This window comes from Bolinopsis microptera, chromosome 6 (genome assembly GCF_026151205.1).
Source record: "Bolinopsis microptera isolate Bmic1 chromosome 6, MBARI_Bmic_1.0, whole genome shotgun sequence".
Taxonomy (NCBI): Eukaryota; Metazoa; Ctenophora; class Tentaculata; order Lobata; family Bolinopsidae; genus Bolinopsis; species Bolinopsis microptera.
Genome location: NC_087077.1, coordinates 11148958 through 11219346, shown reverse-complemented (window position 1 = coordinate 11219346; position 70389 = coordinate 11148958). Strand labels below are relative to the sequence as shown.

At 39.7% G+C, this 70389-nt stretch overlaps 6 protein-coding genes and 1 long non-coding RNA gene across 8 annotated transcripts in view; 3 read left to right on the top strand and 4 right to left on the bottom strand.

Annotated features, from left to right (window-relative positions):
• The first annotated feature begins 13568 nt into the window (after positions 1-13568).
• Positions 13569-21771, top strand: LOC134816514 (choline-phosphate cytidylyltransferase A-like). Its single transcript, XM_063825385.1, has 8 exons — positions 13569-13673; positions 14830-14938; positions 15184-15300; positions 15449-15600; positions 15961-16039; positions 20506-20648; positions 20843-20938; positions 21475-21771. The coding sequence occupies exons 1-8, from the start codon at positions 13644-13646 to the stop codon at positions 21607-21609; spliced, it is 861 nt and encodes a 286-aa protein (XP_063681455.1). The 5' UTR covers positions 13569-13643; the 3' UTR covers positions 21610-21771.
• A 746-nt stretch (positions 21772-22517) lies between these two features.
• LOC134816675 (uncharacterized) lies at positions 22518-24891 on the top strand. The gene is made up of 6 exons (XM_063825628.1): positions 22518-22687; positions 23003-23083; positions 23692-23797; positions 23954-24043; positions 24274-24376; positions 24558-24891. The coding sequence occupies exons 1-6, from the start codon at positions 22595-22597 to the stop codon at positions 24772-24774; spliced, it is 690 nt and encodes a 229-aa protein (XP_063681698.1). The 5' UTR covers positions 22518-22594; the 3' UTR covers positions 24775-24891.
• Positions 24799-29342, bottom strand: LOC134816674 (very-long-chain enoyl-CoA reductase-like). Its single transcript, XM_063825627.1, has 9 exons — positions 29221-29342; positions 28812-28911; positions 28471-28599; positions 27839-27977; positions 27501-27623; positions 26514-26569; positions 25834-25874; positions 25490-25682; positions 24799-25282 (listed from the first exon to the last, which is right to left on the bottom strand). The coding sequence occupies exons 1-9, from the start codon at positions 29224-29226 to the stop codon at positions 25155-25157; spliced, it is 915 nt and encodes a 304-aa protein (XP_063681697.1). The 5' UTR covers positions 29227-29342; the 3' UTR covers positions 24799-25154.
• A 4551-nt stretch (positions 29343-33893) lies between these two features.
• LOC134816673 (high mobility group nucleosome-binding domain-containing protein 5-like) lies at positions 33894-35802 on the bottom strand. Its single transcript, XM_063825626.1, has 3 exons — positions 35439-35802; positions 34935-35186; positions 33894-34782 (listed from the first exon to the last, which is right to left on the bottom strand). Exons 1-3 carry the CDS (start codon positions 35784-35786, stop codon positions 34684-34686), a joined length of 699 nt encoding a protein of 232 aa, XP_063681696.1. The 5' UTR covers positions 35787-35802; the 3' UTR covers positions 33894-34683.
• A 381-nt stretch (positions 35803-36183) lies between these two features.
• On the bottom strand, positions 36184-38362 carry LOC134816672 (uncharacterized). Of its 2 annotated transcripts, none has more exons than XM_063825624.1 (3): positions 37941-38362; positions 37762-37838; positions 36184-37399 (listed from the first exon to the last, which is right to left on the bottom strand). In XM_063825624.1, exons 1-3 carry the CDS (start codon positions 38341-38343, stop codon positions 37265-37267), a joined length of 615 nt encoding a protein of 204 aa, XP_063681694.1. In that variant the 5' UTR covers positions 38344-38362; the 3' UTR covers positions 36184-37264. The 2 variants fall into 2 exon arrangements, with proteins under 2 accessions (XP_063681694.1, XP_063681695.1); XM_063825625.1 differs by having other exon boundaries at positions 37950-38362.
• Positions 38363-38581: 219 nt separating this feature from the next.
• On the bottom strand, positions 38582-41478 carry LOC134816982 (uncharacterized). The gene is made up of 3 exons (XR_010160453.1): positions 41259-41478; positions 40569-41122; positions 38582-39969 (listed from the first exon to the last, which is right to left on the bottom strand). It is a non-coding gene; the product is annotated as an uncharacterized LOC134816982 (long non-coding RNA).
• Positions 41479-54210: 12732 nt separating this feature from the next.
• Positions 54211-70389, top strand: part of LOC134817389 (zinc finger protein 394-like) — a 26612-nt gene continuing 10433 nt past the window's right edge. The window contains exons 1-8 of the mRNA XM_063826528.1: positions 54211-54303; positions 54473-54556; positions 54753-54858; positions 55232-55390; positions 64270-64409; positions 66819-66989; positions 67430-67540; positions 69597-69680. Coding sequence (XP_063682598.1) covers positions 54211-54303; positions 54473-54556; positions 54753-54858; positions 55232-55390; positions 64270-64409; positions 66819-66989; positions 67430-67540; positions 69597-69680 — 948 coding nt within the window. The remainder of the gene's footprint in view (positions 54304-54472; positions 54557-54752; positions 54859-55231; positions 55391-64269; positions 64410-66818; positions 66990-67429; positions 67541-69596; positions 69681-70389) is intronic.

Genomic DNA, 70389 nt, shown 5'->3' with positions numbered 1-70389 from the left:
ACACTGGGTTGATTTAGCAACCACATGGATTGTGGCAAAATCTTTGCCAGTATGTTCGTTCGAGTAAACAAACCACTCATCAATTCAACTGCACGGTCAACATTTTGCATGAATAGCGAGTGTGACCTTGACCAAAACTTATTTGAAAAATACTTTTATTGGGTTAAAAGTCTAGACAGAGGACAAAACACCAACGTTCAGCTCTTAAAGTCTTAAGATCATACGACAACACTCAGTTCAATTCCTGCACCGCTCTTTGTTTCTCTGACCCAGAATGCCTCGGACTTCAAACTGTCGCAAAAAGACGAGCCCGATCTCGATAATTTACAGATTAGCGAAGTAACACACCACACGTACATTGCAAACATTGTATGTGCAGAAAGATTTGCAACTAGAGCCGAGTTTTGCGGACATGAGGATGCTGCACTGTATACCACGCTCAATAAAGCTCGAGACCAAGCTGTTGATCACATTTGGAAACGCAATATAAGACGATTTGAAGACCTACGATCTGCAAACGACATAACAATCACTAACAGCACCCCTTCCACAAAGGTAAAACGGGGAGTGCCTGTAGCAATTGCTGCTATCCCTGGTGCTGGATTGCTCGCAAGCATGGCCTTCAATTTCTTCAATCGACATGAGATTAAACACCTTAAATCTCATATTGCTCACCTCGATCATCAGTTCTCCAAGTTCACCCAACAAGTTCATGATGAAGTCGTGCAACAACGTCAATTCAACAATGATGTTCTCTACTTAATCAAGGATTACCAAGAAAACGTGGACGAGAGACTAAACGAACTCCAATGTGCAATTACATCACTGTATACGTATGCTATCGAAAACTTGGTATTTGACGAGTACAGGGAGAAGGTGAACTTCAACTACGAATTTCATGGAGTGAATAGATGGTTGTTAATACAACCGACTTCTCCAGCTATACTATTAGCAGAAGACCTTGAGTACTTCGTCAACTGTCAACAACAATCCGATATTCGCAAGTTCCTTCTTTGTCTTGTCAACAATGTACATGGAACCTAACGCCGTCTTTCTCACTTTGAGCCAGCTACAGTTCCTGTAAAAAGCAAAGAAACTCTGGTCTTCGAGTAAAACTTTCTAAACGGATATACCTTAAAGACGATCAGTTTTACTCCGCAGAACGGTCAGAACGAAACTCGACCACTAAAACTGCTGGTCTGTCTCGATATCTCCAAAAAGACAAAGACGCACCTGAGATTACTTGTCTTAGCAAAGCTTCTCAATGTAAAACGGGAGAAGTACACTGTAAACATTATGTCGCACAAGTTTCAGTAGGAGCCTTGACTTTCGGAAACGGAAATCCAGTCATTAGTATTAATATTGGAAGCTCCTAGAAGATCAATTGGATAGACACTCCTGACAACGAAACTAAACTTTACTCATGTGACGAGTACTCTCAAATCCAATTACAAAGTAGAGTTTTGTATTCTATCCGACCGGAAGACATTACCAAATTATTCACTGGACGACGTCACTGGACAGTAACATGTGGTTTCAAGAACTCGCGACTAATGCAAGAAAACATCAGCAGTTAAACTTTACACGGATCCATCAGCTTATCGGAAAGCAGGACCAATTTCTGTTACACACGGCTAATAAAAGATCTGGAGTGCGTTAGAGAGGAACAAGCCGATCAGTTCTACCTCCACGACAGAATATAGTTGAAAATAACGACGAGAAACCGGAAGAGACGTCAATCATAATTCATCAAAACAAAACATCAAATACAGTTTCAAAATCATTCCAATCAGATACTTCATCAACACCAAAACGTTCAACACGATCAGTACAAGCTCAATCCAATATTGAATAAATCATTCGCTCAAACTTCACAAAAACGAGCATAACATTGGCTGTATAAATTGGCAGTTGGCAAAAATGACTTTAATGTCGACGTTTCATAACGTCCCCCAAAAATGACTTCAATGTCGACGTTTCACAACGTCCCTCAAATGACTTCAATGTCGACGTTTTTAACGTCCCTATTATAATGGCTACAATGGCCACCAGAGACTCAACAAATGGACACTTTTCTCAACTGGACATCAAAACACAAACAGTGCATCTAATAATCATCTACCTAACCGTTCTAAATCTGATACCGAAAAGACACGCTCTACAATTTATTTTCGAGCGACACACATCAAACAGGTTACCGCTGCGCTAGAAGCTTTAAAAAACAATACAGACTATGTAAAACTCTCTGAATCATTACAAAGCTCAGAATCCAAAATATCAATAAAAACTTTGGATATTATTTCAGTTCTTACAAAAACAGATACAGAACTTTTGTACCTCCAGCAACGGTACTGCTACTTTTGCAACTTTTAAATGATGCGCTGTGTGTTAAAGTATTCATTAAAATTACGAAAACGATTGAATGTTAAATTATTTATCAATATCAAAGAAAAACAGATTTTTGAATAAGTTAAGGCACCAATTTCAAAGAGCTCTTAAAAAGTACCCAGTGTCCGAGCCTCTCGATATCAGACTTGGAGCTGCATCAACTAAGTATTTTAAAACCGTGAAATTGCGAATTTTGAGCGACACCATTACAAAAAACAAATTGAATTCTTTGGTTGACATCAACAAAAACAAAATACGCCCATATTTGTTTTGTTGAGACTTTTAACGGAATCAGTTGTACTATTTTACAATTTCGTACCTATAACTTCAGCATAAAAACAGCTAGATAATTACCTCATTTTATCCTATCAGGAAACATCTTTTACGCTTGCTCATAATCATATATTGATCTATGGCGTTTCTGCCTTGCCACATAGGGAATGAAAATTGGAAATTGCACATAATCACAACAATAATAAAACATGACCTTCAACAAAGAAAAATTCATCTATCAAAACTGTAACACACATAACTTAAATATCCACGTCATTAACATCCTAAATTATCCAAAAATTAAATCAAGACTATCAGAAAAAGAACGAAACCAACATACCAGGCTCTCGTGTCTCTTGAACCTGCTGTACTGACGCACTGCACTCATGTAATGGTACATGCAGTACGCCAGACCCCCGTCTCTCGTTCCATGAACTAACCCCCTCGGGATCCACAATCCATCGGGGGCAGTTCCTCCACAATGGGAGTGTCACAAGTTCTAAAACAACACGGCATCACGACAGGTTTTAAATCTTTTGAACCATGAAACTTCTTTGCACACAACACCAGGATCCAAATTAGCTCACTACCATAGAAAAATGCCATCAACTCCGGGCACAAGAATCAATTTTCCTGGAGGCCGGCCTACTCTCACACCACTTATTGCATTCGTTGCTTCAATTCGCCATGTTTTCTTTTCTCCCCCAGGAAGTCTTGTTCAATATAGCGCTATATTGTTACACTTTGACGACATCCTCAAATTAAGAGCTGTGAGCCGTAAATTACGACATCTGCTGGACCCGTATTTCCGCAACAAATGGGTGCAAATAAGCGAATCTAGCATCGCAACTCACAATTCGATGTTACCCGAAAATCGTACATGCCCCATCCCTTCCTCGCCTCATAAAACTAAAAAATGAACTGACCCTTGCAGCCAAAACAAAATCTCCACAAAGTATCATCCAAACATCAAAGTTATTTTCCAGCAGTTATATCAGAAATACCTTGTAAAAAAAAAAAACCATTAATGTGTGTAATATCAGCTTACCTAGAACAACATAATAAAAGATTCTTCAAACGACTGTTACAAAACAGTGTAATATGCAAAAAAGACTCTTAAAAGGAAAAAATTTCATTTGCTAAAAGAACTAACAATAATCCTGGAAATTTATATTGAACTATCGTGCCTATATAATACTAAGAGTTACGAACATTTGCCAAGTGAACTAATGACTTACATTGATTACAAATTTATCTTCAATAGGAACAAAGCACTAAAATGGTTTAACCAAGATTAACCACAAATTTGAATCACCAACCAACGCTATATTTTAAACCTTCAAGGTGTCGTTCAAAATTGAAAAACGTATGTAAAGTATTGGAAAATATATATTAAATTGATTTATGTGTGAATTTATAAGTGGTCACACACAATTGTAACGAGAAACAAACTTTGTTAAAATTAATTATGATTACAATGCAGAAAGAATCTTCAGTTACCGATGTTTCTAGTTACATATTGATTGTGACAAACTATATAAAAATATTTATTCTTGTGTCTTAAAATAAAAAGATAAAGTCAAAAAATATATTGTTATTTTCAAAACTAATAGTAATTCTTCGTGTGAATTAACTTGTAGGTTTATAACCTACCAGGACGCGCGCCGAGTTGGACTCGGTCGATTATATGGAACAGATATTTTACGAGTATCACCCGTTAAGATTTAACTATTCGTCCATTTTATAAACAAATTAAAAGGGCAATGGACTTCATTCAAGATATTTACTCATAACATTAAATTATTTCTTTCAACATGTGTAAATTTAATTTAATTTCATTTCCGATATTGATTGTAAAACGATGGTAGGTTCCTGACAAAATTTGGAATTTTTTTCCTGAGGGGGGAAGATTGTGGGTCCACTTTTCTCCTTGCTAAAAGCCTTACAATAATTCCATACCTTGTTGGCTATTTTCCAGCTGTCTACCTGTATTGGCAGGTTGCCAGCTCAAGTGGTCACAAACGGCACTTGCCAGCCAAAAGCAATGGCGTGAACCCACTTAGAGGTCATGACGATAATTAAGGCATCCCACTTATATGATTTGTGACACCAGAAGTGAACAAGCTTTGGCTGAATAACATTGCGGGTATTTGTAATAGATTGTGAAGTAATGAAATAACGGTCTATGATGCGATAATTAAAGTACCGGAAACGGTGCAATAATGGAGTAATGGATAAACGGAAAACCCTGATTGGTTGATCTCGTTTGTCCAGCTCATGCTCATTTAAGATAATCGTTTCCTGGAGCCCAGCCCGTTCGACCCCCCAATCAGGAACTCGAAACTCATCTCGTGGATCACACGTGTCGGCCCAATGACCAACACGAGTGATACCCTTTTTAAACCCTGGGCACACCTATAATTCACCACTTCTTGACTTCCTGAACGCCTCCCAAAGACCTTCCACCGTTCCTAATTGTTAATACATTGATACATTAATACATTGATACATTGATACATTGATACATTGATACATTGATACATTGATACATAGCTACAACCAACCCGATTTCAAGTCGTATTATTTGGTCAACTCACTCTAACTAAAACACAACGCAACCTACAAGTTCCATTGTGGGAACAGACAGATAGTCTGTTGGAACTAGAAAGTCCTGAAACTAATCAACCTATCTCAAACCTAGACGATCAACCACCTCTCTCTTCATAACCCACAGAGGTGTTGCTGTCCAGTGTGAGTATGTATGACCAAGCAGTTGTAGATGCCAAGCTAGCAGAGCTTGAGAAGTTCAAAGTAAACAAGGTTTACGTGGATTAGTTGTTGTGGGTATCAACACAGACACGGCCAGATGTAGCTTATGCTACATGTTTTGCTAGTAATTCTGTGACTGAAGGGACCATCGCGGATTTGAAAATGGTAAACAAAACAGTAAAGTTCTTAGAAAAGAATCCTCTAACACTCAGGTTTAAGAAACTACTGTTGCCTGAGTCAGTCTTAGTGGTTTTCTGTGATGCATCGTATGGAAACTTGAAGGATGGTAGCTCTCAGGGAGGCTTCATAATTTTCCTTGTTTCGCTTACAGGAAAATCTTGCCCCATTACATGGCAGAGTAGAAAAATCCGGAGAGTATGTAAAAGTACTTTAGCAGCGGAGAGTTGGGCAATGATCGAAGCAGTGGAAACATGTGAGTTGATCCAAGCTCAGCTGAGTGAGATCATGTTATCTGGAAAACTTGATGTCATTGTAATGACTGATTGCAAGTCTCTACATGATGCTATCCAAACCTCGAAAAATGTTGATGACAAGGGATTGAGGATACCAATAGCTTGCCTGAGACAGCGAGTGAACAATAGTGAAATGACAGTTCGTTGGATTTCAACAAAGAAACAGCTTGCAGATTGTTTGACTAAAGCTGGAGCTCCAACTTCACTGCTACGGGAGGTATTGTCGTCAGGAGAATTTGACAATGAACTGTTTAGAATTGTATTCCAATAATAAACATTGTATTCAAAGTTTTTAATATTGTGTGTGAAGGATTTTAATAATCTTAATAATTTGAAACTTAAAGAAGTTAAAAGAGTGAATATATTGGTATTTGTGATTTATATAATGTGCTCGTTTAAAAGAGTGAATATATTGGTATTTGTGATTTATATAATGTGCTCGTTTAAAACGATTTTCTATTACATGTTGTGCATGTATCCACAAAGAGGGAAGTTATATTTAGAAAGATTATAGTCTTTCTTGTGACACCTTTATTTTATATTTAATATTTTAAATCTTTCAAAGCCTTTTTAAGAAAGAACGGGAGATTGTGAATTGCTATATATTTGGTTTATATATTTATGATAGTCGATATAATATATACTAATTGTGTTCTATTTCAGAATGTACCACAAACATGTTGTCTGTGGGGTTTGATAATTACTTGTAACAACTGGTGTGTTTCATTGCATAGTGATCCATTTAAAGTTAACAACTACTATTAAATTAAAACTACTACTCCTGATGATGATGTTCTTCTTACTATATGAGGGACTTCTGGATGATGAGGACTTCAAGTAAAACTGGAACTGATAACTATAAAACAAAACCCTGGGGGAAAACTACCGTGAGTAAAGTGAAAGGTAATCCACGTGAAACTATAAATGAAAGTGAAAGAGGAAGCGGGAACTCCTAGACTAAACTACTAAACTATAACTATAAACTACTTACCACTCTTTCCACGTCACAGAACACAGATAGTATCTGTCGACTGGAATCTGTGGGATCACTAAAACAACGTCACTCCTCTCCCTTCTGCTACGCTAGAGTCTGGAGTCGACAACGTCACTCCTCTCCCTTCTGCTTCGCTAGAGTCTGGAGTCAACTAAACACTGGACACTCCTCTCTCTTCTGTTACTTCAACTAGAGTCTGGAGTCGAGCCTTGTCTGCCTTCTGGAGTCCCTTTACCCCAACACTGTATATACAATCACTGGAACTAAACCTTTGCTAAAGTGAGATACAGGGTTAGTAATATGAAGTACAAAAACAAGCTACAAATAGAATTAAGATTCTAACATTCCCCCTACTTTAAAAAAGAAAAAGTACTTACTAATAATTTAACTCATGACTTTTACAATCTTAAAGTCATAGCTCCCTATACTTTCTTTGTTAAAAAATAGATATCCGACTATCCGAGTTAAATTAGGAGATAAACTCTAGAAAAAATGTTAAGTTAAAAATATTCTAGTCCCGCACGCTGCACAAAAACGTGTCGTGCGCGCTAAAAATACTTTCTATGAGTTTTGAGAAAAATTGCGCGGCTCAATCCGAAATATTTCTAATTTAATACGTGTCATGTCCACTGTCATAAAAGCAGATAACTAAAAAAGCAGTTAACGATTATTCCATATTCGGCGAGTCACGTGGTACAAGTGGATTAAATCTCTGTTAACGCGGGAAAAACATCCGCTGTAAAACAGGCTAGTGGCTAAAAAGACTGCCTTCCACGCTGAGCGTGAGATCTGAGAGATATAATACTTGTACAAAACGTCCGATAGAATTAATACAGTCTAACTATTAGCTAATTAACTATCAAAGTTCTTAATACGAAAATCTCTTTTCTATGAACGGAATTGAAGCATCGTTCTAGGACTGACAGGTGCACAAAAAAAATACCCGTCCAACACTGTAAACAAGTGTGATCTTTAGAGATTTCTGTATCGAGTTATCGTTATGACAGAAACACTGCGTACTAAAACTAAATATTAGGAGCTATTCAAGCTTTAAACACAACCTCTAGAGAGTCAATAATGAGTCACTAACAAATCATTGACACACACCACTGTACTAAACAGTTCTAAAACGTAAAATACATGAATTCTGTCGTTTAAAAACAGGTTCAAACTGAGTCCCTAAAGGCTCGGGATCAGTGAAGAACATGTAATAGCATGTTGATCGAAACGACAGCATTCTTATAAAACAAACTCACGCTGAGCAAACTGCTCCTAGCTCATCCCAACAGAAAATACCAAACATCCCCTGTCAACACTTCCTACAGAAGACGCAAGTTAATAAAGTAATATCAGGTAAACACTTTCATGTCTTTGAAAAGAAAGGATCGTCTTTCTGAAAAGTAAGTTTGAAACTGAAATGTTAGACTTTTAGAAGTAGGAATCTGAAATATTCTGTTAGCGGTAATTTTATTACACATGTCACGTACAAAATGTACTCTAAATTGTATCTATTAATCCTTATTATCTCTACACCATGTAATAGAAAATTTAGCAAATCAACTGACAAATGTGACCGTGCGCTACAACACAAAGAAAAGGAGCGCTAAAGCTGGTACACACGTCTAAATTCGCTAACTAATCTATCTTTCTCCCAAAATTGTTGAAAATTTAGCAAATACAACCAAAGTTCAGTTACCAGACTAAGAGAAAAGAAAAGAAAGGATAGACTGGTTCCTAAAAATGGGATTCACTAACTTTTCATCAAACATTCCCAACTTACTACATTCTCAGTAAAAAATATGAACTAACGACAAAAAATTGTCAAAATATCCTTCCCAAAACTTCTGTTCGAGAAACTTCTCTAGAACATAAAAACACAAAATTAATATACGTGTAAAGAGTTACAAATGTTTAAAAGATTGTTAAAAGATTGTTAAATACAAACACCTCGTGCATGTTAAAAGTCTCTGAAAGGTTAAAAATGTAAAAATGACTCGTTACAAAGTTGGTAATTCTAACAATACTAATATATACACACACATTTAAAGTTAAAAGTTTATTACAAATGACGTTAAAAAGTTATTGTTTAACCAAATTGACATTTCAAACAACAAATAATTTGAGCAAAAATATTCCTTCTCTTTTCCACAACATAAAGTCCAAAACAGTTCTACTCTCTCTTGACATATTCACAGTATCCTTGCTCGATGACTTGGGCGAGCTTGCTGAAGTCTGCACCTCTCTTCGTGAGACAATCCGCAACATATGAAACAAATTGGTCGTCACAACATATGAAACAAATTGGTCGTCATATGCATATACTTTCGCGGCACAATTGCATTTCATTTATTGTAAAAAACTTTTAGCTTGTGTGTTACTGGGCGGCGCTCAGCCTGTCGGCTGTCATTCCGCCGAATCTTTATTCGGGTTACCTGGGGACCTCATGAGGCTAATAGAGATTCGGCGGAATGACAGGCTGAGCGCGGCCCAGTAATATTCGGGTTGGGTGAATTACGACCTCCATCGCCCTGAAAAAAGTGCGAATGCTCATTGGATGTTAGAGCGCAGGTGACTCGCATTCGCGTGATCGTTCAGAACCAATTACAGCCGCGCAAAAGATCACTTGCACGCGCACACAAACTACCAATAAGAAAGAAGTGACGTATATGCGCTACAAGAGCCGCGCGCTGAGTCAGATTGTAAAATCGCATAAACGTGCCTATTTGCGCGTTTTAGAGGGTTCAATTACGCCATGCTATGTTTATGAACATAATAGCCTGAGGTCCCCAGGTAAGCTTGTGTGTTGATAGCAGTTGCTCTATTATCAGTAAAATCGTTTAATTGCACTACGACCACCGTGTAGCCTTGTAATACAAGTTAAGTACATGATGGAGGACACAGATTTTATAATGCAGCGTTTATCAGGACACTTTACATTTTTCAACGAAGCGCATGAGGATTTCAACGCTTTAATTTCGAATGTTGCAGAAGCCACGAACTGTGAAAATAGAACAAGGTTTTTAGTTGAAAAGTTTGAAAAGCCAGTCAAGAAGGTTTTATCAAATTTGATGTAAAATATGTACTATCAGTTGAATTCTGTCGTCGGTTGGAGGACTTCGCCGCTTCGACGCGCCGCGCAAACTAGCATTCTTGCTTCGCATCGACGATCGTTGCTCTGCTTCGCAGAGCAACGATCTCGACGGATTGACATCGTCAATCAAGTCGTCGGAGAAACTTTGAATGTTGTAGCGCGATGCACTACTGGGTCGCGCCGCGCATCAAATAATTCCTCTCGCAAATCGGTAGATCGGCGAGATGCACCACTGTCCCTCACCGAGCTGCGAAGGATTGACATCGTGAATCAACTCTGAATGCAATGAAAGATGTTGAGGAATTGAAGAGTTTTCTCATCCGATCACAAGAGTCGGTTATCAAACTAAAAAGGGAACTTCTTGAAGCCAAAGCCAATCAGTTGGAATCTGTTCAGACCACCGTAAAATCTGCTGTTCATGACACTGTTCAAGCTGAGATCAAGTCATACAGTCAAGCTGTGTTAAAAGCCTCGTCGAACACTACAATAACGGAGGAGAGCCTGAAAAAAGTTTTGAAGAAGGCTGTGTCAGAAAAGTATCGCAGCAGGAATGTTCTCATTTTTGGTTTAAAGGAGACAGATGAAGAGAAACTATCAGACAAAGTAGACGAACTGTTTGAACAGATTGAAGTGAAACCACACTTCGAAGCTGTAAGGATTGGAAGGAAATCAGCTGACAAGACCAGACCTGTCAAAATCTTGTTATTGGTTATCAAATTCGAATACTGTACATCAGATTTTATCAAAATCGAAAAACCTGAAACTGAGTGAGCAGATCCGATATTATATCAGAAGTGGTATTATTTGTTGTGAGGACAATATATCATAGTGAACGATGCATAATCATGAAGTTTTTCTTGTGTGTGACTTAACGGGTGGTACTCGTAAATTTTTTGTTCTAATTATATAAGACTGTCGACGAGTCTAACTCGGCGCACGTCTTGGTAGTTTATAAACCTTAGGTGTGACTCAATTTTTTATCTTTTATTGTCAAATAAAGTACATTGGTTCTTAAATTTTTATGAGATCCCAGTTTATATATTTTAAAAAAACTTTCTGTTCTGAGGAGGAGAGAAAGTTTTTGTGGAGAGCCGCTCAGATATGGGCACCGTATTGTGTAAATTATTAAGGTATATTTTATGCAATATCTTTGTCGCATACGAGCGGGGTAGTAAATATTGTGTTTCGTTTCGTTTCGTAAAAGGTTTATAAATAATAATTTCAAATTTTTAAATCCAAACTTAAAATTTCATCCACAATTTTTAATTTAAATTTTTTGAAAATAACTTTTCTTCTGTTGTAGGTTTATTTTACCTACCATGACGCGCGTCGAGTTGGACTCGTCGACGGTCCTAATATTTGAAACAAACATTTTACAAGTATCACTTACCTGGGGACCTCAGGCTATCATGTTTATAAACAACCGCCGATTCGAATAGAAGGGGCCCTTCGTTACACCACTGGGCTGATCGCCACCCAGTAAGGCTCAACATTTAAAAATTAGTATAGGGATTATAAATCAAGAGGCTTGCATATAATGAACATATTGACATGGGTGCAGAGTTGAGTCTGTGTGGAACCCAGTAGTTTCAGTTCCTTGTTTAACTTGCCGTAAAGCAAGGACATCCACTACTTTAGCCAGGCGGGGCACATATCTCACTCTACAACTCCATGTCAAATGTTTCATATATATACTAGCCAAGTTCACAAGATATATCCTTGTGTTTGAGAAGCGCTCGTTAGAACTGCTTCCTTTCCCTTCAGTATCCCACAGTCTCTCGAGTTTCGTAACTGCCAGAGAGCTCTCTTGAACAATTACTAGACCCGGTGATTATATTTAACCCATTACTAGACCCAAGATATTCATTTAATTATCCTTTTTTACTATTATCATAATTGGTTACCTGGGGACCCCAGGCTATTATGTTCATAAAGATTCGGCAGAACGACAGGCTGAGCGCCGCCCAGTAACATAATTGGTTTCCTCGCTTCTTCTTCAACATCACAAATAGTCAATCCAGTCACTACGTCGTCCACCTAGCAACCAAAGAAAAGAAAATAATATTTAATATAAAATGATACATTAAATCTGCAAATCAAGTTATGCAATTGGCAGAGCTCAATACGCAGGTAACAGAAATGGTCCATTGCTACCTATATTATTTGCAATTTCAATAATATGTTCATTTATCGAGTGTTGCCTGAAATGTTTAAGCTACAATACCGAGAATAAATGTCAACAGTCATATGATTCGCACGATGAAATGAAATTGAATTGGATGAATCCCACATGAGTTTCTTTGACAGCTTTTCCACTGACTCTTCGAACAGTTATGAAAACGCATTGAAGTAGAGAGAAACAATTAGTCTTATTCATATGAAGCCTATCATGTGAGCACATTCCTTACCTCTTTTATCTAATATTCTGACTGCTACCCGCTTAATGATCATGGTGCAGCTTGGTCGTGAGCCTCTTGTTATCAAGAAGACAACTAGACAAGGGGTTTCCAGTACTCTATCTTAGTACAGGACTCTTTTTTCCCATTTTTGTTCCTTGCATAAAAGGCAGGAAGACTCGCGGTAACATTTTATATGGCATACGGATGGGATACCCTTACATCAAAGAAAGTGCAGTCAAATGTTGTCTGAAGACAATTTAACTTTTGTTAATAATCGGACCAACCTTTCTTTCTCTAAACATGTATCCTACTGTACTTCATTATAGTATTAAGATAAAGCAAATGTGAAGATATTACAACGAAATAGATTTATTTATATATATATGGTTTTAGATTTTGTATGTCGTAAGTATTTTAATGTGAAGCGTTTACTCCTCCCCCTCAGCAAGACAGTTAGATTGTAGATTAATGATAATAATTGTCAAATGATGTTATATATTATATAACAGTTATAAATGTTCAATAGTTGTAGAGCGATTTCAAGAATAGTGGTCCACAGGGGTCCGAAAAAGCCGTACAGGCACTTGGGTCCTTATCCTTGTCACTAGTTTCAATTGGATTCAGTTTACACAAAACATGAACATTTGGACATACACATTGACACGATATTTATTAGAAAGCAAAAAGTATAAAATAATACTTTGGATGGATGCGCGGCGTATAGGGGCTGGAGTACGCTTGTTTATAAATTAATGAAATGTTGTATATTGTAAAATTTAGAATTGACGATATATTATGATCTAATATAGTAAATTTTACAAAGCTGGCTTTGGATTTAGGTAAGATTGTAATTTATTCTAAAAACCACGGATAGTTTTAAATTTACTTCTATTTGTTGTATAACTATAAACAAGTTAATCCTGTTTTCATGAATGCGCGGCTTTGGCGGCCAGTTATTGACTTATAAAATTGAATTTGAAATAGAAATGTGGATATATTAAAATTTACTTTCAAAACGGAGGCTTATAAATATTATTATATTATGATTGTAAAATAAAGGATAAAATTTTAAATTTGTTTCACTGAAATTTGTTTCACTAATGATACATGATTGATGAGTTTTTTTCGAATTCTTTTCTGAGGAAGCAAGAATTTTTGGCTATAATGTCATTTTGATTTCTAGCTAGTAGCATACCCTTGGCCAACAGAGTTTCATTGACTGAACTGGTTCTGAAGGATCCTAAACTCTGCTCAAAATGTGTGCTGATTTAAACGTTGTCCAGGAGGTTAGTGTCCAAGGTTCTTAATTCTCATAACTTTTCAACTAGAATCATGCTTCCGTTATAGTAACTTTGTAGAACAAGAATTTCGCCGCGGTAACACCACGCACGATCAAATTTCCCTACTGCCTACAATGTAATTGTTCTACTTTATTGTATCCCCAATCCCAGAGTGGTGTTTGGCGCACGTGATAATCGTTTATATTATATTAGGCGTGCAGAACTTGTAAAATTCTGCGCGCATCTGAAGTGTCGCCGTCGATCTGTATGTGGTTTGGTTGTAGCTCATTTCATTTTTGCGCGGTTTTGTTTCGTGTTAACGATGCGTATCATGTCACGTCATAATATTGCATCGTATGCCAACTTTATTGACTGTAATCAACTATTCTGTTTGATGCTTACATCTACAGCACCATCAACTATCGACTATCGAGCCTTTGATTTTATATAGGATTCTTTAAAAGCATACCGCAATCTTGATCTTAGTTGCTCCTTGAATGTAAATGTAAAGTAACATCTTTTGTCAACTATGTTTTCGCTTTTTACCATTAAGTGTCGATCAACTGTTAAGTAATCAGCAACGAGTTTATCAGCTGATATCATAATTTAATTTGTTTCGACTTGCTGAATTTTATCACTTGGTAATTTATTAAGCTTGTTTCACCAAAATAACATTTACATTGATGATTGATCCGCTCTGATGATTAATATGCTATATTAGTCATTATATTATTATATTAATGAATAAGAGTGAATTGTAACCCGATGGAAACCTGTGTAACAGTCGTCAAGCACCAAAAACTGGTTGCTATGCCTGTAATTAATTAACACATAACAGGCGTCGCGCGCGCAAAATAGACTCCTTTTATACACATAATTATAGGGGAGTGGTCTATATTGCGAAGGAGCAGACTTTTGTCATCACCGTAGGACCGTCGGGCCACCTCATATATCCAAACCCGATTACTTATTCCCTACGATCTTTTTGCCTTCGGCAAGAGCAGGGAAAAAAATTTTTAAAAGCATGAATATAGATCCTGTCATGATATATTCAGCACGTGATATAACATTCAGCAACATTAATGGAGTGCTGCGTAGTGCTTACAATTTCTTTAGATGTGTTGTGAAGCTCACGTTGCGACTCACTAACCCTCTTCTGCAGGGCAACAGACTTCCAGCTGTCCAGCTAGGAGAAAGTGTACAAGAATACAGCAACAAATATGGAATGTATATCAATCCTGCAGACCGTACTAAGTACAAACATATTAAAGGTAAGATAATAAAATTCAATGTTAATTGGAGAGGGGAGGGAGAACATTCTGATAAAATTGTTTATTAGACATATTTTCACGAAAAAATTGATTCATACACTGCCAGAGTGGTTTGAAAATTGGACAAATAATGATAGTGGGTGACAAATTATAGCTAAAAATGGTATTCTAATTAATCCAATTGTGATATTGTTTTTCAATTAGTTTCCTAAATGCCTAGGTTAACAATAAAATGTCTAATACAGGGAAAGATCAAATAAGAGTCTATGTCGATGGAGTATTTGATATGTTTCATTTTGGACATGCCCGGTACATCATGCAGGCAAAAAACATGTTCCCCAACACTTACGTTATAGCTGGTGGTAAGAATTTATTTTTGTTAATAATCTTATATATACAGTCCCTTTTTGGTCTGATGAAATATTTAAATAACAGAATAAAATATCAAGTTTAGACTTCAAACAAACACACTGTTTAATTAAACGACAAATAATTGTGTTTGGTTTGCAGTTTCTGCAGGGTCTACAACTCTTGAGTTGAAAGGACAGACTGTGATGACGGAGGAAGAGAGATGTGAGAGTGTGAGACAGTGCAGGTACGTGGACGAGGTCATCTGTCCTGCACCTTGGTGTATTAACAAGGAGTTCCTTCACGAACACAATGTAAGTTACTTGTTTCCAGGTTTAAATACAAAGAATATTTTTAGAATATTAGGGTTTTAAAAAAATGTAACTTTTTTGGCACTTTTGAAGTCTGAAACATTGTGGCTGATGCCAAATATTTTATTTATCATTGCATTCCAAGATTACATGTCTGAGATCAGACTCTTATCTCGGATGGAATTTATGAAACGGTAGTGGAACTGACGTGCAATTGGCTGTATTTCAAATGCAGATCAAATATCATTAAGCCTTGGAAAACTAATCTAACAACAGGTGGCACTCGGCAGACTTTTTGTTTGGCGGAAATCCAAGAAACTATGATCATGAAGCCTCCTTCTACCAAATGTATTCCCATTTCAGATCGATTTCGTAGTACAGAACGATGCACCTTACCCAATGGGGGACAATCCTGACATCTACAAACCAATTAAAGATGCAGGTTAGGTAAAGTTCATAAACCATTATCAATATATCCAAGTTTAACTTGTTATGGTTGGTTGAACATGATTATCCATGAATACGGGTCACCACTCAACTATCTCTACAGAGTACAGACCTATCATATTTCCACTAATATGAAGGGGGGGGGTGTCACGTCCGTCTATGTCCGCTTGTCTCATAGAATCCAAAAAGGACAGGACATAGGCGGACATAGGCGGACATAGACGGACATAGGCGGACATAGGCGGACATAGGCGGACATAGACGGACATAGGCGGACATAGACGGACATAGGCGGACATTAATGGACACCTAAATTGCTAAATAAAATGTTCAATTTTTGCTGTTATAGGGGGATCATGTTTTTTGTCCGTTCGGTACCCTATATTTTCAAAACGGACAAAAAATAGAGCGGACAAAAACGGACAAAAATGGACAAAAACGGACAAAAATGGAAATAACATTTAGATGCTTCCTCCTCCTACTCTTCCTCCTCCTCCCCCTGGGTCTTCCTGATCTTCCTCAGTCCTCTTCCTCCTCCCCTCCTCAGTCCTCCTACTCTTCCTCCTCGTCCTCAGTCCTCCTCATCAGTCCTCAACAGTCCTTCTCCTCCTGAGTCCTCCTCCTCCTGAGTCCTCCTCCTGGGTCCTCCTCCTCCTCTTCATCCTCCTCCTCTTCCTCCTCAGTCCTCAGTCCTCCTCAGTCCTCCTCCTCATCCTTCTCCTCAGTCCTCCATCCTCCTCCTCAGTCCTCCCCCAGTCCCCCTCCTCCTCCTCCTATTCAGTCCTCCTCCTCCTCCTCCTCCTCCTTCTCAGTCCTCCTGAGTCCTCCTCCTCCTCCTGAGTCCTCCTCCTCCTCCTCCTCCTCTTCCCTCTCAGTCATCCTCCTCAGCCATCCTCCTCAGTCCTCCTCATCAGTCCTCCTCCTCCTGGGTCCTCCTCCTCCTCTTCATCCTCCACCTCTTCCTCCTCGGTCCTCAGTCCTCCTCCTCCTGGGTCCTCCTCCTCATCCTTCTCATCAGTCCTCCTCCTCCCCAGTCCTCTCCCAGTCCCCCTCCTTCTCCTCCTCCTATTCAGTCCTCCTCCTCCTCCTCCTCCTCAGTTCTCCTCAGTCCTCCTTCTCATTTCTCCTAAGTCCTCCTCCTGAGTCCTCCTCCTGAGTCCTCCTCATCTTCCTTCTGAGTCCTCCTCCTGAGTCCTCCTCCTCCTCCCTCTCAGTCATCCTCCTCAGTCATCCTCCTCAGCCATCCTCCCCAGCCATCCTCTTCAGCCATCCTCCTCAGTACTCCTCCTTCTCAGTCATCGTCAGTCCTTCTCCTCAGTCCTCCTCAGTCCTCCTCAGTCCTCCTCCTCCTCATGGGTCCTCCTCCTCCTCCTGGGTCCTCCTGGGTCTTCCTGATCCTCCCCAGTCCTCTTCCTCCTCCCCTCCTCAGTCCTCCTCCTACTCCTCCTCCTCGTCCTCAGTCCTCCTCATCAGTCCTCAACAGTTCTCCTCCTCCCCAGTCCTCCTCCTCCTGGGTCCTCCTTCTCCTCCTCAGTCCTCCTCCTCAGTCCTCCTCCTCCTGGGTCCTCCTCCTCCTCTTCATCCTCCACTTCTTCCTCCTCGGTCCTCACTCCTCAGTCCTCCTCCTCCTGGGTCTTCCTCCTCCTCTTCATCCTCCACCTCTTCCTCCTCGGTCCTCAGTCCTCCTCCTCAGTCCTCCTCCTCCTGGGTCCTCCTCCTCCTCTTCATCCTCCACCTCTTCCTCCTCGGTCCTCAGTCCTCCTCCTCCTGGGTCCTCCTCCTCATCCTTCTCATCAGTCCTCCTCCTGAGTTCTCCTCCTGAGTCCTCCTCCTCTTCCTTCTGAGTCCTCCTCCTGAGTCCTCCTCCTCCTCCCTCTCAGTCATCCTCCTCAGTCATCCTCCTCTGCCATCCTCCCCAGCCATCCTCCTCAGCCATCCTCCTCAGTACTCCTCAGTCCTCCTCCTTCTCAGTCATCGTCAGTCCTCCTCCTCAGTCTTCTTCAGTCCTCCTCCTCCTCCTGGGTCCTCCTCCTCCTCCTGGGTCCTCCTGGGTCTTCCTGATCCTCCCCAGTCCTCTTCCTCTTCCTCCTCAGTCCTCAGTCCTCCTCAGTCCTCCTCCTCATCCTTCTCCTCAGTCCTCCATCCTCCTCCTCAGTCCTCCCCCAGTCCCCCTCCTCCTCCTCCTATTCAGTCCTCCTCCTCCTCCTCCTCCTTCTCAGTCCTCCTGAGTCCTCCTCCTCCTCCTGAGTCCTCCTCCTCCTCCTCCTTCTCTTCCCTCTCAGTCATCCTCCTCAGCCATCCTCCTCAGTCCTCCTCCTCAGTCCTCCTCCTCCTGGGTCCTCCTCCTCCTCTTTATCCTCCACCTCTTCCTCCTCGGTCCTCAGTCCTCCTCCTCCTGGGTCCTCCTCCTCATCCTTCTCATCAGTCCTCCTCCTCCCCAGTCCTCTCCCAGTCCCCCTCCTTCTCCTCCCCCTATTCAGTCCTCCTCCTCCTCCTCCTCCTCAGTTCTCCTCAGTCCTCCTTCTCATTTCTCCTAAGTCCTCCTCCTGAGTCCTCCTCCTGAGTCCTCCTCCTCTTCCTTCTGAGTCCTCCTCCTGAGTCCTCCTCCTCCTCCCTCTCAGTCATCCTCCTCAGTCATCCTCCTCAGCCATCCTCCCCAGCCATCCTCTTCAGCCATCCTCCTCAGTACTCCTCAGTCCTCCTCCTTCTCAGTCATCGTCAGTCCTCCTCCTCAGTCCTCCTCAGTCCTCCTCAGTCCTCCTCCTCCTCCTGGGTCCTCCTCCTCCTCCTGGGTCCTCCTGGGTCTTCCTGATCCTCCCCAGTCCTCTTCCTCCTCCCCTCCTCAGTCCTCCTCCTACTCCTCCTCCTCAGTCCTCCTCATCAGTCCTCAACAGTTCTCCTCCTCCCCAGTCCTCCTCCTTGGTCCTCCTTCTCCTCCTCAGTCCTCCTCCTCAGTCCTCCTCCTCCTGGGTCCTCCTCCTCCTCTTCATCCTCCACCTCTTCCTCCTCGGTCCTCAGTCCTCCTCCTGGGTCCTCCTCCTCATCCTTCTCATCAGTCCTCCTCCTGAGTCCTCCTCCTGAGTCCTCCTCCTCTTCCTTCTGAGTCCTCCTCCAGAGTCCTCCTCCTCCTCCCTCTCAGTCATCCTCCTCAGTCATCCTCCTCAGCCATCCTCCCCAGCCATCCTCCTCAGCCATCCTCCTCAGTACTCCTCATTCCTCCTCCTTCTCAGTCATCGTCAGTCCTCCTCCTCAGTCCTCTTCAGTCCTCCTCCTCCTCCTGGGTAGTGGGTCCTCCTCCTCCTCCTGGGTCCTCCTGGGTCTTCCTGATCCTCCCCAGTCCTCTTCCTCCTCCCCTCCTCAGTCCTCCTCCTACTCCTCCTCCTCGTCCTCAGTCCTCCTCATCAGTCCTCAACAGTTCTCCTCCTCCCCAGTCCTCCTCCTCCTCCTGGGGCCTTTTCCTGGGTCCTCCTCCTGGGTCCTCCTCCTCCTGGGTCCTCCTTCTCCTCCTCAGTCCTTCTCCTCCTCCTCCTCAGTCCTCTTCCTCCTCTTCCTCCTCCTCCTCCCTCTCAGTCATCCTCCTCAGCCATCCTCCTCAGCCATCCTCCTCAGTCCTCCTCCTTCTCAGTCCTCCTCAGTCCTCCTCCTGAGTCCTTCTCCTCCTCAGTCATCCTCCTCAGTTCTCCTCCTCCTCCTCGGTCCTCCTTCTGGGTCCTCCTCCTCCTGGTTCTTCCTGATCCTTCTCCTCCCTCTCAGTCATCCTCCTCAGTCATCCCGCTCAGTCATCCTCCTCAGCCATCCTCCTCAGCCATCCTTCTCAGCCATCCTCCTCAGTACTCTTCAGTACTCTTCAGTACTCTTCAGTACTCTTCAGTCCTCAAAATGTTTGTCCGCTAATGTCCACCAATGTCCGCTAATGTCCACCAATGTCCATCCAAGTCCGCCAATGTCCGTCCGGGTCCGCCAATGTCCGTCAGAGTCCGCCAATGTCCGTCCGAGTCCGCCAATGTCCGTCCGAGTCCGCCAATGTCCGTCCGTGTCCGCCAATGTCCCAAAAAACACGTCCGTTGTCTCATAGAATCCAAAAAGGACAGGACATAGGCGGACATAGACGGACATGACACCCCCCCCTATGAAATACAATTTATGATTAAATAATCTAACCACGTGCATCCATCTTTTAGAAATATAGTTCTTTGGTATTCTCATTGATGATAATATAATATATATATAATAGTATATATCATACAAGTCATCACTCAAACTTATAACACGTACAATACAATATAATATGATACAGTGCACACGTAATGTCATGGATCATATTTCAAGTTTGATCAAATTTAAACACAATACAAATTTTGTATTATAATTACAAAGTTATGGTTATCGCTTAACTTTCCAGTCTGACGACCATTTAACCACTCTTATCAGAGTTGAAAGTTAAACTCTTTGAAATACCAGGTATGTTTCTGCCGGTTATCAGAACAAACTCAGTCTCAACGTCCGACTACATTACTCGGATTATTGCTGAGTATGACAAATATCTCCAGAGGAATCTGGAACGTGGGTACTCCCGCCATGATCTTGGAATTACATTTCTGAAGGTGCTCCTTAATTTTTGGTCGACACTCTGACAAGGAAAAAACTTCTTTTGCAGTAGTTCGAGATTTCTATATTAAAGTAAAGATAATATGCAAAAAGTCTTAAGTATCCGTTACAGAACTAAATCCTGCATTCTCGATTAGTTGTTAAAATCCGAATAATTATTTTATTTATTTAATCATTTTCTGTTCTACAGGAGAAGCGGTTGGAGGTGAGGAGAAGGGTAGAAGGAGTTCATAAAGCTATTAACGGTTATATCGCGGATTTTATGGAGTATTTCTACGAGCCCATTGTAAGTACTCAGATTGCTGTAATTTAATATTTTGCTAAGTTCTTACTTAGTCCTACTACGAATCCGTTGAATTTGTATGTAATACTAACTGCTATCCTCTCTGGGAAAGAATCGTACGATTTATATTATGATTCTACTATTCAATTTTCATGATGTCATCGAATCAGTATCACCTCATATTTTTGATGTGATTATATAATTTATCCTCTTTCGGACCATAACTCAGATAAATAGTGATTTAAATCATGTCGACTATCATGCTACTAGAGTTATTATAGAAAAGATGCTGAACGAAGTTGTATAACATATTTTGAGCCCCTGAAATTTCATATAATGACATTTCGATATATGCTTTGATATTAAGCCTTAATTTTGACGTTGCCCTAACCTGAACTTTACCTAGCCCAATGTCCATTGTCGTTACAATAATTTTGCAATCTCAATTATAGCACATGCAATCATACATTCTGCATAGAACGCACTCTGTATAGAACGCACTCTGCACAGAACGCACTCTAACTTCTCATCTGTTTCAGAGTCACAGAATAGTGGACTTCATCTCGCCCCAAAACTCGCTCCAAAACTCCCCAGTTGCCTCAGATGTGAGTGATCAAGAGGATGAGGAAGATGGAACTGAAAGTAAAAGCAAGAAACAAAAGGCGGAAGATTAACATTGAAACTGAACCAGATTTACCGGAATGGCTGGGCCATGGATATGTGAAAATTGAACAAAAAACTGCGGGAAATAAGATGCATGTTTTATGTATACTGTGTAGTGTATACATTGAAAAAAACACATATATAGTATACCGGTAATAAACATACCGGTATACGATATGTTTTTTAATACGGGTGTCTGATTTGTGTGATTTATTAACTACATAATATGTATTATGTACAACTAGGCTACAGAACTGTCCAATGAACTAATCTTCATTTTGCTCATTACTCAATATTGAAATATATACCAGTATTTTGCTTTAATTTTTTGTGATGTATTCTTCATTTTTTACCGATGATTTTGTTTGATCTTAATTGCTTCGTGAAAAATTATTATTGACTTTTTAAGTTTGAGTGAATTATGATTTTATGCGTGATTTTGTTAACAATATTCTGATAGTACATGTTCAAAGAATGATCAATACTAAATTTGCCAGCGTGCTATTTTTATGGTATTCTAACTTGATTTTTAGACGAACTTTTACTGTTTTATAAATTAATGAATATTGAAGATTTGATGATGCATTTTGATTACTTTTTGTCATCATGACATTATTTACCCAATTAAATAGTGCGGAGAAGTATTTTAATTAGGTTAATAATGAGTTTTACTTCTGATCAAGTTCAATAAGTTATTGTAACCGTACGGTTGAGTTATATTAAAGTCACTATTGTGTATGCAACCGCAATACCCGTCAAGCGGGTACAATACATTACAAAATACTTTACACACCTATACACACACACACCACATCAAATACGTAATTAATTAAAAACATCCAATACAATAATCTAATAAGCAAGGTTTTGTAATATTTACCCATATCTGTGGAATAATGAACCCTCCCTCTATCTCCATTATAACTAATACTGACCATATACAGGAATTGGTTTGTAGTTTGAGTTGTAGATAACTTACAAGGAAGGTTGTACAGGATGATGAACAAAAAGGAGAAAAGTACTATTGAGAAGATCTCAGATCCAGAAGAGTATTTCGAAAAGTCTGGTGTGAACAACGCTATGAGAGATGTGAGTACAGTTAAACCAGTACACACAGGCCTCTGAGGCGAAGCGATTGCATAGTATAGAAGAAAATAAACCCGGTATAGAATGGTTCACGTGATCCCAATCCCATGTATCTGCAGCCTCTCGTATACGCAACCGGTAATTTAATGGTGATTGAATTTATCAGTTAACGATTCGTTTCCGGATCACACTCTTTGACACGATATGTATTTCATCTAATGTAACGCTTTCTGATTCTGAGTACAATTATGTTACTTTGTAACGCTATGTTACGCTATGTAACTGTGTAATGCTAGTTAAAGTTAATTACGATTTCAGGTTATATCGTTACTGGTGGAGAATCGTCCCAAAGATCCGATAGCATTCTTGAGCCAACACTTCGGTTCACTTGTAGAAGAAGTAAGTGAAGTGTGAACATTACGATGTTATTGAATTATTTTATCGATTTAGTGCTGAACAAAAACGTGACTTGGTGCTTTGGATTGACTCACTGTTTGGTGTTTATCCTTGTGGTTTACTGTTGTCCTGAAACTTGATATGTTTAACCATTACACCCACAAGAATATCATAATTAAATTTAATGTACTAAAATCAAAATTGAGTAGGTGATTTGATTTAGAAGAGATGTCGAAGGACCAAGTTGGATTAATTTCATTAACAGTTTACAGAACGTAACAGTCACAATGTTTTGTTTATTTTGGCGGGATGTTTATGATAGATCATATAAGCACTGTCACATACAACATACATTCAAGTGTATGGTATCAACTAACGTGACAAACAGACGTCAACAAGCACGCTGTGTGATAGAATTGCCAGTGCAACTGCCAGTCCAAATAAGATATGTTGATTATGGCAGTCGCCACACTGATTATTGTGTATTTCAGCAGCTAGTTTATCACGCGCGCGCGGCCGGCGGCTTGTGCATGCCCTGCATGCAGTTAAAAAACGTTGTACGTAAAGTACGTGCCGTCGTGTTCATATCTGTTATCAAATCATGATTTCAGGTAAGTGTAATCGTTAGAGCTCAAAGGCTGGTTTGTTTGACACATCACTCCAGACCAGCTTTCTCAGATAACGTTATCAGCGCTTACAAAATACTTCGAGACAAAGGTATGTTCATTTCCGGGACTTGTTCAGTGCCAAAATGTGAAAACCTCTGCAAAAAAGCTAAGGTTTTAACAAATCTGATGGAAAATCATAGAAAAGAATGTACCCCTTAATCAATGAGAGTTTAAAACTGGACATAACCACTCATCTTTATTACAGGTTTGACTGGTAAGCTTCATAACGAACTGCTGAAAGGTTTATGCAATGGTCTACCTCCAATAATTGCAGAACGACTCCTTGAGAAGCTGAGTGAGTGTTTGCTGTTCAACATTTTAATTATTTTCTAATAATATTATATTATGTACAAATCCCATTTATGGTTTAAACTGGCCCATCTCGTAGTTGGAAGCGCAATCCTACCATTGTATCAACGGTCAGTGATAATAGTTAAAACCACGTTTACAGCAAAACGTGTACCACCTCCCCAGCAGGGTGTAGCAGCTACACTGTAGCTCCACATTTACCAGATATATCTACAGATTGCAAGGAGCTAGACGCTGTACCTCACCAACTGTTCTACAACAACGTTCTAACTTGTTTAGTGTGTCATGATTACAAGAAACACTCAGAACTTCTGTACAGGTGTGTGTGTCAGTGCCATTGTAGTGTTTGCAATGCCTGTTTATTATCCCCATTACGACGACGTGATTACATGTTATCAATTATACTGTCGAGCTTGAACAGGTACTGAATATGTTTTAACAGATGCACTTAAACTGTCACATGTTTGGCATAGAACAGTAAAAGTAAACTTTAACTTCAGGGAACTAGGCTCGGTGTGCGACAGAGGGGTTTGCGAGGCTCTGTTCCAACTGCTCGCCGAACACACTGAATCATCCAACAAATACGAACTTTCATCGTCTCTTATCGCACGTGCTATCTCCTCCGCAAACAACTACGGACAACAATTTATCAGTAGTGAGGAATTTGTAATCAGTGCCTTGGATACTTATGTGGATATGTTGCAGACTCCTCCCTGAGAAGACGAAGGAACTCTATCACGTGATTGAATCACCAGATGAACAATTTTGATCCTTGCCAGTTAACCAGAACAGAGTCTATTTAACTATGACAATAAAAAATGCTTTACTCTAATTTCATCTGAAACACAATTAACAAATCAAGAAAAATAACAAAACACAAGATATACCGCTCCTTAAAGTATTTATATATATATATATATATAAACTTTGCCGCCCTTATGTAAACGTAAAAGGATCACATTACATGCTGCAATCGCTCAGCGATTTACGCACAAATAAAGATTTAAACTAAAGGATGACAAAGTAAAAATCAAAACGCCGGATAATATTTTCAGACTATCCTAGTCACAGTTATCCAACATACATCTGCAAGTTTTTCACATAATGAATGGAATCATAGCTTTTCTGTTCTTGGGATAATCTTTGAACTCTTTCTTGTAGTTGCGGTGTTTTCCAAGGGCCCACTGCAACATTTGAGCGCCACCCACCAGTGCGAATAAACCAGCTGAAGAACAAAAAATTGTCAGAATTGTGTACTACATTAAAAGAAGAAATATCTATTAGAATTCATTATTTATTTGTAAGATATTTTCGTATTTGAGCTACAAATTAGAGTATAATTTTGTTTTCTACCCAAATTCAGTTTTAAAACCAGAATGACAATCCTCAGGAAATAAAGTAAAAATAAAAATGCCTGGGTTATAATACTCACAGAAGAAGGTTTGAGTCATCACAGCATATCCGACCCAACTTAGAACCTCATAAGTATAATTAGGGCAGGATACTAGGTTAAACAAAGCACAAAATGGGTTTCCATTCGGCTTGGGGATAACTCGGACCTTGCTTCCAGCCGGGCGCATGTTCTTGAATGCCAAGTGAGTGGACAGGTTACCGAGTTCTCCAAACTGAAAATGACAGGATTTTAGTTATATATTTTGATAAAATACAAATTTTCGACTTAAGTACAGTCTACAGACGTTTCGCAAGCCAGCAGTCAAATTGAGACATTTGAAAAATTGTGGCAGAGTAATCTGATATCAATTCATATTAACTTACGAAGTATATTGACAGTCCTACGTACACTTGTGTTTCAGTACCTGAAAGATATTTGATGTTAGTCAAAAACACAGGGTCATCACATTGTGGCGTTTAGCGTCATCGAATTGGCAACGTTTCAGCAGCTTTAACATCGCAATGCAATGTGACGCTTGGTCCCGTGACTGAGTCATCTCGGCTCCACAGCGCAGAGTGGTTTAGCTTTTTCACGCGATAACGTTACCACGTAACGCGTAACGCGGTTACGTATGGTGTCATGTGTAAGTTCATTCGTGAGCCGTCACAAAAGGAAAGATCTAGAAAAAGGGCTCAAACTGATTTTTTCGTCGTCGTACGTCAGAAATTCGATTAGACTAGCCGCATGCGCGTTTGCGCGCATGTATTGACTGCTAACAATATCGTAAAATGCTGTGGAGTTAATGCTTTAGCAGACTACATATTTGCATTGAGAAACTCATATTAATGAGTTTGCTAACCGAAAGCGAAACTGAGCAGTGAGCTGCACAGTTGCAAAGGAGAGGAGTGCAAAAGCAGGACTTAAACTGCAGTTTTACAGAACCCTAAATGCCTAATGATTAAATACACTTGCAGGTACCACCCGTATTCACACTCAGTATTGATTTTATTAATTTTCCAATTTACGAGATTGGGGACGGGTTCTATAAACAAACAAAGCTTACTTGGCACAGTGTAGAGAGGATGGTTGATGAAATAGGATATAAGTGAAGAGAAACCCCTGAAAATTAAATCATTGGGGTAAAATGAAAAATCATCATGATGAAAGATTTAAAAAAGATTTCAATAGGTTTAAACTTTAATCGGACCGAATCTCGACCCGATCCCGAGCGCCTTATAACTACGAATAGGAAAAGGGTTAGGAATTCGGTCCGCCACTCGAAAACAGGAGTGCAACTGTGATCTATCAGTTGTTCTGTAAACTTGGAGCTGTAAGAATGCTTCTATTTCCGTAGGGTTGCATTCTTTGACAAACTCAGCTCCGGAAAGAATGGGATAGAATTGGACAACAGACGCTTCGTGGTGGTGAGACTTAGTATCAGGTGATTTTGACTTATGAGTAGAAAGTCTGAGTAAAGTGCCAAATATGGAAATTTGCAAAGCGGAGAACCATCATTTGTAGCTCCACGTGTCTCACTGAATCGCTTCCAAATTTCTTAAAACCCGGCTAATTATTCAATTGTTAGCTTCAGTTATAATCCGTGGTTCACAATATCCAATGTAATAGGTAATAGCGCGGAGCTGTAGTCATAGCGGAGCTATTATAGTCACATAACGTGACCAGGTAATATTATCACGTGACTGATCACGTGATTGATAAAGCTCAGATCGGCCCGGCTTAGGAGCTGGACATAACCGAATAAGTCCGATAAAATCTATCTAAACGAAAGTTAGAGCTTTGTTTATCAGGAATTCTGAGGAACGATAATGACATGAGTATGACTCCCTCGATAACGATAAAATCACATGATCACAATATGTATTTGTAGAATGGAAAAGTTACTTCATAGGGCCGGGTGTTTTCTATGGTACATATTACATACATAGGACAGCCGCAGTGCCGCACCCTAGATGATAAGACATTCTATTAAGATAAGACATTATAAAAAGGAACTGCTAATTTCCAAGAAGACAAACAACACCTAACTTACCAGTAATAGGTACAGTTTTTAAACAGGTTTCCAATGGGCATAGTGCCCTTACTGAACCGGTGGATAAATATCGTCTCAAGTACTCTCTTAATGTAGTGTCCAACGTAACACGCACATGCCAAACTGAAATATTTATCTTTAAACGTTTCTAGAATCTTCTTGCTTGTTTTTCGAGACAAAACTGCTCAACTTCTGACAATATTGAGATAATAATTTAAGTGCATATTCAAATAACAGTTACACGACGGTCCCATGCTCCTAGTAGTAGGAAGATGTTCTGTCATCTCCACACTCTAGCAGCTATAAATAGAAAGTTTGAAACCTCCTATAAAACCTACTTTTGTACTGTGTTGTGAGGGGCTCCCTCGCTGTCCGGGTAAATCCAGCTACAATTTCTACTGAAGTAGAATATCAGGTATGCGAATATTGGTCCTGTGTATTCTGCTATAAATACCGTGGCCCACCCAATCTGCGGTCCTGAAATGAGGTGGTGATAGTGAAGTTTAGAGATAAACCGTGTCAACACGAGTCAGCCGCATGTCGCTAATTTGATGTTAAGTTCAATCCTTGCTAATCAGCATTAGTCAGTGTGAGTTTCTTATTCAAACTTAACGTACAATTCATGTGAAATTGTGTAAATCATCACTATTTCATTGCGCAACTTCTGTCCTCAGATTACATGATGACTAAAGAGTCGAGCACAATAGCTAAATACGCATATATTCAAAACCTGGAAAGGCGCCAAAACCTCGCCCTTACACTGTTACATCACTGGATCACTTTCAGGGCGTGATTTTGGAGTTTTTCCAACTGGTTGCTTGACAGTCTTGTAACAAGACGATATAATTATCAGAGTTAGATACGTCTCCAACATATATATTCATAAGTCGCATGATCTCACCATAATAATCTATTTAAATAACTGTGAGTGTACAAGAAAGACTAACAGTCTGCAAAAACACAACCAAACCTAAATCTTTGAAGTAGAGAACAGATCCGTCGGTTAAAGTTTCTATGTCACCAATCTTAACGTCATCTGTCAGAGCTTTATCTTTCAGTGAGAGTTTGTAGCAGATTCTCGAGGGGTACAGGTGTGTTTCTGGGGAGTTGTGAGATAAATATATAGCTGAGTGATTCATAAATTAACACATATTTCATCACTTGATTAAATCGATTACAAAAAATTAATTAGTAGACATGATTCGCTGAGGGCAGCTTTGAAGAAGAACACAAAATTTGTGTCTTCAGTTTTCGGAGCTTACTAGTTTTAGAATAATATAAGACTATAATACAAGAATTGAGATAACTTACTTTCTTTAATGTGCTTCTTCTTGACATCCAGGATTGAGTCTTCTTTTGTCACATCGACTGTTAACAACGTCTTCCCTGTTTTACCGTGAGCTAGTTCGATCTAAAGGGGAGAGTGTTTCTTATGGCGTGTCAGGAACTACTGTGATGTTGACTGTAAAGTGTAAACTGTTACGTTGAGTAGCAACTAGTAGTAGAGTCACACAGTACACACACATAGTTAGAAAAGCCCAAAATCGAAAGAACTTGTGATCTAATCTCTAGATTTTCTAGATAACGAATAATTAATGTCCTGTGATCACAGTTAGAAACATTATTTCTAAATCAGCGAACACAACCGGAATTATAAACAAAGTCAAGGTAATAACAAAGTCAAGGTAATAACTAATAAAGTAAAAATAAAGTAACTTGCCTTCATACTCTATATCAGAACTTTGCCCTAACACTGAACGTATTATTGTTAGAATAAACACAAAGCAAGTATACTGAGCTGGGTATTATATTAAAACAAAAGAGAACTGAGTAAGAAAGTGCGTACTGAAATATCGGTGCAAACATTTGAGGAAGTATTGCCTCAATACTTGGAATTACATTATGTATTGTACTGTCTTCAGTCTTGTTTGAGTATAATTACCACATTCTAATTTGTATAACAGTGCACTATAGCGTAGGTATTGCGTGTACACTGTACACACTCACTTACTGGTGAAATTCGATCAATAGTCAATACACTTTCTTGAATTGCGCAAATTCGAGAGTTTATTATTTACATAATGTTTAAGCTGCATGTAAGAGCTGCTGCTGTGATCACATGATAATTGATAAACAATGAAACGAGTATTTTCAAAGGGAAAATAAGTTTATAACGATCTTCAGACAAAATAGACATTATTCCCATTTATTATTATTTAAGTGCCAATTTTAAATAACATAATCATTAGCTAATAGCCGAGAGAAAAGTATCATACGTACTGTAATCTTAAGGAAGGATCATTCATACATATTATATTACGTAAGCCAAACCTAGGGGGGGGTGGAAAAGCAGTGTTACTTCTACACAATATCTGCGTAAAGTGGCGTATGGAGGGGGAATCTGGACTACCTAATATGTAAACGATCCCTAGACCCTAACACGACCTCGCTATATTTTGTCAATATTCCAAGAATAAGGTAACAGAAATTTGAAGGAATAAAACATCGTTTTAGATCATTCGTCACTATATATAATATGTATGTGTCGAGAAATTTATTACTAGCGAATGTTTTGATCAGTTCAATTTTACCTAGCCAGAACAACATAATGTAACAAGGTTTGTCTTGGCGTATTGCCAAATATTGTGACGTAAAAAGTAAAATGTACATTAAGTCACCACCTTGAAGAGCCTAGATCTTTGTAAAGTGTCGAGCAACATCTGATAATTTAGACCTCTCATAAATCAGTGCTATTTATAGTATCTGTTTCAGCAGAGTAACCTTTGTCAAGCGTAGAACTATATTTAAGCCTGGCCTCTGTGCGGTATTTTATTTGACGTCACTCAGTCTTATCCTGATTTAAAGTGATAACGAATTAAACGGAACTGAATAACCTAAAAATAGAAATTAAGACTCAAATAGATACTTATTATCGCTACTCAGGTTTAGTGTTCCCAGTGTCATGGGTCATTTGAAATCACGCGTCATGTAACAGAAAGAATACAATGACGTCAGAGATACGAGTTTAAGAAGCAACAAGTCAAAAGGAGGGAAAACTCCACACCCACCACCAAATGAGAGCCCATATGACCCCTCTAGGGTGTAACTAGGTGTTACTAGGTGTTACTAGGGTGTTACCTGGTGTAATACCAGGGCCCAGTAGAAGTTAACCCAACACGTGGTGATGGGTGTGTGGTCGACAATCTTTTGACATTGTTTGCGTACGGCGCGGAGGGATGTGATTTTATGCAGCGTTAAAAAATTTGACTCATTTCACAGATGGTGTACAATCTTCTTTCAGCTCAAGTCATTAATACATTGCATTTTCTGAGAGGGGTGGGACATTATTTTAGGGAGCTTTGAGTTAATTTGTATCTTAGACCACAAGTGGTGTCATTGTGTGTCAGCTCAAATATTCAACAGATGTTTTAATAAATGATAAAAGCAGGGATAAAAGCCGATAATTTTTCAGGAAAGCATCAATGCAGTACAGAGGCGCCCACATTTTGTATCCTTCTTTTCAATTTTTGGAAAAAAAGGTCAACTACTGGAAAGTGGGCACCTCAGTAACTGCTCTAACAGCTCTGTCCAGAGCCGGGATATTTAACAAGATCACTAAGTTGCTCATGCCCAAACTACTAATTACTTTTATGCTCGAATAAGTTAAGTTTTATCCGTTTTTATAGAGGTAACTTTGATTTGATATTTCATATTTGAAACAGTATTTGAGTACAATCATACGTTTGGCTAACGGATAAAACTAACGATATTAAATACACTAGTAAATCAATTCTGGACAGTTCATTAAAATATCGAAAGAATGCAAAGTTTAAACTCAACATTGACAGAGAAAAGAATAATAATTACGTACATAAAAATCAACTATCACTGCAGTCTACCTTACACTTTTTCCTTTTAAACCAGAGACTCAGAGAGGTTAATAGATTCCATTTGCGATCAAATTCTTTTTGACAACGAGCCAAGGCCCAAGGTTTTCGTTGAGAAAGTGAAAACTCCACCTTTGCTGAAAGCGTGAAAATTCTGCCTTAGTTGAGATCATAAAAAATCCACCTTTGTTGAGGGCGTAAAAACTCTGCCTTTGTTGAGAGCGTGAAAACTACGCCTTTGTTGAGTGCGTGAAAACTCCGCCTTTGTTGAGAGCGTGACAACTCTGCCTTTGTTGAACGAAATTGGCGACTTCCACATAACCCTTTGTTTGTGAAAACTCCGCCTTTATTGAGTGTGAAAACTCCGCCGCCTTTAACTTTGTTAATAGTGTGAAAACTCCGCCTTTGCTGAGAGTGTGAACACTCTGCCTTTGTTGAAAGCGTGAAAACTCCGCCTTTGTTGAGAGCGTAAACACTCCGCCTTTGTTGAGAGCGTGAAAACTCCGTCTTTGCTGAGAGCGTGAAAACTCCGCCTTTGTTGACAGCGTGAAAACTCCACCTTAGCAAACTGCATGAAAACTCTGCCTTTGTTGAGAGCGTGAAAACTCCGTCTTCGTTGAGAGCGTGAAAACTCCGCCTTAGCAAAGTGCATGATAACTTCGCCTTTGTTGAGAGCGTGAAAACTCCGCCTTTGTTGAGAGCGTGAAAACTCCGCCTTTGTTGTGAGCGTGAAAACTCCGCCTTTGTTGAGTGTGAAAACTCCGCCTTTGTTGAGAGCGTGAAAACTCCGCCTTAGCAAAGTGCATGATAACTTCGCCTTTGTTGAGAGCGTGAATACTCCGCCTTCGGAGCGTGAAAACTCCGCCTTTGTTGAGAGCGTGAAAACTCCGCCTTTGTTGACAGCGTGAAAACTCCACCTTAGCAAACTGCATGAAAACTCCGCCTTTTTTAAGAGCGTGAAAACTCCGCCTTTGTTGAAAGCGTGAAAACTCCGCCTTTGTTGAGAGCGTGAAAACTCCGTCTTTGTTGAGAGCGTGAAAACTCCGCCTTTGTTGAGTGTGAAAACTTCGCCTTTGTTGAGAGCGTGAAAACTCCGCCTTAGCAAAGTGCATGATAACTTCGCCTTTGTTGAGAGCGTGAAAACTCCGCCTTGATTGAGAGCGTGAAAACTCCGCCTTGATTGAGAGTGTGAAAACTCCGCCTTTGTTGAGAGCGTGAAAACTCCGCCTTTGTTGAGTGTGAAAACTCCGCCTTTGTTGAGAGCGTGAAAACTCCGCCTTTATTGAGAGTGTGAAAACTCCGCCTTTGTTGAGAGCGTGAAAACTCCGCCTTTGCTGAGTGCGTGATAACTCCTCCTTTGTTGAGAGCGTGAAAACTCTGCCTTTGTGCGTGAGAGCTCGGTCCCTCCTGCCTTCGTGCATGGGAGCTTGGTCCCTCCTCCCTTCGTTCATAGGAGATACCGAGCTCAGTCTCTCCCTTTGTGGGTGGGGGTCGGGATCTCCCTTCGAGCGATAAATCCAGTTTCTCCTTAAATTCGTTTTCTCCCAATTTGAGCGTGGGAGCTTGGTTAGTTCATTGGTGGATCTCCTACAGAAGCAAAATCAGTATAATTTACGTTCAATATTAAACTGAATTGGCATAATATCTCCGTCTCTCTTTGAGATTGGGAACTCAATATCTCTTCGGACCTGCAGAGAACACGTCTTTAAAAAAATAGAAGATGAGAAAGTGCAAGACAGTCTCATCTTCATTTCTGCACATAGGACATGCACTGGTCCTTGATTTGCAAATTTGCTATGTACCTAGGTGTTTGTTTAGACCACCATAGGGTGCACCGCAATTATCTTTAGATAAACGTCTCTGGAGACTTTGGAACACGCCTTTGTCGGTTTTTCGTTTGCATCAAGTGGCGTGAAAACTCTGCCTTTGTTGAACGAAATTGGCGACTCCCACAAAACTCTTCGTTCGAGTACCCATAGAAAACACCTCTTTTAAATGGTTTTTAATACTTTCAACACTACTATATAGTGTGAAGACACCACCTTTGTTAAGAGCGTGAATACTCTGCCTTTGTCCAGACTCCAGAGCGTGAAAACTCTGCCTTTGTTGAGAGCGTAAAAACTCCGCCTTTGTCCAGAGCGTGAAAACTCCGCCTTTGTCCACAGCGTGAAAACTGCGCCTTTGCTGAGTGCGTGAAAACTGCGCCTTTGTTGAGAGCGTGAAAACTGCGCCTTTATTGAGAGCGTGAAAACTGCGCCTTTGTTGAGAACGTGAAAACTGCGCCTTTGTTGAGAGCGTGAAAACTGCGCCTTTGCTGAGTGCGTGAAAACTGCGCCTTTGTTGAGAGCGTGAAAACTGCGCCTTTGTTGAGAGCGTGAAAACTGCGCCTTTGCTGAGTGCGTGAAAACTCCGCATTTGCTGAGTGCGTGAAAACTGCACCTTTGTTGAGAGCGTGAAAACTGCGCCTTTGTTGAGAGCGTGAAAACTCCGCCTTTGTTGAGAGCGTGAAAACTCTGCCTTTGTTGAGAGCGTGAAAACTCCGCCTTTTTCCACAGCGTGAAAACTCCGCCTTTGCTGAGTGCGTGAAAACTGCGCCTTTGTTGAGAGCGTGAAAACTGCGCCTTTGTTGAGAGCGTGAAAACTCCGCCTTTGTTGAGAGCGTGAAAACTCTGCCTTTGTTGAGAGCGTGAAAACTCCGCCTTTGTTGAGAGCGTGAAAACTCTGCCTTTGTTGAGAGCGTGAAAACTCCGCCTTTGTCCACAGCGTGAAAACTGCGCCTTTGTTGAGTGCGTGAAAACTCTGCCTTTGTTGAGAGCGTGAAAACTGCGCCTTTGTTGAGTGTGAAAACTCCGCCTTTGTTAAGAGCATGAAAACTCCGCCTTTGCTGAGTGCGTGGGAGCTTGGTCCCTCCTCCTTTTGTGCATGGGAGCTCGGTCCATCCTGCCTTCGTGCGTGAGAGCTTGGTCCATCCTGCCTTCGTGCGTGGGAGCTTGGTCCCTCCTCCCTTTGTGCATGGGAGCTCGGTCCCTCCTGATTTCGTGCATGGGAGCTCGGTCCCTCCTCCCTTCGTTCATAGGAGATTCCGAGCTCAGTCTCTCCCTTCGTGGGTGGGAGTTGGTATCTCCCTAAGAGCGATAAATTCAGTTTCTCCATAAATTCGTTTTCTCCCTATTTGAGCGTCGAATCTGGCCATGGCAATCTTTGCGACCAGATTCGACAGTGTCTGATAATAATGTCAAACCACCTTCATTTTTGATTTACGTGTCTCTGTGGGTCTCGACTCTCGATAACTCAGTTTATTGGTGGGTCTCCTGCAGAAGCATGATACCATGGTTGGTATCATCTACGATACTGTGGTTTGGCTGTTCTTCGTTTGCATCAAGTACGGGTTCAATCTGAAATATAACACAATTATTTTAAACTGGAGTAATATCTAGCTTGAGAGTTGAAAGAAGGTTGTGACATAAATAAAGTTTTGAATTTCAATTTACCATATAGACAGTAATCAATCAATTGAATAACCATTTTTTTTTCGAATGATAAATACCTCCGAGCGCAGGGGCTTGGTATCTACCTCCGAGCGCGGGGGCTCAGAAACTTCCTCTGATTGAGGGGGCTCAGAAACTTCCTCCGAACGCAGGGGCTTGGTAACTTCCTCCGAGCACAGGGGCTCGGTAACTTCCTCCGAGTGAGGGGGCTCACCACAGTATTGTAGATGATACCGACCATGGCCATGGTCGGTATCATCTACGATACTGTGGTTTAGCTGTTCTTTGCTTGCATCAAACGTAGGTTCGGTCTGAAATATAACGGAATTGTTTTAAACAGGAGTAATATCTAGCTTGAGAGACGAGTTGAAAGATGGTTGTGACATAAATATAATTTTTCAATACTAATTTACTATAATATCTAGTATCTACAGTACTCAATCAATTGAATAACCATTTTATCGAATGATACATTTTTGCATTAGAATTTGATAGATACTATTGTAAGTGAATAAGTTAAAAGAGAAGCCACAAAAGCAATTTTTGTATCCAACTAAACTTACTTCCTGTTCTTCTTCACTTTCACATTCTTCCTCACTTTCACATTCTTCCTCATCATCAGAATGTTCCAGCACGAGTGCCTCATCTTCTGATTCGGTCAAACTGGCGGGGGACTGAGCACCTGACCCTCCCCAATCCGGCGGGTAGGTCCACATCTCGTCAACTCTTCTCTTCTTCTCGCGCCTCCTCCTTAGCCACGTGCACTTGTGTAACTCCGCCTCCGTTTTGCACGGTCTGTCAGCCAAAAGACGTTCCATTGCTTCTCCACCTAAATCTTTGAGTTCAGCTTGGAGTATGGTGGACTCGTATGCTAATCGGTAAGCTTGCTTTATCTGTTCAGGACTTAGCATACTCCTAGAAGTTAGAGCGTACCGTGTTAAGGTTACATAATATTGTAACCTTAACACGAGGCCGCTTCATTAAAAGAGATACACTTTTAATGATAATTAAAATAAGATAACAGTCTGCAAGTAGAACAATGAAACCCAAAAATTGAAATTCAGACGCACATAAAAAGGTATATTATTCTAATCTTATATTCATCACAATCACATATATAATATGCCGTAAAATTTATCTTCACTCACTAAAGAAATATTACGTCAGAGTCTAAGAAGCAACAAGTCAAAAGGAAGGGAAACTCCACCCCCAGCACCAAATGGGAGCCCACGTGACCCCTCTAGGGTGTTACCTGGTGTTACTAGGTGTTACTAGGGTGTTGCCTGGTGTTACTAGGTGTTACTGGTGTAATACCAGGGCCCAGGAGAGGTAGACCCAACACGTGGTGCTGGGTGTGTGGTCGACAATCTTTTGACATTGTTTTTAAGAGAAATTATGACGCCGACGCAACGGCCCGGCCCGGGCGTCGCGTACTGACTACTGAGAGCTTGAGGGATGTGATTTTAAGGAGCATTTATAAAATTTAACTGGGTGAATGATATTTCATAGTTGGTGTCATCGTCTTTCACCTCAAATCATTTATAAACTTTCCAAAATGAAGTTGAAGATGTTCGAAAATTTTAGAAGCCTATCATGATAGTGCAACTATCAATGCAGTAAGTTACGGGGTCCCACATTTGTTGGCCATGCTATTATACTTAAGTTTTTAAAGAAAAATTTCAACTTGTAGAAAGTGGATACCCCGTCACAGCTATATAACAGCTCTGTCCAGAGCCAAAACACTTTACCAGAAAATTAAATTATCCGTTAAGTCTACTTAAATTACATTTTTTTGAGATTTTGTATGTACATTATTACATTAATTTAGCATCGTCTATTAGAAAAGTGCGGGTGGTAAATTTTGTCAATGATTTCTAAACAGTTCCATTTTCTTGCGTCAAAACTACAAATGCACATTTTGCTAACAGATAAAACTAAAGGTATTTGATATAATTATAAACTTAATCAGAACCAAAAATATTTCATCCCAATAAAGATTGTATTCTTTAGCTAAGAAAAATATGTTACAGATTACCAGCTTCATTTCCAATTAGAATGTTTGCGATTGAAACCATGATTTTTTCCACTTGTCTCAATTCACCCCAAAGTGGTGACCTATGTATTATTTTGATTGGATACCAGTCTTTTTCAACGTCCAGCAGTGGTCATGGTTATATCTATCGCAATCCTCTCCTTAGAAACAAATCTTAGTTACGAATATTTTTTCAGGCTTTTAAATTACCTTTGAAAGGTCTTAATATTTTATATCAGATAGAAAGGAATTTTGGATTATCAAAAAATAATGGCTTGAAAAATCCCGAATCAAATCTTCATTTTCATATTGAGAATAGTTTTATAGATCAAAAATTGGTAACACATGCAGAGTCTATTATTGAGTTCCTCTAAAACGTTTGAGGGCTCTATCAGCAATCCAGCTTGTAGCACTCTTTCTCTTAACCTCCTTCTCCAACTCCTCCAGCACCTTCTTATCTACAACCACAGTCCTAACTTCTACTCCGGCACACTAAGATATATCATTGGTAGATTTATAATGAAAATAGTGTCATACAAGAATCTAGTAAGTAAATAATAACATGACTCAATGAGCTCTAATTTGGAGATATATGGACTATTGTATAATACATTATATGGTTGACCTTAAGTCATTAAATTGCCTTATATCAATTAAGCCTCGCGTTATTCTAAAACTATACATGCACTAGATTCGTAAGACTGCGATTAATTTCACTAACTGATAAACTAAACTATAAGTAACCACTCCCTCTGATATTAGGACTATAACAGAGGGACATGTCGGTACCTAGACTTAAATGTGACTGAACTAACAAAAATAATAGTTACAAAAATGGATTTCATAAATCTTGCCTGGTCATCCGCTTCCTCCCCTTGATTGTTCTCCTCCTCCCCATCCTCCTTCTTCTCCTGATAATCGTTCTCCTTACCTGAATTATAGTTGAATTATATAATTGAATTATAAAATTGGATCAATAAATTTCATATTATTTAACATCAAAATTACTCTATATGAAACTACATCAACATACCATTCTCACCTAGCCACACATCAACACCCTCTGAATCACTACCGTAAAACGGCCAAGCTGCTGCCATTGTCTCCGTTACAACCGTCAGGACAATTGCTTGCTTTATAGGGTCAACCGGATTCTGTGCAGATTCTATACGTCTTGACAAATAGTCTAAGTTGGATTGGTGTGCTCCTGCAGAAAAACTGCAAGCTACGTATGCTGTTGGATCTGGCCGGTGAGTTTCCCGAACCAGCATGTTTAGCACTGAAGACTCGGCCTGTGAGAGTGGTAGTACCAGAGCTTTGTTCTGAAGTCTGGAGATCATAGGCGATCTTCCTAGGTCTTTTAGAAGCTTATACAGCGATTCTAGCTCCCGGCTGCCAACTTGAGCAACGTCGTTAATGTCGTGAATAAATGTCATGATGTCATCGAATGACGAATACTCTATGAGAGGTTGTTTGTTAGTGAATCATCGTGAGTCATGGTAACTATTTTGTATAGAAACAGTATGATAATATCAAAAAATTAACTTCATTTCAATATTGTTGTATTGATATTGAAATTTTAACGTAAGCGATGATCTCAAATATTTTACTTGCGTTTGTCAAGAAGAGTAGTATATTATAATAAACATATTTATACGAAGTTAATAAAACACATTCTAGATGAATTATTTAAAATTTTACCAATGTTTTGATCGTACAACGAGAGAACACAATAAATAAAGTATCAAATCTTTGGTCAAATATTCAACCTCTATAAAAAAACTTGTACCTGCTCAAAATTCAAAATCATTGCCCAATAGAAAGTTTCTGTAAAAATTACACAAAAACACAACCAGAAAGTGCACTTCGACTAAACCTTAATAATATCACATGGACTATTATATATATACCTTAGGGGTCGTTCACATACTACGTAATCAATATTTTAGCAATTTTTACGTAATATGCGAACGACCCCTTAAGCTAGATTTGACATGCTAAACAATGTTCAGCATGTAAAATCTAGCTTAAGTGAACATACTGAGACATGCTTTAGAGTACATCACAACCAGCAATGTCTGCAAGTATTTTAATATTTAAGTGAGTCACCAAGGTGAAGAAAATCGCATATCAAAGTTTAAAACTTACTGCTTAAGTGACAAAAAACACTTTAATTTAATACAAATTTAGCACATAGTCTGTAGTTAAACATGAGAATATAAAACTTTTAAAAAATCTTTAACTAAGAATAAAAAGAGTCAAATCTTTCTAAACCTATGATATGCGGTTGCATCTTGGTTCTGTAATCAAGAAGACTCAAACTGTAATACAGCGAATTCATGGACGTGAGCAATGAAGGTGAGTTAAAGGTGATCCATATTTTTGAAAAAAACTGGTCTAGTATCACTCGAGTGCTAAACTGCGAGTGGCAATAGTTCACCCATACGGTTATGGGAGAATTTTAGTAAAAATGTGGATCGCCTCACTCCCATTGGAGTCACGCCTACTATAACACTCCTCAATCAGAGTATACGGGTACATACCAAAATATGTTAATATCGATTTGATATTGAAGTTTTTTTTGTTCAAAACCTAGTGCAGAAATTTCGGAAATACTGCACTGAGGAATTTGGTTACATATATCACACCATTCGTTTGATAACCAACCAGGCACCAGCATTGAAATCTGACTCTGCGTTTTAAATACGATACATGATATATCTACCATTAAGGTAAACGTATCAACTCAGTGTTTGTAGAAATGCGACAGTCTTTTATAAACCCTACTTTTAAACGTCTGTAAATCCTAGTAATCAGAGTTCTATTCACATGATTACAAACAGTTGAGGGTCGAATATTCTCATGAGTCCCTTCAAAAAGTACTGAGTACCAGGTCGTCTCTGGAAACGACCAAGTACCCAATCTGTGGATGTCTGTTTCTTGGGAACTAGTTTAGCGAGAAGAGTAGATTGAGCGGGGGATATGTTCGGACCTGCACACCTCAGAACTTCAATCATGGCTGGCTTTCCTAGATCTGTCAGTTCAGTCTGGAGAGCCTTAGTCTGAAATTAGCTTCGGTTAGTAATGCAATTAATACTTATACTAGCAATCATGAGAAACTATACTAACCTTATAAACAATAAACAGGGATATGTTTTAGCTGGACACTGAAATTGATAATGATCAACTGAAGAATGATTGATAATCTGAAGTAGAATAATAAGTAGAATATTAGCAAAATCTTAAAAAATGTAGTGCAGCATTACAGCTGGATGTGTATCAACAAGTTTAGTCCGCGGAAAGTAGTAGTATAATATCAGTCTGAAATATAATATCAGTATTCAGTAAGACCTAGTTTGTTGTATCAGTGTTGAGTCTTAGCATGTCAGAGTTTCTTTGATTTGTTCAGAGTTGGTTCAGTTTAGCGGTGTAAGCCGCTGCTATCGAGCCTATTAAATATACTATAAGTGTTAAAAGAGTGTTAAGTAAATGTACAATTTAAACGTTATAAACACTTGTTTAAGAGTTACAGGCTCCAAAATTTATTCAAAATTTGTGTTTGATTTCAGATTTAACACATTGAAATGGACAGTAAAAAACAGCACAATTTGTGAACTTAAGTTTTAATAACAAGCTCTTTTAAAATTGTTAACTTAATTACCTCTTTGGCTACCTCTGTATCAGTCCCACATCTATTCGAACTCCTCCTTTATCTGCCATTGTGCTATAACTTCAAGATTACTGTGATTAGAAATATGTCTCAGACAAATTATGAGGTTAAAAAGTAACAAATTTCGAATCTTTTCGTTCTTCAGGAATCAAGATATTGTAAATAATACGAGGCTAATAAAATAAACCATGTCTCTGATGATCTACTGATATTAGTGCAACATACTAACAATGGAACATCAGTATACTTTGATTCTTCTTTTAGATGAAAGCAATGATAGTCAGAGTCGTGTGAAACGATCATAATTTCCAAAACTAGAGAACACAAACTTTGTAATAAGTTAATCTCAGTATTATAGGTATTCAAATAGTTATACAAAAGTGACATTACATTGCACAATCTCAAGTAATAATTTAGGCCTCAGACAAAGTGCGATTCTAAGTGAAATGAGTTGATCCACCATTACGATTACAGAGAATCCTCCTCTGACATCAGAACATTCTTCTCTAACACTATGCAATGATCTTCTTAAACAATGCATTAACCTGAAAACAAAGTGATGATAATTCGAACGGGAATGGGCTTTATTTGACCTCTTATATTTTAGATAGCTAAAAAATAGAATTTACTACAGTGCAGAAATGATTGTTAAAAAGTTAATTTTCGAATAGATTTGCTTACCGGTTCAGTTTTAGCATACTTTGGGGCACCTCCGGCTGTCTGGTTGACAAGGGTTTCACGGATTACAAGTTGAGTCCATTTGTGCCTTGAAGCGAAGGTTGCACCTCCAATGGCTGTAGCCATGACTACAAAACCGAACATGCTCTTCTTCTTGAAATTCTCTTTTGCAGCATCTTTATCACCTCCACCATGTCCACCCATATTTCTATTGGTCTAAAATAAATTGGTTAGTAAAATTAATGAATAGTTGACTGGCAGGGACTGATTTGGCGAAAAAACCAAATCAACATTCAAGTTATAACCACATATTGTATAGGTGCTGATATTATAGTAAACATTTTTTAAAAGTAAAACAAAATTTAAATTTTATTGCCATTACAATGAATAATGATATGATAATAAATATAAGTAGACATCCGATAATAAGCTTGTTAGGTCCAGTACAACCTAAGATGTCGCCCAACTAACAAAATAAAAAGAGCTAGCATGTGCATAGTTCTTCAAACGCGCATACTTAGGCTGTACGGAAATAGCTATAATATAATTATACGTCATATTAAAAACTCAACATAAATTTGATTAAATTTTAAAGAATATCAGCAGTCAGAACTGATTGGCAGAACACAGTATATTAAAAGAATTTATTTATTTATGGATCTATATTTAGATATGGAATCATAGGCTATTTTCAAGATAGTTACAATGTCAGAAAATGGCAGTCTGACTTAGGAAAACAATATAATATATATAAAGAAAGAATTGTTGATTTGACAAGTGTCTTGTATTCATTTCGGGATCGTTGTCATTTCAGACCTCTCCCTAGCATACACTAATCACCTTGAAAATTTACTATCTTGTGAAAAAGTAAGCTGATGGTTCAAGCCATATTCTGATGGACTTTTGACATGTTCATGTGATTGTATGCCAATCTTCAGATTAATTTTGAATGGCGAGAGCCCGTGGATAAAATTTTTGAGGGGTGGTATCATGTGGCTGTAGTTATAATAATAATAATAATAATTCTATACTGTTACATAATTTAAAATTATGGCCCCTTATTGTGGGCAGAGTATGTGTCTTTATTTAAGTGTCCTGATTTAAAAATCATCTGAGTGACTGCATTGAAATAATTTAAGGAGAGAACCATAAAAACGTTAAAACAAAAGGAGTAACAACTAGAACATACTTATATTAATATTAACATTAGAACAAAATACAGTCACCTAATTCTCTTCTCCTACGGTTGAGTATAGAGGAACCATCTTTGGCGTGTATTAGGGACTTAGACCATTACAAATACCCTGCTGTAAGTTTGCAAGGTATGTGGACTAAGTGGGCCGAGAGTACTCGACTTGGAAGTGGGTGTTGAGAATTCTCAACTAAACTAGAAGATAATGATGTCCAGAAGATGAGGCAGTAGATGGAGTAGTAAAGGAGTAGTAGAGGCTGAAGGGGGAGTGATGTCATAAGGAGATGTAGGACATGAAGGGGGATGGAGGTGAAGGAGCACTATAAGTATAAGTATCAATTCTATGATAGTTCATCGATGGCGATCTGTGCTAAAGATCGGAAGGCAGTGATGCTGCCATCACTACCATCTCTTAAGATAGACCAGCATGGTTGGTCACTAGTGGAGTGCTCTTGAATGGTTTCTCTGTAGGAACAGCGGTACAGTGGACAAGAGAAGATTCGATGGTAATTGTTGTCCAACATCTGACAATTCGGACACTGAGGGTCGCAGTTGTTGGCAACCCTTGCCTTGAATGCTGTGAAGGTGATGTCATGGCATTACTTTAGTGTCTGTGCTCCTGCTTGAATAGCGAGGAAACAACTTTTTGCTCCTCTTATCGATATTATCCAGTATCTCACCCGGATTAATTCTAGGGTTCAGTAGGAGATGTTTATTCCACGTGAAGTCCATTTAAAGCGGGTTATTTCGTCTTTTGAGTAGCTGACAACACCGTTGTGGACACTAGTCAGAAGGTCTATTCTGCTTCTGTTGAGCTCGTTGGACCCCCTTGTCCACGTTAGGAACTTACGTATCTCATCAATATGGTGCTGATATCGATGGGCCTTTGCCTCCTCTAGCTGTAAGATGAGTCCTTGCATAAATGGGTCACTTGTAAGTGCTTTTATTATAAATTTTATGGTGATCATCTTGTAGGATATCTCAAGGGGTGGAATTCCAAGCGCGACAGATGTCAAATCTTTGGGAGGATGGTGAGTGGATCCACTTATTTTCAAGAGGACCCTGGCATAGAAGTCTTTGAAAGTGTCTAGGTTATCTTTTAGCCATATTGGAGCAGCATGGCATATAGAAGTTTTGTGAGTACTACTGTTTTGAAGAGCATTTTGAGTGAGCTTGCATTCAGGCCTCTGTGGCGGGTGGAGTTTTGAGTGATCCTGTACCAGGCAAACCAGCATTGTTTCAATTTAAATTTTGCGTGACTCTTGAAGGTAAGTTTGTCGTCTATCCTCAGTCCAAGAACAGTTGATTGACATGTATATGTTATGGGTCTATTGCCGATAATGAGTGGTCCAAAGGCTGTGACATCAGGTGCAGATGAGGATGTTGGTGTGATCATAATACACTCGGTCTTGTTTTTGTCGCAGTTTGGGATAAGTTTCCACTTACTGCACCAGACATGAAGGTACTTGCACATCAACTGCATAATTCGATGAGCACATATAGGATCTATGTGAGAGACTGCTATGCTTCCATCATCAGCATATTTGAAGAGGCTTGAGTTAGAGCTGCATTCCAGTGGGAGCTGGTCCTTGCATAACATATCCGAGATGTAGAGGATAAATAGCAGGGGTGCAAGGACAGAGCCTTGGGGAAGCCCAAACCATCCACATGAGCGTTGAAATCCGAGACTGTTGTTAACCCTCAGCCGTACTTTGCGGGATAACAGGAAGTTATTTATTATCCGCAAAATGTTCCCTTGTATTTGGTATTTGCTGAGCTTGAAAATCAGGCCTTTCACCCATACACTATCAAATGCTTTGCTAAAATCGATGCATAGTAGGAAAGTAGTGAGTTTTTTCCTCTTGCATTCATCTAGAGTAGCTACTAATTTATAAAGATACCTTGCAGTATTTCTTTGAGGTCTAAAGCCTTCTTGCTCTTCGTCGAGTAAGCCCTCTAGTTCGCAATGGAGCTTTATTCTTCGTTCCAAGATCTTTTCTAGCAGCTTTCCAACATATGATGATATCGATATTGGTCTATAAGCAGAGGGGTTCATGTAGTTATCTTTCCCATCCTTTTTGATGAAAGTGACATTGGATACCTCCCAGACCCATACACCAGTCTCAAGGACAAGGTCATATAGTTTTGTTAGAATCCGAAGAGCTGACACAGGCAGATGTTTCAGGATTTTTGGGTGAAGATTATCAGTGTCAAAACTTTTGGCATTGCTATTTTGAGCCTTCAGTGCTAAAGTAACTTCCTCTAGACCTATTTTCCCATTCAGATGATCATTAATGATGTGATCTAATTGGTCGGTAGGGAACTGAGTCGATATAATGTTGTCATAGCAGCTATTGATTTCTTGTTCGAAGACATGATCAAAACTGCATCCATTCATGTGTTCACCCGAGAAGAATGATTTGTACAAGATGTTTTCTTTCTGAGTTCTGTCAGAGTGGAGGATACCACCATCCATAAGATTTCCCATGTACTCGTTAGGCTTATTGGTCAATGCCTTCTTATAATTTTTCCAGAATATTTGAGACTGAGCAACATTGAGATTTTCCAGTTATAGCTAGTGGTCTTCTGAACTCAAATATAAATTTTCATCCAGATTGGACGACAAATAGCGGAGATGAGTAAAAAAACTTTGTACCCATAATTTGACGTACACACCATATCATTTGAAAGATTTTAGCCAATGATATAATTCAAATATCAATATATCAGTAATTCGAAGAAGTCCAAAATTAGAAAGGGGGGGGGGGGTTGGAGAAAAAATAAATAACTTGGCATTACAACTCTGTCGAGTGGAAATGAAAGGTAAGGACCACTCAAGACATTTAAAGGTTGTCTAATTATGACTCAAATTGGCCTTTCGAATAGTTCACCTGACCCGACTTAGTTTATATAATAAGAAAGCGGTCGGTTGCTTTTCCTATTGGACAAAGATTGAGTTCTACAGAATTAAATCGTCGAATTAATCTGGCTTGCAACTATAACACAACCATATAACTTTTAACCTACGTAAAACAAGTCAATAAAACAAGTAATCAGTATCAAACAGCTGAGCTGATGCGTGCTAAAATTGTTTTTAAGCAATAATCAGCAACACTTATGACTTAGATCAGAGAACCGACGGAATTGCGTTAACAAATAGTAAATATGACTGGATTAGCACTCAATTTTGTCCGATAATATTTTAACATAACAATATGGCGCACGTTATATCTCCGCCAAAAGCACATCCAATTTGATACGTATGAAATATGTCTATAACTTCCTTGGTTGTGCACTAAGTTGGCATTCCTCGACCAAAATTGAACGGGGAATCGTTTAAGATCACTTTCGAGACACCTCGACAAAAGCTTCTCACGCTATTGTGCTTTTTATGGAGAAATACGTCAGTAGCGTTTTTTTAACGGGTGATACTCGTAAAATATTTGTTCCATAGCCGTCGACGAGTCCAACTCGGCGCGCGTCCTGGTATTGCTCTAACCAGAGCCCTCTCGCTTGCAGTAGCGCGCGACCGCCGTAGTACGCGTAGACACATGGCTATGTGAAGTCCTGGTAGGTTGTAAACCTACAAGCGTTTTTGAGCTTGTTATTCTCTTTCAAAAGTATTCCAAGTGATTTATATGTTTATATAAGTGCATATATTGACTCTGGATACATTGCAAAATAATTTTCCTCGATTCATGAAGTTTGAAAGAAGTTACAGCAATGCGCACAATTTGGTGAGCTTGTGTTTTTGGCGGAGATATAAATTACTGCGCCTAACAATATAAGCAAATAAATCAAGCAATGGTAACTGTCTAATTATAATGTGGCTAGAAACTCGGCTGCATCTCAGCAGACGACGTTTGGCGGTTAAATCAGGTATGATTAATCGTCTTCAAAAAGAAATTTGCAATCACTGTCAAAAGAATATTGAATTAAGGCTTCCCCACTTCGAATGCTTTTACTGTACTGAAATTCTCCATGCTAAATTAACATAAAAATTAACATATAAATGTAAGTTATTATAAATTTTAAACTACATGAAATAAAATACAAACAGTTCATGCTTGACGGATGTTACTCGACTAAATTTCTTTGAAGTAGCGCGCGCCGTTTTCTTCTCGAAATGCCCGATGGCAAGTGCTACGAAGTAGCGCGCGCCGGGCTTGATAATTAGCAATGGACAAGTTCATGCAAGTTGTACTTAAACGTAACGGCCTAATTTAAAGTCTCTAAACATAAAAAGTCAGCCTAAATGCAGTCAAATTTGCGATTAATCTGGTCCAGCGCCCATGCAGTGCAGTAAACCCCGCTTTTAAGTTTAAATGTACAACGTAAAGTCTAGTGGTGTAGGATGCTCCTAGGGCGAAAAACTGTAATACACTCTTCATTCTGCGTAATGACTGCTTTTCGGTTTGAATAATATGCATAAAATGTAAAATAAAAAATTGGCGCGCCGCGCATATTTTAATTGACGCGTCGCGCGCTTATTCAGTATTTTAACTGGTTTATACCGCACTGTAAAATCGAGCGCTACATAAACAACTAGTTATGTTGAATCCCTTATATATTTTTTTCCGTGAATTTTCAGATTTACTTCTCACTTTTTTGAATTTTACTTGGGGATCCAATGCTTTGTGTTTATAGACTCACCGATTGAAAATAATATTGATATGACTGCGAAGCTTAAGTATTACCCTGAAGCAATTATTACTTCGAAGAAATTTGCACAAGTTCTTTAAAACAATCTATACCAAATTATGGCAACATTTAAAACGAAACTTCGGTTTTCAGCATAAACATAGTTTTTCAGCAAAATATTGTAGGTTCCTAGCAAGTTCTCAACTTTCTGATGATATTTTGTAGAGATGGGTGATGATTCGATGTCATAAATTTTACTTTATTTTACTTTTACATAGATCGAAATGCATGGTCGATTGGTGCATAATTACGACCATGCAAAGTGTAAGCTGTCAATCTGCGATTAGTCATTTTAAAGCTGAACTTGAATATTTCATTTCCAATTTCCAAAACTAATATAACATTACAATACTTAAGTAGTCACTAGTTATTAGGGGCGTGGCCTTGAAGGGCCTTCTTTAGGCGTGTTTTAAATAAAAACATTCAGTTTGTGTATAATTATCCCATCCACTTAAACTATCCCATCCACTTAAACTTTTCTCACCCCCTCCCCCTCCTCCCCCCTAGAGCTTTGGAAGCTTTTAGGACATTACAAATTTGTACGGGCAATCCAAACCTCCCAACCAAGATTGAATGATCGCTTCCCTGCATCACTACATCGAGTAACATGTAGAACCTCATGATGACGATTCAGAAAAAAATTGTGCTAATAGAACAGTTTAATGTTTAATAGTTCAACTTTAGCAGTTTAAAGTGTGACATCAATATCAAATACCATCAATATCAAATACCATTAATTCAGTCATACACCAAATGGGCATTATATTTTATGAATTGTTTTACATCTTTTTATTCTGTAAAATGTGCTAAAATTAAATTTCTTGTTTCATTGATCAAATGGGTTATGAAATCAAGTCATTTTAAATACAAGTTTTTCGGTGGATGGCAAACACTGGCATAACATGGAGGGGTGTTTGTTTTAAAACATATAAGAGATATGAAAAGTTTCTTTTAGCAGGAGGTTTCAAAATACATGTGTAAATCGTCTTCAGCTAGGGATGATGTTGTGAAGGGGTGTTTTCTGTAACAGCTTCATTGATTCTCCCGTACACCAGCTCCTATTGTGTCTGGAGGTGCAAGACACCAGTTACCTGCAACTGAAAGAAGAGCTGGGTGGGGCAGACTCACATTCCTATCTAGATGAAGTGTTAACAAAAAGCAGCACACAAAAAGCATTCATTAGGAGAGTCGCATTTCTTTGGGGACAGAATGAATCTCTCCTGGACTTAGCCAACTAGAAAGACTAGAAAACAAAGACTCTACAAACATCTCAGGAAATAATAACACCTTAAAGAATAAAGAGATCCTGGACCCCGAAATCCACCACCTTTCTGTACTTTCAGAGGTACCAATGTGGCAGGAAACCAGGGCTCATACTGCCGCTGAGCTAAAGCAGTAGAGGAGATGGCGGCTTCTCTGGGATCTAACACATCCTGAAACAGACCAACACTATGTCCCAACGCACTGGTGTTGGGATGTCTGCCCCCGGTGCCTGCCCAGGTCAATAAAGCAGTCAAGCATCATGTATGTTAGGATGAGCATTCTCAACCAGCAGATGTGGGAACTCCCACAAAAGACCAAAACAGATCTAAAGAGACAATTAGCAAACTCGGAAAAATATACTCAAATTTGTTTATATAATTCAAAGCGTATGTTATTGCCCACGTTAAGGGACCTGTTAATAATTAATTAAATTATTAACTATTTTAGATTTAATAATAATAATTTAGCAGGAGCTTTCAAAATACATGTGTAAATCGTCTTCAGCTAGGGATGATGTTGTGAAGGGGTGATTATTATATATTATGATGGTGTCAATGATGAGGGGTGTGTGATGTGCAAGGGTGGAGTGGGGAGGATGGATGATGATGATGAAGATGATGATGGGAAAATGTTTTAAGTTTACATGACAATTTACAATAACATTCAAATTAAAAACTAGGCTTCTGAGGTAGATGAAAAGGAAATGCCAGATGGCCTGGTCTTTAGGGATGAAGCAATCTTAGGAAGGATGGGGTCCAAAAGTGAGCTACATAACAGCTCAGAGTAATACACCTAAATATTCAGCCTACCCTGCATTTTCATTTTTTGCTGTCAACTGTCAAGATTGGACTCATGTTGTCTTAGATACAAATCAGAGGTACAAATCCAGTTTTCTGAAAATGGGTATGCTTGGCCAAATATTGCTAAAAATTCAAATTTCACGAGTTTGGGGTATAATTTGTCATGGAGTTGTAGAGGGAGTTATGTGCCTCGCCAGGCTAAAGTAGTGGATGACCTTGCTGTACGGCAAGTTAAACAAGGATCTGAAACTACTAGGTTCCGTACAGACTCAACTCTGCACCCGTGTCAATATGTTCATTATATGCAAGCCTCTTGATCACAATGCTGGCAAGCATAACCGTTGCCCTTATATTCACAACACTATGTACCCCCTATACTATTATATCCCCTTTATTGTTTTCCAGGCATTAAGACTCATCGAAAGTAGTTCAGCAGGTATATTTAAGTTCAAAACATTCTAATTCAATGTTAATGATGACAGGAATAAGAAATAGTTATGTGGAGGTTTTTAAGAAATTTGCGCAAAATACGCGCCAGCATGTTATACGAAATTAGGTAAAAAACCCAAAATCGCCATATTCAGGTGCCTTAAAAACCATGTTAAAATTGAGTTAGAGATCTGAAACTTTGCAGAGCGTCTAGACCTTGTCCAAATCGACTGTAAAAAAAGTTTCATGTTGCAGGAGTATCGGGAAGTGGGTTTTCTGGAACCCCTGTTTTACAACAGATTGTCGTGAAGCTATATATGTATATATATATGTATATATGTATAGACGCTTTTGCAGTAAATTGTAGCCTACATTTAAGTGTCCGTAGATTCAAAAGTATAAAAGATACAGTCATTTCGAACCACAGGTTTTAAAGATAATTGTTTATACTTTAGTTTACATTATATCGAAAAATAATTTATCGTCATCATCATCACTTGATGACGTCATCAATTTACGTGTTTTTAAAACTTGATTTTTGACAAAATAACAACTTTTCAAATCGATTTTAAAGTATTAAGGAGTAATTTTATTCAAAATCTGAGGACATTTTCATCTTAGATAATTGTTCAAGCATTCTGAAAATCTACCGGAAAGTTTTCCTACCTTGCTCCTTCATAAAGATATTCGCTATTGAAGTTTGTGCTTTTTTGAAGAATAATTTTATAAAAACACAAAAGTTGTGAATTAGTATTCTCTGGTGTTGGGCCATCCCTTGGGTTGTGGAGCTCAATTTTGCTTCCTAAAGGTCTAAATTGTGTTATAGGTTAGTTTTAAAGTTGAAAATCGAAAAGTTGCACACGTGGGGACACGCCCAAATTCATTTAAAATAGCTAAAATCACTAAAAATTGTTATTTTCACGATTTTTACCAACTTTGGAGTCCCGTTGTGATCCAAGTTCTTTTTGAAATCTTCTGAAACTTTTCATGCTTATCAAACTATATATTAAATAACACTATGCAAAAATTTATGGTGATTCAATATTTTATGCGCACGCAACGTCCGCTCAAAGTTTGCACGTGCGAAAGGTGAGAATTTTGCTCATTCGTGATTTCGAATATATTCTGCTTTCCACGATATTAAAATGGCATTATATATGAATTTAATGCCAACTTGAATGAGTAAAAAGTGCTATATTCAGTCTGTTATTGACAGATATGCCTACCTAAACACAAGGAAACGTTTTCAAAGGTAAAATTTCGAAATCGTTGAAATTACCTCCTTATTAAGTTTCGACTGTGTAAATTATCCTGACATTATAATCAAAAAGAGATGATATTTGACCAAAACCCATAATCATGGGTAGAGTGAACCGCTGCCAGTGTCTCTCTTTTCCAAACAAAAGAAAATGATATTAATTTGAGGAACCGTCCGCAAATGCAAATTGATACCGAGAATGAAATCGGTCGCTCGCTTTTCCCATTCATTCACGGCTTACGTATTGTAATAAAGCTTATTGAATGGGAAAAGCGAGCGACCGATTTCATTCTCGGTATCAATTTGCATTTGCGGACGGTTCCTCAAATTAATATCATTTTCTTTTGTTTGGAAAAGAGAGACACTGGCAGCGGTTCACTCTACCCATGATTATGGGTTTTGGTCAAATTTATAGTAAACAAAAATAGATTTCAGGGTAAATGTAGGTTGTCAAATTCGAAATTCGAAATTCTACAGACCTCTTTCACAAAATTTATTAAGAACCGTACATTTTCAAGATGTTTTCTTCAATCATCATTTCAAGTTTCGTCTGACTTTCAAGGACACCTATGTATACGTTTAGGAATAGAATGCAGGTTCACCACGATCCTCAAATTGAATCATTATCCATACAGCTTCAGGGACAAAAGGAAATCGCGGGATGTACGGAATCGCGATTTTTCCCATTATTTGCGACAAATTTTATGTATAGTTTAATGTATAGTCTGTTAAAAATCGCGGTATCGCGAATTTTGGCCAAAATAATCTCGAAATCCTTTTGTCCCTGTACAGCTTTAAGATTTTTGCGAACACATTTTTATTGGATGATATGATTCGAAATCGTCCCATATGTAGCTCATTCCCCCTGGATTTTTAACCCCCCCCCCCCCCCCCCCCCCCCCCGTAAAAATGAACGCAAACAAACGAGTAATTAATGTTTGAGCAGATTTACATAATATTTATTAAGTGACTATATAATATTCAGACCTTGAAACCGGTTTCTTGATACCAAATTTAAAGTAAAGTACCTACTCTGAATACTTTAAACAGTATAATTATGCTCGATCTAATGTTGAATATAATATGTACCTTAAACTGCCTGTTTAGGCCATCTCAGTCAGTGCAGTAGATAGAGGTTACATTTGCTGCATTTTAATTTGTTTGATGGTTATATTTTCTATTTCAGCGATTATATCACGTGTTATTCTCCGAATCACGTTCATCCACTTAGGCACACACAGTTAGTATGTAAGCTTTTTCGACACGGAGCTGGATACATTGAATATTAGCAAAATGAATTGTCTGGAACCGACTGCCTGGTTACATTCACAGTAAGCAGACTTAGCACGGAGCTTATTGGTTATCATTTCCAATAATAATCACTCAAGCGCTGCTTGCATGGTGATCACTTCCTGGCAATTAGCCAGTCCGGAGCTACTGTAGGATCCCCTGGTGTGCTGCAGTAGTCGCCACATATCTGTGCGCTAATTTATATTAAATTCGTATCTCACCTCCTACCTCTGGTCTCACACCACAGCATGTTATCACTACTCTCCTATAACATACGGACGTATTTCCTGCGGCTCCAGGCTGCTTGCCTGCTACTCCGAAGAGCCTGTTTAAAGGGGGAGTGTCATGTGGCTCTACAGTCGGCCTCTCATTCATTAATGAAACCTGTCAGGAGCGACTATTGGGTCGCGTATACTCAGCTGTATTATGTCCAGAAAGGTTCTGTACAGGATTATGCGGTGGTTGTGAATGTAGTGTATAAGAAGGTACACTGTACAGCGCCCAGCTTGGATAGTCATATCCAGGAGCGTCTGGTGGATAATACCTATTACCCCATAATGTACAAAGAAAATACGACACCTTGAATTTATATCAAACAGAAAGTATTGAAAGTATTAAAAGTCATATTTGGAGCACTTTTCGTTTTAACGGTAACCAGCCGTGATTCTGTTGAGCCTTTAAATGTTAATCCGTCAGCGATACTGGACTTCGTCAATGTATGTTGAAACCTTTGGCAACCTACTACCAAGGAGAAATTTACAAAATATTCCTAATTTTACGCATTTGAATGCATTAATCACGTGTACTGTAGGCCGTTTATAAACCTTTCTCTGTGCAATGTTATATTATTTTTATATATTTAAATGAACTATTTAAAATGAATGATTTGGGGAGCCTACAAGTTTACCGTGACTGTTTTTAAACGCTGCACTTCAAAGATAGTCTCGGACCTCGGTGTCCAAATAGCCGTGATATTGGTTGTAAAAATGCCTCAGATTGTAAATATTGTACCTCCAATTTGCCTTATGGTCCGTTTATTGACCTATAAGCGTCTTGAAATAAACGGTTCACTAAAACATACGGGTCAGGCTCATAAAGTGCTAATGGAGTTCAAGTACGTCACCCAGATGCGTTTTCGGTATCCAAGTAGCCCGACGTGTGTTCCTGAATAGGTGTTCCTGAACAGGTGTTCCTGAATAGGTGTTCCTGAACAGGTGTTCCTGAACAGGTGTTCCTGAACAGGTGTTCCTGAACAGGTGTTCCTGAACAGGTGTTCCTGAACAGGTGTTCCTGAACAGGTGTTCCTGAACAGGTGTTCCTGAACAGGTGTTCCTGAACAGGTGTTCCTGAACAGGTGTTCCTGAACAGGTGTTCCTGAACAGGTGTTCCTGAACAGGTGTTCCTGAACAGGTGTTCCTGAACAGGTGTTCCTGAACAGGTGTTCCTGAACAGGTGTTCCTGAACAGGTGTTCCTGAACAGGTGTTCCTGAAAGGTGTTCCTGAACAGGTGTTCCTGAACAGGTGTTCCTGAACAGGTGTTCCTGAACAGGTGTTCCTGAACAGGTGTTCCTGAACAGGTGTTCCCGAACAGGTGTTTTCGAACAGCGTTAGGGTTAGGGTTAGAGTTAAGGTTACGGTTAACCTTAACCTTAACCCTAACCCTAACCCTACCCTAACCCTAACACAGCTGTTCGGGATCACATCATGTCGGGCTACTTGGATACTGCCACGTTTTCTTGGAGGTATTGTGAGGTTTTTCACCTTTGTTTTCAGCAGAGGCACATAGTACTGTCTCTAGTTCTTGATTAATAATACACGCAAATGTATTGTATCACAATCTGCATGTGTAAATTAATTTCGCAGTCTTGCCTTAAACTCTGAATTAATTTTGTTGTGCGGGCGTCAATTGTTTGTCCTGAATGAGAATATTTTCTTAATCCTGCTCTCACAAGTTAATTTATTTTATTTTTTGCCGGGTTTGACTCTCAATAAAATTGTTGATAATATCAAGGAATGCATAAGATGACGGAGATATCGACACAGACCATAGTATCTTGCGACGATAACAACGATATGGTGTTCTCCTGGTCCAGTACCAGTGACATTCTCATACAGGTGGGGAGGTGGTGGTGCTGAAATAACCACTTTAGAACAAACCTTTTTGCTTCATAATAAATCAGTATTATATACATTTTCTTCGTTAGTCGTGGTTATATTACTTGCTACTTAGTTTGCGTCTCAATGTACCAGATATTGGGCCACTACTATACTACTATCTTTTTAGACGTTTGCGGAGGTTATCAACACAATGGGCGAAGAGTTAAAACTCTCTTTGAAGGATAGCATCCACACGACTATCTCCTCAAACGTTAGTTTCATTTTCTTTTACTTCTTCATTCCAGTTTACTGATTCTTACAGAATTTTTACTGTGCATTTTGTTTTTGTACGATTCCCACCATCCAGCATCAAAACTTTGTGCACCATATTTTAACCCGAAAACAAACCTTATCCAACACTATCCGATCCCAATCTTAAAGTCTATAACATTACGACAATTCTTCAGATTCTTAAGAAGGTCTGTGTCCTATCTACGGTGTGTAAAGACGTGTACTCCAAGCTAAGCAGCTCACCAAGCAAGGCTGTGCTAATGAACGACTCTGAAAGTATGGGTAACAAAAGTGACGCTTGCTCGGGCCACAGCTCCCCTCAATCAACCTCCTCCAACAAGGTTCACATCTGATTGTTAATGTCTTCTAGCCATAAAACTCGGCAGTAGAATGTCTATTTATGGTTAAAAAACCACCGTATGATAGTAAATCTTAGTGATGACTTCATCTCAGCCTCTTTTTATCCAAATCGATTGAATTTCAATATGCATATCAATTCTTTAAGGTCTAATGGCTCAGGGCCAGATCATGCTAAATTTGCTCCCAAATACTGTCCTTTATGTTAAAACTTGTCCTGACCGTGATTCTAAGGTAAGAATCCTGCAACTCAAGAATACATCTCATGATTATAGTTTCACAAAGCTACCTCTCTTAGTATTTTTAGAAGATTCTCCTAAATTATGCAAAGTTTTTGTCCAGGGTGGCCAGGATGTGCCGTCATGCTCCAAATCCCCCTGTTCGTTTGACATCAGCCGAATGTTGGAGTCCGACAGAAAGGAGAGCTTTGCTGAACAAACTGAGAAAGATGAGAAAGGTACATTTTAAATTAGAATTGATACTTGTTATTTTTAGTAGTTCAACTTGTTTAATGTTTTGTGGATATACTCCTATCTATGCTAATTTTCTAATGACTGTGAAATATGAACATTGGATATATGGGTTTTCAGTGGTTTTTCCCTGTGGTTTTCATAGTGATATTTATGAAAAATGTTTGAAGAGATAAAAGTCTCCGAGAAACGGTGAAGACTGAAGAGGTGTCGTAAAACTAAATTGTTTTTCTAAATTGCAGAGTATTTCTCACGGATAAAATTAACTTCCCCCACCTCATCGCTATACGATTAGTTTACTTGGTCATTTAAACGGTATTCACGCAGGTAACCGTTTCAATGCATTTCAGATGATGTAACGTCGAGTAAATAATGGTCTCGACCTTTTAGTTTAAATCCCTTTGCTCAGAATTCCTCCCAATTTTCCAAACTCTAAAACGATTTGATTTAACTCTAAGTTTGAATCCCTTTGCTCAAAATAACACCCATTCCTCAAAAAGCGTAAACGATTGCATCATCGTAGTTTACTGTTTAGAATACAGATTAACGGCTGAGCCGCTTCTCAAATGATCAGGAGATTGTGGTTATAAAATGACGTTTAAAGTTTTTTACCTTGACAAACTACTTTATGGACACGTTCATTTGAGTTTGAGGATATTGGTAAACAAAAATAATAGCGTTTTTGACGATAGTGGCTTAATTTTGACATCTATTAACCTAGCACGTTCAGAAGTTCTGAACATTAGCCACGTAACCCATACTCCCATATGCACCGCTCAGAAAGAAAATCTATTGTTGTTAGGCACCATAATGTTTCAAATGTCACATTTTGTGTGACTTAGTTAACTGCAGTTGTCTAATTATCATTCCTTGGTCTGAAATATAGTAAATTAGGTCAATCTAACAATTATGATACAACATTGGTTAATGGGCACGGATCGAACGGTTACAAGGCAATATGTGGGTAACTTTGTCACACTCATGATACCATACCTCTATTCTACTGTGAGGTGTCCTAAAAACCCTTTCAACTCATTATTTGATGGTTGCTCTACCGATCATAGCCCTAAAATATGTTGTTTTGAATAATTAGCTAATACAGGCACTCGGTTATTGGGAAATGAGGTTAATTCTGTCACAATATATGAAATTTAAAATTTTGAGCGAATTATTTATATCTGATTTTGGTTTGAAAGGCGGGAAAATTGTATATGATGACAATATAGTTGATGCAAGTTAAGATCAGTTGATGTTTACATTGTCACAAAAAATTATACGAAATCGTAAATAGATTAAAAACAATGATTATAGAATGAAATTGTCTCTTATAATAACTCTTATAATAACTGATGTGACAAAGTAAACATGTCTTGCCCCTATTTTGAAGATCTATATTCTATACCTCTATTAGAATATTGTCCGGAACATCAGAGCTTAAGTTTAACAATTTTAGGTTAAATTTGTCAAAATCACTAAAAATGTGACAAAATTAACTTTTCATGCCCCAACAATTTCAAGATAGTGTGTAAAAATTAGCATAGGCTGCTTTATTACCTATATAAATCAATCCAAACTACAAAAAAAATATATGTTTATGTGATGACGATTACCTAACTCTTATAATAACTGATGTGACAAAGTAAACATGTCTTGCCCCTATTTTGAAGATCTATAACTCTATTAGAATTCAACATTCTTTCAGAAACGATTGGAAGAATATTGTCCAGAACATAAGAGCTCAATTTTAAAAATTTAGATTAATTTGTCAAAGACATTGAAAATGTGACAAAATTAACTTTCCCTGCCCCAACAGTATCAAGATAATGTGTTATATTTGGCATAGGATTTATTACAGGTATATTAAAGTATTAATCGATCCAAACTACGAAAAATATCTTTTAATCTGATGACGATTACCTAACTCTTATAATAACTGATGTGACAAAGTAAACATGTCTTGCCCTTATTTTGAAGAACTATACCTCTATTAGATTACTATGTAACTTTATCATCAAAAAAATTTCGATAAACTAGTTATTTTGCCAGCAAGGAGCTAACAAAGTTATAATAATTTTTTGTGACGAAATTACCCTATTTTTGACCATGTAGCGGTAGTTTAATTGTGACACTATTATCATATTACCACCTGATAATGATTTATGTGACTGGTGCATGGTACTAGCAGTGTTGTTTGATCCATGGTACGTATAATATAAGGGGTTTAAGCTGGTATATCATTATTTGTTCAATTTCACAGATATCATCAAGATTATGTGACAAAGTAAACTTGTTTGTGCCTTCTGTGTTTAAATTCCTTACGACTATATGATATAATAACAATTTCCAGCACTTCCAGGCCATCAAATAAACTTACACTACTCAACATTGCTTATCAGGGTGCCCTAAACATTCATCACATATTTTCTTTAATGTGTGACAGAGTAAACCTGAATGCACCATCTAACGAAAAAAGTCGTCAAATATGTAGGTAATGGTCATATGTACCCATCCAATCAACTGGACAATCAAAAATTTGGTCAAAAACGGCAGCAAGGGGTCCATATTTACTCCGTCACATGTTTATAGTGTGACAATGTAACCATTTCCGTGCCGGCCGTATTTAAGCGATATCTTATCACTTGATTAAGATATCGTTATGTGACAAAGTTAGCCTAGAGGATGAGACGATTATCCTAACCATCAAGGGTTTAAGTAATTTCATAGTGTGACAAAGTCAACTACACTGTGCCTTTTAATAGCGTCACTTATATTTAGGGGGGGGTGTCACGTCCGTCTATGTCCGCTTGTCTCATAGAATCCAAAAAGGACAGGACATAGGCGGACATAGGCGGACATAGGCGGACATAGACGGACATAGGCGGACATAGGCGGACATAGACGGACATATGCGGACATAGGCGGACATTAATGGACACCTAAATTGCTAAATAAAATGTTCAATTTTTGCTGTTATAGGGGGGATCATGTTTTTTGTCCGTTCGGTACCCTATATTTTCAAAACGGACAAAAATAGAGCGGACAAAAACGGACAAAAATGGACAAAAACGGAAAAAAATGGAAATAACATTTAGATGCTTCCTCCTCCTACTCTTCCTCCTCCTCCCCCTGGGTCTTCCTGATCTTCCTCAGTCCTCTTCCTCCTCCCCTCCTCAGTCCTCCTCCTACTCCTCGTCCTCAGTCCTCCTCATCAGTCCTCAACAGTCCTCCTCCTCCTCCTGAGTCCTCCTCCTGGGTCCTCCTCCTGGGTCCTCCTCCTCCTCTTCATCCTCCTCCTCTTCCTCCTCAGTCCTCAGTCCTCCTCCTCATCCTTCTCCTCAGTCCTCCATCCTCCTCCTCAGTCCTCCCCCAGTCCCCCTCCTCCTCCTCCTATTCAGTCCTCCTCCTCCTCCTTCTCAGTCCTCCTCCTCCTCCTCCTCTTTCCTCTCAGTCATCCTCCTCAGCCATCCTCCTCAGTCCTCCTCAGTCCTCCTCAGTCCTCCTCCTCAGTCCTCCTCCTCCTGGGTCCTCCTCCTCCTCTTCATCCTCCTCCTCTTCCTCCTCAGTCCTCCTCCTCCTGGGTCCTCCTCCTCATCCTTCTCATCAGTCCTCCTCCTACTCCTCGTCCTCAGTCCTCCTCATCAGTCCTCAACAGTCCTCCTCCTCCCCAGTCCTCCTCCTCCTCCTGAGTCCTCCTCCTGGGTCCTCCTCCTGGGTCCTCCTCCTCCTCTTCATCCTCCTTCTCTTCCTCCTCAGTCCTCCATCCTCCTCCTCAGTCCTCCCCCAGTCCCCCTCCTCCTCCTCCTATTCAGTCCTCCTCCTCCTCCTCCTTCTCCTTCCCAGTCCTCCTCAGTCCTCCTCCTCCTCCTCCTCTTCCCTCTCAGTCATCCTCCTCAGCCATCCTCCTCAGTCATCCTCCTCAGTCCTCCTCAGTCCTCCTCCTCAGTCCTCCTCCAAGTCCTCCTCCTCTTCATCCTCCTCCTCTTCCTCCTCGGTCCTCAGTCCTCCTCCTCCTGGGTCCTCCTCCTCATCCTTCTCATCAGTCCTCCTTATGATACTCCTCGTCCTCAGTCCTCCTCATCAGTCCTCAACAGTCCTCCTCCTCCCCAGTCCTCCTCCTCCTCCTGAGTCCTCCTCCTGGGTCCTCCTCCTCTTCATCCTCCTCCTCTTCCTCCTCAGTCCTCAGTCCTCCTATGTCCTCCTCCTCATCCTTCTCCTCAGTCCTCCATCCTCCTCCTCAGTCCTCCCCCAGTCCCCCTCCTCATCCTCCTATTCAGTCCTCCTCCTCCTCCTCCTCCTCCTTCTCAGTCCTCCTCAGTCCTCCTCCTCCTCCTCCTCTTTCCTCTCAGTCATCCTCCTCAGCCATCCTCCTCAGTCCTCCTCCTCAGTCCTCCTCCTCCTGGGTCCTCCTCCTCCTCTTCATCCTCCTCCTCTTCCTCCTCGGTCCTCAGTCCTCCTCCTCCTGGGTCCTCCTCCTCATCCTTCTCATCAGTCCTCCTCATACTCCTCGTCCTCAGTCCTCCTCATCAGTCCTCAACAGTCCTCCTCCTCCCCAGTCCTCCTCCTCCTCCTGAGTCCTCCTCCCCAGTCCTCCTCCTGGGTCCTCCTCCTCCTCTTCATCCTCCTCCTCTTCCTCCTCAGTCCTCAGTCCTCCTATGTCCTCTTCCTCATCCTTCTCCTCAGTCCTCCATCCTCCTCCTCAGTCCTCCCCCAGTCCCTCTCCTCCTCCTCCTATTTAGTCCTCCTCCTCCTCCTCCTCCTTCTCAGTCCTCCTCAGTCCTCCTCCTCCTCCTCCTCTTTCCTCTCAGTCATCCTCCTCAGCCATCCTCCTCAGTCCTCCTCAGTCCTCCTCAGTCCTCCTCAGTCCTCCTCAGTCCTCCTCCTCAGTCCTCCTCCTCCTGGATCCTCCTCCTCCTCTTCATCCTCCTCTTCCTCCTCGGTCCTCAGTCCTCCTCCTCCTGGGTCCTCCTCCTCATCCTTCTCATCAGTCCTCCTCCTCCCCAGTCCTCTCCCAGTCCCCCTCCTTCTCCTCCTCCTATCCAGTCCTCCTCCTCCTCCTCCTCCTCAGTTCTCCTCAGTCCTCCTTCTCATTTCTCCTAAGTCCTCCTCCTGAGTCCTCCTCCTGAGTCCTCCTCCTCTTCCTTCTGAGTCCTCCTCCTGAGTCCTCCTCCTCCTCCCTCTCAGTCATCCTCCTCAGTCATCCTCCTCAGCCATCCTCCCCAGCCATCCTCCTCAGCCATCCTCCTCAGTACTCCTCAGTCCTCCTCCTCCCCAGTCCTCTCCCAGTCCCCCTCCTTCTCCTCCTCCTATTCAGTCCTCCTCCTCCTCCTCCTCCTCATGTCAGTTCTCCTCAGTCCTCCTTCTCATTTCTACTAAGTCCTCCTCCTGAGTCCTCCTCCTGAGTCCTCCTCCTCTTCCTTCTGAGTCCTCCTCCTGAGTCCTCCTCCTCCTCCCTCTCAGTCATCCTCCTCAGTCCTCCTCCTCAGCCATCCTCCCCAGCCATCCTCCTCAGCCATCCTCCTCAGTACTCCTCAGTCCTCCTCCTTCTCAGTCATCGTCAGTCCTCCTCCTCAGTCCTCCTCAGTCCTCCTGGGTCCTCCTCCTCCTCCTCCTCCTGGGTCCTCCTGGGTCTTCCTGATCCTCCCCAGTCCTCTTCCTCCTCCCCTCCTCAGTCCTCCTCCTACTCTTCCTCCTCGTCCTCAGTCCTCCTCATCAGTCCTCAACAGTTCTCCTCCTCCCCAGTCCTCCTCCTCCTCCTGGGGCCTTTTCCTGGGTCCTCCTCCTGGGTCCTCCTCCTCCTGGGTCCTCCTCCTCCTGGGTCCTCCTTCTCCTCCTCAGTCCTTCTCCTCCTCAGTCCTCTTCCTTCTCTTCCTCCTCCTCCTCCCTCTCAGTCATCCTCCTCAGCCATCCTCCTCAGCCATCCTCCTCAGTCCTCCTCCTTCTCAGTCCTCCTCAGTCCTCCTCCTCCTCAGTCATCCTCCTCAGTTCTCCTCCTCCTCCTCCTAGGTCCTCCTTCTGGGTCCTCCTCCTCCTCCTGGGTCTTCCTGATCCTTCTCCTCCCTCTCAGTCATCCTCCTCAGTCATCCTCCTCAGTCATCCTCCTCAGTCATCCTCCTCAGCCATCCTCCTCAGCCATCCTCCTCAGTACTCTTCAGTACTCTTCAGTACTCTTCAGTCCTCAAAATGTTTGTCCGCTAATGTCCACCAATGTCCGCTAATGTCCACCAATGTCCATCCAAGTCCGCCAATGTCCGTCCGGGTCCGCCAATGTCCGTCCGAGTCCGCCAATGTCCGTCCGAGTCCGCCAATGTCCGTCCGAGTCCGCCAATGTCCGTCCGTGTCCGCCAATGTCCCAAAAAACACGTCCGTTGTCTCATAGAATCCAAAAAGGACAGGACATAGGCGGACATAGACGGACATGACACCCCCCCCTATTTACCAATATCCTCAAACTCAAATGAACGTGTCCTTATACTCATTTTATCTATCAAAGTTTAAGATGTAGTCAACCAAGGATCATCTAGCATTCGACCAATCAAGATTTCTTAGAGAGACTTGTGGACTATAGTATGTAAAAGACAAGCTAAGAGACAAGCTTGTCTTTTACATACTATAGGGCGGGGGGGGGGGACTGGGGATGAGAAGGTTTGGAAAAGCTTGTGATTTCTACACAAAAGCTATCTAATATAACATGGTGTAAGGAGGGTGAGGAGGATTTAAAATGTAATATATGAACCATCCCGAAAGCTACATAATGAGATTATACATACACATGACATACAGTATCCTGGATTATAGTCTACTGTACAGAAGTGTAGATCCGCTACTTTCAGCTCTTAATCCTTGGAACATATTGCCTGTGATAGCTTCGACTGCTTTAACACCGCCATAACAATGGATACAGATTGTTATGCAGCATATTAATTGTATTACCATGTAGTTTGCATTGACAACTAGAATTTCGGTATGATCCCCTTACTTCCCTGTATGATTGTGCTATATATTAAACTATATTAAATTGTCTCTGTTTGTCAGTGGAATGATATCAAAGCATTATGTCATTCGATCAATGCCTACATTTGAGGAACTGTCTTCCTATCTAACATATTATGTCTGTATTAGGAGAATGTACAGATTCTTGGCTATGTCATGTTTGTTCAAGAATACGTGAGCTAGAAATCACGAAGATGAACGCCTTTTATTGAATGTATATCATGAATATTGATACCCATGATACGATACAGAATCCATAAATATAATGACAACCAGAGGATGCACAGTGTTCACTTGGATTGCTTACAAGTTGTAAAGCTCATCAAAATGCCAACAACCTTATTAATTTACCCGTTTATCAATCAGCTCTCCGCCCAGAGAGACGCTTGAGAGGGTAAGCCGCAAGATATATTATTAGGAATTCCCCGACCCACATGACACCTATATTATGTGCCCACAAAAAGCTTGCTGATCACGTGTGCCCGGGCCAGCATGCTGATTGGTCCTCCTGGCCGCTGGACCAGATTTGATTGGCTGACGGAAAATTCATCTCAGTGAGGTAGAGATATGACAGGTTGAGGGGACAGCTAATATTTGTAGATGGAAGCACTGTGAGCAAGGTACTCTCTCTCCTCCCCGGAGTGCATTGTCACAGTTCTATAATGTACACCTTTCTGCCACGGATTGGGGTGGGGGGGGGGGGGCAGTGGAACACTTACACAGATGCTGAGATGCCATTGCAGTGTGAGTTATGGTGAAATAGCTGATCACGTGACTAATAAGTATGTGACTGAAAATGACGTGACTGATAAATGTTATTTTATGCATGGCACGCTGAAATTATTGAAAAATCGTAAAGCTGGACCTGGTTGGCCAACACAAGGTGGTAGCATATAGTTGTTTTGCCTTTCACTGGGGTGTAGCTCAGCCCTCTATTATAAATAGTAAAATCATTGTCAACTGTATTCAGATACTCAGTACTTATCCAGCTCTTTGTTCAGAATTTTAAATGTCAGGCATTGGATGAAACTTTGCGTCCCTCCTCCACAAACGTGGGCCTACTTCTTGTTTGAATCTTGATATCATCTCTTTAAAGTTAGGTAATCTTCCTAAAAACTATTTAGTAAATTTCTCATATTTTGGGTTATCTTGATTATGATCCTTGGTCAAATAGGGAGATTTGATTGGTTTTGGTTTCTGTTCTTACAGAAACTTCTGTAGCAGGATCATGCTAAACACATTTAGGAAAATTATTTTGGGATCGGCTGGATGTAAATTTCGTATTTTGAACTAGGGATCGATTAGTGTTGGTCGCAGAGTTTGAAAACGCATAGTTCGATCAAACTTGCCTGTTTGATGAGATTCATCAAACAATATGTAGATATTCATATATATATTTTTCCTAATTATGCCACAAGGTATGCTCCAAAATGTTCGTAATTTGACCAAATCGGCATATTAAATGGGCAATCATGAAGATCATTAATAAAATGGTTGATTCAGTTAAATATCATACATCATCCCAAGTAATCTTGTTTGGAGTATAACTTGGATTTCGGTAATAAATGGCAATCATTCTGGGGGCACGTTCAAGGAATAAAAATGATTCCTGCTGTAAAACTATATTGGCATTTTAAAAGGCTGCCTCTAGAATATGCTGATTAGTTTAAAGAGCCGTGCAAGTTCCAAAATCAATTCTCTGGAAAAAGTTATAAGTAGACAGTGAATATTAACTACAACTTTGAGATCCGGGACACTTTTTAATATAGAAAATGTAAATTTTCAGGTACTAATTTTACCCTTCCTGGCAATACAAATAATTATCATACATAAATATACATCATAATTATTTTAACATGTTCTCCTTTTTCATCAGATATTGACCAAATAAAGGAGGAAGACAAGTGTTTCGCTTCGTCGTTGAAGAGCCTGCACGATTTAGAACCGGAGGGGAACAAACTCCTGGGGTTTAACCCACCGTCCAACTACAGGATGACGCATGGAGAAGTTCTCAACGTAAGTTTTTAATTAGATATCTACATTTCAGCTTCAAGTATCAATTAAAAAAATTAATTTGTATTTAAATTATTTTTAAAATATTTAAATGTAGTCTGTGCAGGTCCTCCAAAATTTGGTGGATGGAAGAAATTTGCGGTACTGTCTGGGCGAAACAATAGTGTTCAATAATTCTTCCAGTAACTATCTGCATGCAATGATAGAGCAACTTGTAGTATTATATTCGTTCATTATATTAGAGTCTGCAGAGCTATCTGGATCGGGGAAATTATAATTAGCTGCAGCTGAATTATTCAACCCTGACTCGGCTCCACAATCAAGCGAGCATTCCTCATTACTAACATATAGTCTCTAATATAACATAACTTTATGTTTTTTGGCACAAAGATTTTATGCTAGGATTTTAGCATAATGTATATATTACACTAACCAAATATGGGCTGACAATGCAACTATTCCTTTTGAAAAATCATCTGGTGTATGCCGAACTATTGAAACATAGCATCTTATAAAAAATTTAAAAACTTGTAGTACGTAACTGTGTCAAAGTTGACGGAAAGCTTTCCGTCTTAAAGCTCTGAAATACCCATCGTGTGGTTATACTTTTAGTCGAACCGATCGCAAATTGATAGCGGTGTTAATAATGAAGATTGTTATTATACTGTAATAGGTCATCCTGTTGCTCTCTTAAAATGGGTATTCCACATATTTAAAATGAACCTCATAAACGGCTCGACAGCCGACAATTCCAGGATCGGGTTAGGAAGTTATATAAGAATATAGGAAGGCATCTCTTTAATATCAATCAGCAGCCGATGCTAAAAGGGCTTTTAGTTTAAATGATCGAATATTACTTAGTGATCAATATAATATTCATGTTTTGACTGTATGTTATGCAACTCCAGGACATATCGCGGCGACACTCCCCAATTAGTTACTGTGGTGTGATTGTCGGGAATTGTGGTTACTAATTAAAGTACCTGCAGGCTGAAAGTACCAGAAGGCTGGAAGGGGTATTGTGGTTACTAATTAAAGTACCTGCATGCTGGAAGTGGAATTGTGGTTACTAATTAAAGTACCTGCAGGCTGAAAGTACCAGAAGGCTGGAAGTGGATTTGTGGTTACTAATTAAAGTATCTGCAGGCTGAAAGTACCAGAAGGCTGGAAGTGGAATTGTGGTTACTAATTAAAGTACCTGCAGGCTGAAAGTACCAGAAGGCTGGAAGTGGAATTGTGGTTACTAATTAAAGTACCTACAGGCTGAAAGTACCAGAAGGCTGGAAGGGGAATTGTGGTTACTAATTAAAGTACCTGCCGGCTGAAAGTACCAGAAGGCTGGAAGGGGGGTTACTGGTTACAGTACCAGAAGGCTGGAAGTGGAATTGTGGTTACTAATTAAAGTACCTACAGGCTGAAAGTACCAGCAGGCTTGAAGTGGAATTGTGGTTACTAATTAAAGTACCTGCAGGCTGAAAGTACCAGCAGGCTGGAAGTGGAATTGTGGTTACTAATTAAAGTACCTGCAGGCTGAAAGTACCAGAAGGCTGGAAGGGGGGTTACTGGTTACAGTACCAGCAGGCTGGAAGTGGAATTGTGGTTACTAATTAAAGTACCTACAGGCTGAAAGTACCAGAAGGCTGGAAGTGGATTTGTGGTTACTAATTAAAGTATCTGCAGGCTGAAAGTACCAGAAGGCTGGAAGTGGAATTGTGGTTACTAATTAAAGTACCTGCAGGCTGAAAGTACCAGAAGGCTGGAAGTGGAATTGTGGTTACTAATTAAAGTACCTGCAGGCTGAAAGTACCAGAAGGCTGGAAGGGGAATTGTGGTTACTAATTAAAGTACCTGCCGGCTGAAAGTACCAGAAGGCTGGAAGGGGGGTTACTGGTTACAGTACCAGAAGGCTGGAAGTGGAATTGTGGTTACTAATTAAAGTACCTACAGGCTGAAAGTACCAGCAGGCTGGAAGTGGAATTGTGGTTACTAATTAAAGTACCTGCAGGCTGAAAGTACCAGAAGGCTGGAAGGGGGGGTTACTGGTTACAGTACCAGAAGGCTGGAAGTGGATTTGTGGTTACTAATTAAAGTACCTGCAGGCTGAAAGTACCAGAAGGCTGGAAGGGGTATTGTGGTTACTAATTAAAGTACCTGCCGGCTGAAAGTACCAGAAGGCTGGAAGGGGGGTTACTGGTTACAGTACCAGAAGGCTGGAAGTGGAATTGTGGTTACTAATTAAAGTACCTACAGGCTGAAAGTACCAGCAGGCTGGAAGTGGAATTGTGGTTACTAATTAAAGTACCTGCAGGCTGAAAGTACGAGAATTTGTAGGGTGGTATTTCAGCTTATGTTGTTTAAATACGTTATACTGTAACCCATTGTGAAGATTATTAACTAATGATCTTGTTTCAGGCTCTGAAATCGCTTAACGACACCTTGCCCTCGTTCACTCGACCCTCCTTCCTACCATTGGCTGGTTTGAACAAACCCAACGCTCAGAAAAATATCTCCAACGTCATTGACAACAGTTTATTGCCTCCCTGTGTCACGGACATCTTCGACAAGAAGTCAACTGCTTTCGAGGTAAAATTGCTTTGCTGCGAGGAGTTGGTCCTATTAACATGGGGATTCCTTTAACATGAACATAAAAACGTTAAATCTTTCATGGTACGTGGTTGCATGTTTTTTATGTGCAGGCTTTTAACAATGGTTTTGGAAACATAGGTCCCAGGTACATTTAGTGTCTACCCTCTGCTCAGGTACAGGAACCTCCTTTGAATAAATAAATATCCATATCGAGATAACTGCTCCATAAGGAATAAATTAGTTTTGCAGAGAAGCATCCTTTTTTTGAAAGGATTAAATAGTTTAATGGCACAAGATAGAAAGTTGCAAACTCGTGTTGTTGTTTCTATTTTTAATCTTTACTTTACCAACACACTGAACTACTACTGTACGTCACACTTTGTATATCATTAACGTTACAACTGATCCCCCTAATAACTTACTCTTACTTCCCTTAGAGTTACAAGAAATCCCCTGTTTTACTGGGTGAGACTAACACCCTGTTCTCTGTGGAATCTCCCTCTCCCCTCTTCTCCCTTTCTCCGCTCAAATACGATCTTTCCTCCGAGGTAACTAGATATTTTCTCACAAATTGTACTTACCTTATCAGTCATAATTATCACGGACATTACTTTTACACTGAAGACCTTAGCGTGAATAATTCAGTTTGTGAAAATAATGTCTGTGGCATTAAGGTCCGTGAATAAGTCTTGTAATCATTTCCATTAATTTTAGTGTGTGTGTCCCTACATGTGCGTAGATATGTGTGTAGCCGATTACTATATTAGCTTATTAGTAGACTAGGACAAATATAATCACTCCTCGGTCACATTCTAGAGTTCAGAAAAAAAGTAAAACACTTATTAAAATATCACCAACAATTTTCACAATTTTTGGACATTTTTGGGCTGTCATGAGCGTGAATAATTATGTTCATGAAAAATTTGGTCCGTGACAATTATGTCCGATAAAGTACATAATTAATGATTATATTGTGTTTGCGTTTGGTGCCTTACATAGCTGAATCTCACCCGTAAAAACCCTGGAAAATTCATTTTTTGCTCAGCTAGATTCTAGTTATCAAAATGGTTATCATAATATATATATATACTACTGTTACCCGTGCCTACGGCCGGGACTTCAATATCACAGTTGAAGTGCAAAAGTATAAACGGTACAAAAGTTAAAACGGTGCAAAAGCATGAACTCGCTCAGTCCAAATTCCAAACCGGCCGCATTAAAGTAAATTTAATTCTGAGCGCCCTACACGTATCAGCCAGTAATTAAACGACTTGGTGTAAAAAACCTGTCGCATATCTCTTACCGTTTTCTTGATTAAACCATTTGTAAATTACACACGCACACACAGATTTATAGGGATTATATACAATATAGATATAATATGCTTGTTGAACTTGATGTCCGTATCTAATTTAGTGTCTAGTAGTACAAGAGTAGGGGTCATGGGAAATGTTGGTCTATCTGAAGTCGTATTTTAGGTGTCAGCTTTTTGATTACCTGTCTGTTCTCTTGTCAAAACCATGATTGCCTCATACCCTTGCCAAGTTCTATAATCTAACGTCACCACATATATTACATTAAATTATATTATGTTTATGCTGATTTTGATCATGTTCGAAGCTCTATCTAGACTATCTCATAGTCTAGTGGGCACTTTAAACGGAATTTTATATTTACTGGGAAATATCTCAAGTTTCTGGGAAATAGCGAGATCGGTCTTTACCGTTATAATTCCAGTCACTGAAATCGACCCATCAAATATAGCGGTTGCTCTAAAGTTAATCTTTAATATAAACTTTATACCATAGGCGTGCTGACGTTTTAAAGAGCAGTTATGGACATGTTCATTTGGAGTTAAGGATATTCGTGCAATATTATTAAATGGCACGGTGAAGTAAACTTAGCTACACTATGAAACCATATAAACCCCTATTATTGTTCGGATTATCTTATCATCTTCTAGGCAAACTTTGTTACGTAACGATATATTTATCAGATGATAAGATATCACTCGAATTCGGCCGGCGCCCGGCAGTGAAATTTAAACCTTGTCAGTTAACATATACCCTTTGAAGCCGTGTTTGACCAAATTTTAGGAAGTCTAGTTGACAGAATGGTTCCATATGACTAATATCTACATATTCAACGACATTTTTTGTTAAATGGTGCCACCAGATAAATTCTGTCACACATTTAAGAAATATGTATGAGGGATGTTTAGGACAGCCTGGCAAGGAATGCCGAATAGTCTATCATTATTTTATGACTTGAATGTGTTGAAGATTGTTAACATGTTAACATTGGCCACAATTATAACATCTAAACATGTCGAAAAATTGTTAATTTCGTTACCAAAAAATAGTTCTAACTCCATTGCTCTTTGCTGGCAAAATAACTAGTTTATCGACATAGGTATTATGATAAAGTAACATTATATGTTCTAATCGAGGTATGGTTCTTCAAAATAGGGGCACGAAAGGTAAATTTTGTCACATAAGTTTTCACATCAACACTCAACAGTCCTTGGAATTGATTAATACAGGAAACATAGGAACCTGTTCCACGTCTTTCACGTTGATGATTATGTAACAAAACTGTTCGCAGGGTTTCTCAGGCCTGACAGACCGCAGCCTGCTGAACGGGCATCTGGAGAGTGGCACCAAGAACTGCTTCATGGACTCTTCTTTGGTAAGAGCCTGCAACGTATTTTAGAAATATTCAAACACATGGAAATGTTTTGCACATAATGTATTGATAGCGTACGGTGGTTACTACTTTTACTTTATTGATACAATTTACATATCACTAATCAGGTGGACATTGCGAATTTAACAGCCAGGTAAAATCCTTGATAAACCTTGCTGTGTGGCTAGTTGGCCAAGCAATTGACATCTTGTATAAGAAGAGCAGCTTGGTGTTAAGGCACAATAAATTAAACACTTTCTTGTTCGACAGAAATTCCATTTCAGCAGATCATCGCGAGCCTGTATATTATTTTAATATGATAATATGTTCGACGTTCGTTCGTCACAACAAATTACAACGTTGCCATCAACTGATCGCCTAGTTCTGACTTATTAACGATATTGTATTGTATATGATACACCATTTTCAAGATGAGTTATATCCCTGCAGAATTTAAAGCCTAGACAAATAGACAATGCCTTTGGCCCGCACGCACAAATCGTAGATATTATCTTATTTTCTCACTCAGTCGATACCGAAATTGTTCATACAGAGATCCATATTTGAGCTTACACATTGAGCGCTTCCTTCCCCTGATCCAGATGACACTGATTTATCAGAATATAATCGTATGTCAACCCAGCGATGTCGCGAGGAAGCCTTCTACATCATCATTATCATCAACACTGTTCAATGTTCATTGACAATGCTT

What these genes read in the sequence shown, in the direction of transcription:
- LOC134816674 (XM_063825627.1), bottom strand. An exon ending in TCTCTACTTCAAAGATTTAG is followed by an intron (nt 27,978 to 28,470) that starts GTTTGGTTGTGT and finishes ACCTCATTTCAG; the next exon opens with GACCGCAGATTGGGTGGGCC. An exon ending in CCTCACAACACAGTACAAAA is followed by an intron (nt 27,624 to 27,838) that starts GTAGGTTTTATA and finishes TAAATATTTCAG; the next exon opens with TTTGGCATGTGCGTGTTACG.
- LOC134816673 (XM_063825626.1), bottom strand. Translation starts at nt 35,786, where the DNA reads ATGCTAAGTCCTGAACAGATAAAGCAAGCTTACCGATTAGCATACGAG. An exon ending in AAAGTGAAGAAGAACAGGAA is followed by an intron (nt 35,187 to 35,438) that starts GTAAGTTTAGTT and finishes GTTATATTTCAG; the next exon opens with ACCGAACCTACGTTTGATGC. An exon ending in CCAAGCCCCTGCGCTCGGAG is followed by an intron (nt 34,783 to 34,934) that starts GTATTTATCATT and finishes GTTATATTTCAG; the next exon opens with ATTGAACCCGTACTTGATGC.
- LOC134816672 (XM_063825624.1), bottom strand. Translation starts at nt 38,343, where the DNA reads ATGACATTTATTCACGACATTAACGACGTTGCTCAAGTTGGCAGCCGG. An exon ending in TGTGTGGCTAGGTGAGAATG is followed by an intron (nt 37,839 to 37,940) that starts GTATGTTGATGT and finishes ACTATAATTCAG; the next exon opens with GTAAGGAGAACGATTATCAG. An exon ending in GGGAGGAAGCGGATGACCAG is followed by an intron (nt 37,400 to 37,761) that starts GCAAGATTTATG and finishes GATATATCTTAG; the next exon opens with TGTGCCGGAGTAGAAGTTAG.
- LOC134816675 (XM_063825628.1), top strand. Translation starts at nt 22,595, where the DNA reads ATGATGAACAAAAAGGAGAAAAGTACTATTGAGAAGATCTCAGATCCA. An exon ending in CAAAATACTTCGAGACAAAG is followed by an intron (nt 23,798 to 23,953) that starts GTATGTTCATTT and finishes TCTTTATTACAG; the next exon opens with GTTTGACTGGTAAGCTTCAT. An exon ending in CACTCAGAACTTCTGTACAG is followed by an intron (nt 24,377 to 24,557) that starts GTGTGTGTGTCA and finishes CTTTAACTTCAG; the next exon opens with GGAACTAGGCTCGGTGTGCG.
- LOC134816514 (XM_063825385.1), top strand. Translation starts at nt 13,644, where the DNA reads ATGTGTGCTGATTTAAACGTTGTCCAGGAG. An exon ending in ATTTAAACGTTGTCCAGGAG is followed by an intron (nt 13,674 to 14,829) that starts GTTAGTGTCCAA and finishes CCTCTTCTGCAG; the next exon opens with GGCAACAGACTTCCAGCTGT. An exon ending in TAAGTACAAACATATTAAAG is followed by an intron (nt 14,939 to 15,183) that starts GTAAGATAATAA and finishes TGTCTAATACAG; the next exon opens with GGAAAGATCAAATAAGAGTC.